At 38.4% G+C, this 72,089-nt stretch overlaps 1 protein-coding gene across 13 annotated transcripts; it reads left to right on the plus strand.

Annotated features, from left to right (window-relative positions):
• Positions 1–2,029: 2,029 nt before the first annotated feature.
• On the plus strand, positions 2,030–53,181 carry gab1 (GRB2-associated binding protein 1). Of its 13 annotated transcripts, none has more exons than XM_065957052.1 (14): positions 2,034–2,470; positions 2,582–2,742; positions 34,983–35,111; positions 35,881–36,046; positions 39,570–39,795; positions 39,970–40,062; positions 40,511–41,196; positions 42,982–43,076; positions 44,344–44,644; positions 46,945–47,037; positions 48,101–48,194; positions 49,849–49,924; positions 51,077–51,205; positions 51,312–53,181. In XM_065957052.1, the coding sequence occupies exons 2-14, from the start codon at positions 2,671–2,673 to the stop codon at positions 51,468–51,470; spliced, it is 2,319 nt and encodes a 772-aa protein (XP_065813124.1). In that variant the 5' UTR covers positions 2,034–2,470; positions 2,582–2,670; the 3' UTR covers positions 51,471–53,181. The 13 variants fall into 13 exon arrangements, 11 of the variants coding, with proteins under 11 accessions (XP_065813124.1, XP_065813136.1, XP_065813122.1 ...); XM_065957050.1 differs by lacking the exon at positions 49,849–49,924 and adding an exon at positions 48,794–48,917 and having other exon boundaries at positions 2,036–2,470; XR_010666694.1 differs by lacking the exon at positions 49,849–49,924 and having other exon boundaries at positions 2,030–2,470; positions 51,312–51,331.
• The last annotated feature ends 18,908 nt before the right edge of the window (positions 53,182–72,089 follow it).

Genomic DNA, 72,089 nt, shown 5'->3' on the forward strand with positions numbered 1-72,089 from the left:
GACCTGAACCAAACACTGGTGGTTATGAGTGTGTTGTTTGCTAAAGCATAATTTAACAGATGTGTGACCTTGCTTGTAAAATTTTCATATTTCCCAAGTTTCATCTGTAGATAATAGACATTTGTATATGTGAACCGAAATAATTCCTTTCTAAAACACGTCCCATTTTTAGTTGTAGCTTTGTTGATTAGAAAAACAGAAGTGTATATTTTTGCTCCATACTTCAAAATAATTTTTTTTTGTTTGATTGCAAAACAGTCTTATGCCCAAATGGAAGTGAGAGTAGACCAGGCACTGTGTGAAAAGGGAACTGGAAAAATCACAGGAAATCCCACCATCTACTTATAGTTAAGGAGACAAATGACAGCTGTAATGACGCGAGTGCAAAAGTGCCAAGAATACAGCCCGCACTAACAGAAAATACAGCCAGGTCTGCTCAGATATGGGTACAATTGAATAATGCACCTTGAGCCAGAGTAGCAGATTCATCATGGACGCAGTAGAGCCGACATTAAAGATCAACGTCTGTGCTAAGCACCTAACAATAAACAGCATTGAGGCTTCACAGATACATATTCACAGATACCTAAAGCATTTAGAGCATTTCAAATAGACTATTTAATGTTGTAACACTAAAGCTGTAGTGCTGATGATATTGTATCATGAAGAAAGAATTCACTGAAATTGGTGTATAGTGTCAACAGTCTTAAATTGCCCTCTATTTCTTCATCAATACTGAGACTGCTGACAGAGCTATGTGCCTGTACAATGGCAAAGTCATTAATCACAGACTAACAGAGAACATCCTTTGGGGGAAGTGTTTTACCATAACAATAGCATTCCAATAAGATTCCAGAGATACCATTCTAAATCCATGGTAAACAGCTCTTCACCAATGGATTATCCCAATTATATATGCATAGTTGAGTTCAATTTATAGATCAGATATGGTAAACCAGATCAGTATTAGGCTACACTAACAGATATAACCCTTTACCTTACCACTGTGATTCTGGGCAGTAGCCTACCGTTTATGTATTATATAAGAGTTTACAAATGAATCATAAAGTGATATATTTGAGCTATCTTACATGAGGCCATGTTTTGGTAAAAGAAAAGAAAAATTCAAGCTATATTTCGTTATATCAGAGAAGACAATTTCATAACTACAATATAGTAAGTTAAACATGATGTGAATGAGCCCACTTTCCTTCATACTATCCCACTTACAGCAGTACATTGGGCTTAGTTTTTCCAAAAAAACCCGCGCATTTTTGATTGTATGTTCTATGTAATAATTTCTTTGGACCTTTGGGTGAACGCCGAAGTGAGTAATTTCTTTGTCTTTTCTATGGCTGTCTTTTGCCACAATTAGTTTTGACTCAGACAAAGTTGCGCCGTTTTTACATTCGGTGTCATCCGTAAAACCGCTGAATATACATGTTTTTTTTTTTTTTTTTCTGGGACGTACCACAGCGTAATTTTGAACTACATGTCCCATGCTTGGAGCAGTTGTCCCAGTGTGCCGCCGCCTTCTCTTAGGATTCAAGAGAGCGGAACGACAGGAAAGAAACATCCGGTTTTGACTTTCAATGTATCCCGCATCTCGGTTCCTAACGTGACACCATTGAAACATGTTTATGTTGTGGATATTAAGTAATATTGCCTTGAAGGGAAACGTTTTTAATTAAATTAAATTTAAAAAAAAATACAGTACATGGTTTTGATCCACAACTCACATTCATTTGTTCCTCCTAAAATTATGACTTTCTTTGACATTTTGAACTAATAGGTGTAGATAGTCAAGGTTGCCAAATATTTCTGAAGGATGACAACAACAAAAAACAAAAAAAACGACGTAACATTTATTTTAAATTCAAGAAGTCGGCTTTAATGGTAGCGCAAGGAAAGCAGGTAACGAAAGTTCAACGATAATGTTAACTTTTATTTTGAAAACCAGACTTTCCCCATGTTCCGGTTTCCCGCATTCACTGACGTTGCCTTGACGCCGCCGTGTTCCACAGAGGAGGGTGAGTTGAGGGAAAGACGGAGCCACCCTGTCAATCATAATTAAGAAACCATGGGAGTAAACTGCTAGGGAAGCTCGGCGGAACCACTGTGTTTACGGTGAAGATTGTTTTAATTTGCGCAGAAACAACAACTATGCACCGGTACACTGTGGGACGGTTTTTTTACCTTGATTTCGCCAACTGGGAATCTTTCCACTTTGACGGGAATTAGCATGAAGCGTTGCATATAACAACAAAAGTTAGCTACTTTCAGTTGCCTTCGTCTGTTTTTTGTCCCCAAGGCGTTCCAGTTTGAACAAAATACACAAGTCAACGTTTATATTTGTACAAAAGGCGGTGCCGTCGAGGTTTACATGAACTCCAAGCTCAGGATATACCCGATTATTTGACTACAACTCGTGGAAAATCTGGTCTGTGCATTTCAGACAACTGCCTTGTCGGTGAGTTGACTTTCGAAGGAGTGTATTATTGCTATCACAAGCACAAATCACTACATTAACTTATGTCTCAAATTCACTGTTTCAGTCTTTTGCCAACGTGTTCATTTTCAGATACAAAAAAAGAAGACATTCCCTAAAGGAAACGCAGCCAAACAGAAATCTGCGCTCAAACTCAAAGGGAGAGCAAGAAAGAAGCAGATATGAGTGGGGGAGATGTGGTGTGCTCAGGGTGGCTGAGAAAGTCTCCTCCTGAAAAAAAGTTGAGACGTTACGTAAGTGCACTTTATATCCTATTTGTTACGTTGTAATAATAACCTGTTAACACTAAAATGAGCAAGCATTTTCTCTGGACACTTCCAAGTGCACGGTGGTGTACTGGGACAAACATGTAGGCCTCGTCTTGTGTGCATTTCAACTAACAAGTTAGTGCCTTTTTTTTTTTCTTCTTCTGAACCTGACATGGTGTGTCAGTTTTCAGAGCTTACTTGGCCAGGTAGTTATTTACTGTGAGAGGTACTTTACCACACTTTAGCTTTAAAAAAAAAAAAAAGAAAAAAAAAAGGCAGTTGTCTTAGTAAATTGCCTTTCCCCATGGCACATTGTTGTTGTTTTTGTGTCAAAAACCTGAGGCATTTTCGCTTCCTGAATGGCCAGTGCATTGGCCGTTGAGGAAGCTGTCTCATTATGAAATGCTAATGATGATGTAAACCTCTGCACAGCAATCCAATCCCCGCAACATTGCCTCTGAGGATTTGATTTTTCTTACACCAATGACTCAATATATTGATTGCTTTGGGAACTAATCCTCGTGCAGTCAGTCAGAAGAACTCACTGTGTCAGAGGTGGTGGATGGTCACGACCCCGGTTAAATGATTTACAAAACATCTGCGGGATCGGCAACATCAAAGCATGACCCCATTCCTGCACAATTCAAAGTATTTGTTGAAAGTTGTCAGACATGCATGATGAAGTGCTGGAAAAGTTCAACTATTAATGTTTACTGCCTTAAACCGAGTAATTGCTCATTCTTCTCATGCATGATGAAGACAGGTATCTTATCTTGGCCATAATATCATGGCCATCGCATTAGCTGTGAATTATCTGTTTTTTCAACGTGGGTTTTATCTGCTTATTTGTTGTGCATTTTGGCAGAAACAGTTCTACTGCAACAACAAATAACTTCTGTAGCACATGAGTGGAGCTGTCATGTCTACATGCGTTCCTTGTAGATCAGTGAATGTCTCTGTTATTGATATTTGAATTACAAGGCCCGCAACCTGAGAGGAGGGTTGGTTTTGCAGAAACCACAGGTTCGATGAAGTCTTTATTCAAAAAGGGGTACAAGAAAATCTGGCCACAAAGAGGTTTTTACAGCGCTGTGTCTGAATGATAACAGAATAGTATCTGATGTGATGGGGATGAGGATGAAATCTTTGTTCACTACAAAAATCCTCAACCTTCTTTTTAGACAAGTGTATGGCTTAGGGCTGGGAAATATATGGAGTGTTTAAGATATATCGATATATTTTCAAACAAGATATAGGGTAAGAAAATATCGTTAATATCGACATAGTTTATGTTGCATTAAAATAACGTTACAGAGGTGCCAGGTCACCTTTTTCTCATCTCACCGATGATGACTGACTGTCTGTCCCTCTTAACCCTGCTCCTCCTCTCTCTCTATTTTATTGTATTTAAGGAACGTTTTTATTTTTTAATATTACTTTTTAAATTCACAAACAGATAGTTTGTTTTCATTGTTAATAAAATACATATCGAATATCGTCATTCCGCTAATCAATATCAAGATATGAGTTTTGGTCCATATCGCCCAGCCCTAGTATGGCTTATATAGTTTTTCACAACACTGACATAGGACTTGAACATAATTGCTAAGATTTTGACATTTTTGCTGTCAGATGTCACTATGATGATGTACTGTATTCAGTGCTGAGATCTTAACAAACCCACCATTGGAGGATCTTACTTCTTTATTACTTGAGATGACCTCGAAAGCAAAGTTTTAGCTGTAGTGACCTGGAATTGTTCTCTCTTAGTAAACAGAAAGCTGGCAGAGGGCTTATTTGTTCTTATGGGGATATGGCAGCTATAGCTGCTCCAGTTTTCATAACTAATTTCTGGACCAAAAAGTTTAGAATAGCCAGAGGGGCATCTCAATGAGTTCTGAGGAGCATGGGAACTGCTCTTGATGATAGTTTTCTGAAGGAGATTTGGGCTCTTGATTTTGTTTACAGCTTTTCTAATGAAAAACAGTGGTCTTTTGTTCTAGAAGCTTTATTAGGATTTAATTGAGAATGACTTATCAGCCATTACAAGCCCAAAAATGAAAAACAAATGACTACAAAGGAAAAACTTTACTTTATTTTGGCTTCACAAAAGCTCCAATCCTGTTAGTGACAACATTTCAATCATTTCTGTAATTGTCACCTTGGAATCTTCAAAAGAAAACAACAGAATTTTCTTACGTTATGTGAAAAAAAAACACCTCACCATGCATAAATGTGTAAACATGCTAGATTGTAGCTATAGGCTAATTTCTATCTGTAATCCCTTGGCAGGTTGGTGTAACACACGTATACAAATTATCATCTGTCATTATTGGTATAGGCTGCAAAGATTAGTGGGAGAATTTGAGTGCTGATTTTAGGAATTGTTCTGGTATTTAAACAATATGATGACTTGTTTTATTTGATCAACCTTACACTTTTAAACACCCGAAGGTCTATGCATGGGGTTGGTTTTAACACTGTTGTGTTGGCTATCACATGATTTGGTCTGTTTGCTCAGTTAAGATGGCTTGTGATTATTGGTCTGGATATCAGCCATATTAAAATATTGTGGTTTTATCAGCTGATGCTTTTCTTATGTGACTGGAACACAGACTGAATCACTGACTCTCATTAATCTCTCTGGAGACTAAGACCGCTATAGTTCCCCATTTTTAGTGTTAGTTACCTGCATTACGTAAGAGAAGAAGCAATTAGAGAATGTATTTGAACTATTTTGCTTCTCTCAGGAAGGAGAAGGTAGTGACCAGAAGGTCCTATTCTGACTCAGTTTTTTTTGTAGTGCTTTGTGACCATAAAGTTGCCAAGGAAAATGAAACATGTCATCATGATACTGTCCCAGTAACACTGTAAATTGGCATCAAAAACAGAGGGTAACACTAATTTAAGATTATTCAGATTTGTGCTGTACTTTTTGTGTCTCTATCACATGCGGATGGACCGCTCTGAAAGTGAAATTAAAGTGAGATAAGATTATTACATAACAACTGATAACATATTCAAAAGAAAATGAAGATATGCCCGCACACCTGCTGAAATGCCAGATAAAGTTTTTATTAAATCTCAACGTTTTGACCAGAGGTCTTCTTCAGCCGATCATTTCACCAAATTGAAGTGTGCAGACGTATCTTCTTTGCATGCACCTACATGATGTGCATATAACCAGATCTTTTCAAAACTGATAAAGTATTAAAACAAATGCCGTAAACCTTTTATGCAATTCAAGTTATTCAAGAGTTACTGATATATATATCTGTGGAAAAAAATGGGATCCATAAAATTAAAAATCGAAACTCTGTTGGAATTAGAGTAGACGAAAATGTGTGACAACTCATTGTTCAATTTGACTCTTCTGTCTATTTTGGTAACTTAACAGTAATCCAGGGTCTGTGCCCCTTTCATTTTTATCAGGCTGTAGTAGATGAACAGTTTTCAACCTGCTCACATTCTCAACAAGGCTTTATGTAAAACTGGAGGACAGTTGTGTATCATATGCAAACAGATAAGCAAATAGTGTTGTAATGACAAAATAACCCTCTCTGCATCCATCTTGAAAAAGTACAACACTTGTGTGGTTATTGTAAGCATTAGTTGCTAGTTTTAATGATTGTTTTAATGAAAACATAAATAATAATAATAACAAAATATGTTGTTGTAATAGTAAGTGAACAGGCCACTAAATACAGATAAACATTATTATCCTCTTTTCCAGACTTAGCAGTAGTAGACTAGGAGCCGGGGCCCTTCTCAACTGATTAACAACTCAGGGCAAAGTTTGACCATACAGTTTCCGCTGCTGATTGCTGGAACACAAAGGTGAAAGCTGTTCAGTTATCTTACCTTTGTCTGAGCAGGGCTTACATAGAAATTGTTGCGTCTTTTCAAATAAACTCTACGTAAAGGCAGCTTTCGAAACCCCCCAAATGTTGGTAATTTAAAACTTATGTCAAATAACTATGAGAGTTACTAGTGATGGATCAAAGCATGAGTATAAAACAAAATATAAACAATTGTTTTTGTATAATATCTTATTTCCCTTTTGCAAGAGCACTAGAGAGACATTTGATTTTGATTCTTCCATAATCATTATTGACTTCTCAATAAAGAGAAAACGTCAGAAGAATTCTCGACACTTCCTGGCTATTGATGTCTCATTTCAGAGCAGCATTGAAGGTGTCTTACCAGCATTGCTTTTATAGGACGTTTTCCAAGACAGATTTGATCATAACAAAATTCTCTTAGGTTTTTCGATTTCAATGACACTGCAGTTTCAATCTGCTTCTCCTTTTCCGCTTTCACAACAACAGCTTGTAAACCAGTATCTTGACGACATCTGCAGCATGTTATCTCGGTGACCTAAGGAAGTTCAGGAATGGAGGTGTGAGGTTGTTTTTAGAGAACTTCTGTTAAGAAAGAGCACCTTCCAAAATCAGATTTTCTATCTGAAGACAAAGATCAATTTTACTAATTATTTTTGGGGGCTTTTGCCTTTTTTTGGGCAGGACAGCTGAAAATATACTGGACATGTGAAGAGAGAGAGAGTGCAGGATGACTATGAAATGAAGTGCTCTACCTAGGAGGTAGAATGTGCGGGGAGTACTTCTCTTGTTTATTGTTATTAGACGTTCCACTATCACTTGACGGAACAAAAGAACAGACTTCTCCTAATCCTGCCATAAAATATTGTGTCTTTTAACTAACACTGCTGCCTCAGAATACTGACTGAAAGTGACATTGATCCTGACACAAATTAAAATAAATGTAAACTAGCTAATGTGAGCTAATTAGTCCTCACCTATGTTTGATACTAAGTCATTTCTTGCCCTTTACTTCCCAAACTACAGCATATAGATCCAGCCACATTGAAAATACATAAAGCTGTGAAGTTCTGTGGAAGGACTTTTTGCGCTTGAAATAGTGTCGCGAGTTGCAAGTACCCCAAACTTACAGTTAATCTTGATGTCTCAGTTTGTCTGTGGTTGTCTGTTGATGTTAAAATGTATAGTTTGAAAGAGATGGAAATTAATCAAGCTCCTGATGCACAGTGTTCAATGATGGCCGCCACTTTCCTAAGCTCTTTTTGCATTCCAGTCCTCCGCACCAGACACGTGATTGAAAGCTACAAATACTCATAATGGCTCTCTTAATAACAGAAGGGATGAATGTGCATCAGGTTCAACGTTCCTCTCTCTCATCAGCACCAAGTCAAAGTGTTTGTGTCTAAAACTAGCCCAACCTTCTTGACCTCATACAATACCTCAAGAGGCTTTGTGCCTATTAATTGTATGTAGCAAATTTAATAACATTCAGAGCCACATATTCACCACCTCCCCACACATGTGTAGTTTAACATACAGTTTATAATCTTAATCTGTCTACCTATGTCAGCCGTATGAGAGACCTGTGACCTCTTCACCTTAACCTCTTCAAACAGCCTCTAACCAATGACCCCACATGCACAGGAGAGGTATTATAGATGCAGCATACATGCAGTGATTAGTGGGCCCTGAAAGCAGCAAAGCTTGTTTGACATTGCCAATATTTCTTGTTAAAGAAACATATCAGTTTATGAAAATATTTTTAATTCTTAAGATCATTTTTTATTTTATTTGATTGATCATCCAGTTTTATTCAATAACAGATAACTTGATATGTTGTTATAAGACATAACTTTCTTGTAGTGTTGTAACAATACCAGCATTTTAAACTTAGATATAATACTAGTATAAATCAATCAATATCAATAACTATTTCTATACCATGGCAACATCAAAAGAAGTCCTAGGCACCCACTATTTGGTAATTTCTCTTGTTTAACAACCCAAAATAGATGAAAAGCTCCTGCATACTATGTCTAAATTGCACAAATACGTTGGTAGTGTTGGTACTGTATTCGTATCCAATGTATTTTTGCAATTTAGATAGTGCTCTCTATCTTTGCTCGTGCCAGCGTTTGGTTAAAAGTACAACTGAAGAGCTGTAGTGTTCTTTAAAAGCTTCTGCACTTTTTTTAAAAACTACTGATCATCAAAATAACAGAGAATGTATTGTTTGAAAACATGTGGTATGGAAAAGTATTGAACATTTGGACATCCTTACACTTCTTGTTTAAAGAGCACAATTGTTGGTTGAAATAAGTAAAACTAATGCCAGGAACTTGCTCATACGTTATAGCATGCCAATGAGCTGAAACTGAGCAGTGTTTTGTCTTTTAGTTTTGCTGGCAGAAATATGCTGCCATAACTGAAGTCATATGACATAAGGGGTGTCCCTAGACACATTGTTGCTGTTACTATCTGTTCACAAGTGACAACCAGCTTGCTTTAAGAGCTGTGGCTTAAGCACTGCAACACTGTTATAACAGTGATATTCCTCTGTTTCATCCCATGGCTGTTCTCCTACTTATGAGCAATTTTATTTTATATTATTTTATGTTAGCTATTTAAATAGTTAGGTACTGTTTATGTAAAGTGAACAGTTTTTAATAAGTATTTTCTTTAAAAAAAGAAAAGAAATTTATAATTGATGTTTATTGTCAGTATGGGATGCAGAATGTCAGTGAAATATGTTTTTTAAAGGATGTAGCTTGGCTGGGCTCTGCCTATTTAGCTGGCCATATTCTCAGTCTTCTCTTCCCCCCCTGCACATTACTATATTAATTTCTATAATTATTGTTGTCCACTGGCCTGGAAACAGATATGCATTTTGTTATACACTTTGTCCAACCCTTAATAGGGCCTCAGTGCTAAAGCAAAAAGCTGCTGGGTGGACCGGAAGAAGGAAAATATTGAACCCTTAAGGTCCTCCTCTGATGGCTGTAAAGGGAGACTGAGGATAAACTCCAAACCAGTCTTGAGTCCTCTCAGCTGGGGGAAATGCATTTACAGTATACACCACTGTTGCTATTAGCCATTACGTCTGTCTGTGGCTGACTCCAAACAATTGTCCTTTACAAAGTATCAAGACATATGTGCACAACAAATGTAAAAACCCTGTCAAACCAGAACAAAGGTTTGATTAAGTGGAGGATTCATTTAATCTGCTTAGCAAGTGGAACAGAGAACAAACACTCACTTTCTGTTAACCCCCCTCCCCACATGCTTGAAGAAACAAACAAACAAGCTGCCCGGACAGGACACAACAGTGGGGGACTTGTGCAGCATTAAACTAGTAGGCTAACAAAAAAATAAAAATAAAAAGAGAAATTTATTGGACCATGTCCTGACAGCCGCAGCTCTCCATTTTGAGCTAGCAGACTACTGTTGTGTAATCTGCCACAGCTTGAAAATGGATTGCATGTGGCATTAATTATTCAATATCCATTACAAACAAATAAACATTAAATATTAATATATGTGCTACTACAATAGTTATCCTTACCAGGCCACTTTTGTCCCAGACACAGACCATTGTCATTTTGTAATACATACAGTAGTGTATCAGTTGCATAGTAGCCAAATTGGTAACGACTCACAAAAGTATAACAATGAGAGCTGAAGCTGTATTTATAACCGCTTGTCTACTCAGCAGAGTCTTGAGTCAACACATTTAAGTTGTTTTTCAGTTGTTGAAATCTTTGTTTAGGCATTTGTTTAAAAAAACACAATAGAAGTGAACATTGTCCGCATTTTCTCCCGGATATTTATAGAGTGTAGTAAGCCTGAAATTATCTTATTGCATCACAAAAGAAAACATGGTCACAAAAAGAAAACAGCCAGTACAAGATGTGTCTGAAATAAGCCTGTGCATGGAATTTTAAATGATAATTCAAATGTGCTGTCCAGTTTAAAATACATCAAAAATACAAATTATCTAATTTGGATATCTGATTGTATCTACTTGGGATGAACGATTTGATTTCTGTCAACTATGCTTAATGATTTATGCGTCTGTTGCCCTTTGGTCACCAGTTTGCTGTTTTGATCACCTGCATTGGAACAACAGATAGCTTTGGATGCACAAAATGAAACAAAAAAATACCTCTGCTCTCTGTCATATAAACTGGACCCATCCATGCAGGTTCTTGAGCAATAGAACTGCTTTTCTTAGTGAAGTAAAGTGATGTTTTTTTCAAACACACAACTATTGACTGTTTCAAAGTGTAAGACTATCGTTGAGCTCTGGCTTCTCAATGAAGAGCTTTACTCCTGTTTACACTCTGGTCTTTGTTTAAAGACAGATGAATGCAACCAAAGGTCAAAATGAAGTTTGCGAAGAAGTTTCTGATTTTGTTTTCAGCTGTAAATTGATGGAGACATCCACAGGATGATAGTTTTCAACAATCTTATTGCATTTGTTTTTTTATTTATATTCATACTGTTACATCATAATGAAGCCACTAACATTTCCAAAAGGTAAAAAAAGAGTCAAACATTCTGAATGTTCGTTTCAAAGTCATATTTAACTCATTTTTTGCCTTAGTACTGAAGCAACAAAATATTTTTGTCAAAAAGATACATTTGGAGTAGATGTCACAATTATGCCAGATGAGTGGTGGGTGAAATGTTAAGAGTATCACATTTTTTTTATGGCAGAATTACAATTTTATAACAATTCTTTTTCATATTGATTGTTAAGATTAATTTGTAAGTCACTGACATAAAACCAGCAAACTTATTACCCCATCTTTTTTTAATGCACATTACTGTGCTTTAAGTTAAGTCTATTAAATATCTTAGTCTTCAGCAACAATCTGTTGGTCAATGCATGAAATATTTACCATTTAATAGTTGGCACCACCAGCGAAACTGGGGTCTGGAGGTTTTCTGCATCACTTCATAATTATAATCTCATTTATTGTATTTGTATTGTATTGTCTCTGTTTTTAAATATATTTCAGTGTTCATCAGGCACAATTATACATTAATTTGAAGGCTGAGCATGAAACCAGAAGGGAGAATAGTTCTGGCCACAGAGGCAGACAGCTGGAGTTGCAGCTAAACATTTAGTCTGCTGATAAATGCAGACATATGTGGACAAGTATGTTGAGTAGGCTATAAAGATAAGGAGCCATATTAACGTTGCTTCCTTAGTACAAAGTCTTGTTCGTAGATACAACATTTTAAGAAAATTCTTAGAATCTTAAGACTAGATGCTGGTAAAGAGAAAAGTTTTTCAAAAAACATCTTAGCCCTTAGGAGAGCTCCTAATGTGAACATCTAGAAGTGGGGAGGACTTCATATTAATATTAACTTGATGACGTAGGCTACCAGACCGTTACCAGCATGGTAAATACATATAAGGATAAAATACAGAATATATAATGAGAGGAACTCAAAGAATTAGAAAAAGTTGTACATTTAAATCAATTCAATTAAAGTAATGTTCCTGGACCGGTGGTTACAATGGTCGGGCCAGTGATCATGGGCCAGTGGCGAATTTAACTTAATGTCAACCCCTGTTTTACCACTGATTTATCAACAACCCCACAGAAGTTGTGTGCACATTGTGGTGGCAGAAAAACAGGTGATGCAAGGGGAGAGAAATACAGAGAAGCAAACATTAAACAATTAATTACATAATATGATCGCCCATGTCTTGTATAGCTGTGTTTTATGCTGTGTGCTGGCTGGGCCGTAAGTCGGTCTTAAGTACACAAAAAACTTCGAACAAATCCTGAAAAAGCAAAAGTTGTATGCATCAAGATAGACGCTGAGATTCTCCACAAGGTATAAGATGTCGGGCCACTGTTACTTTGGCCATTTAGTTGGATCCTTGACCCACAGACACACAGAGTGGGTACAGGTAGGGAAACCTCCCCTCATTGCTAAGGGTAAGCTGTCAAACAATTAAAACAACTTGAGAAGGCTTCCAGAGGGTCCATAACTTTCTTATGTGAATTAGCAACAAGCTACTGCTAATTTACTTTCTGCCACCAGATTGATTCTGCCATCAAAACACGTCATCACTGTATTCTAACACCAAAATGGTCAATTGGTAGGTCAAGGCTGAACTGGAGCATATTGTAAAAAGATGTGTCTCTTTGTGCATCGCAGCTGTTTACAGTCAGCTCTCTTGAAGGTTTGAGAGCAGATTCTAATCAGTGTTTTCTTATGGAGTCATATTCCCTGGAACATTTAAAAGGAGTCTTTTGTGCTACTTGTCACATTGCCAAGTCGAACAGTTTTCAAGTGAAGCTATTATTAAAAGCAGATGACACAAGCCTCTCAACTACTTGCCAAGAAGATCCAAAAAAAAACCAAAAAAAAAAAAACCTTCATGTGTTCCTTCTATTGCTTGGAATTGTTCAAGATGGTTCTCTACACTCTGTCACATGACTCATTTTAAGATTTTTTTCTTTTCTTAGAGGTCACACTTACTTAAAATATCATTCACGTTTCAGCCCTCACAAGAACAGGCAGTAAACTTAATCTGTCATAAAGCTGCTTTCTATTTCAGAGTGTAATTAGGGCCCAAACTTGATGCCGGTACTAGGGATGTGACAATTATGGACTTTGACATCCCAATTATAGTCAGGAATAATCCAGATTTCACAATTATCATTAATATTTAATTTTACAACATTAGCTACAAATGTAAATAATCTCATTAACAGTCTTCATAGAATTAAATGTGTCATGTGTTGCTGCAGACTGTACATTAGATTAAAGTAGTATAATTGTGATTGGTGATCTTTATACAGATAAAAAAGGGAAAAATATTCAAATGGTCAGCAAATATTGCAGACCACTAGTGTTACTAGTGTTTGTTTATGTCACACTGAAGCCACACTCACCGCTTTGTCGTTTATTATAACTGACACAGTTCTATTTAATTCCTGATTAACTACATTTTTCATTCATAATATCACTCAGTTATTATGCAGGGTCATTACTCGGGTGTGTAGTGCTGGGTGATGATCATGTGTGATATGTTCAAAACTTTAGCGTTAACTCAATGCTAGTGGGTCCAAACTTAACTTTACATGTTTGATGATAATCATTCCACACATACCTAGGACAATTAAGCATTTTTGTCATAGCAACACCAACCAGTAGGAAACTGTAAGCCTTGCAGGACATTAATCTCTTGGTTAATTTTGTGTCTGAAACATAAAAAAATCAAGGCCTTTATTGACCTTTTGGTGTCTGATAAATGCTGCACTAAAACGGCATGCAAAAAGGTGCGAGGGACTGTTAAGTGCTCCTTGCAGCTCTGGTAATAGTTTGTTCTGGATATCGGATAGGACTAGTAGGAGAGCACAGATGGCCAAAAATGATTACACCAAAAAAAAAAAGGCTGCAGAGGTCTGTGTTCCCATCAGATTGATGTGGGTGTCTTTCTGGAAAAAAAGTTTTGCCAAATTTATGATAATGTGCATTCCCAGAATTTTTTAAATGCAGGGGAAACCTATTCAAGGCTTACGGTGTATTACCATGAATATGTATGCAGTGACGTGCATGCTTGGGACACACCAAAGAGGCAATCAATAACTATGTCATCATTGTACAGAGAGCGAAACGGGATGAGAAAGACTGAGTGCTTCTCAAAGCAGTGGCATTAGGCAGTCTCCAGTGAGAGCAGCTCTCTGTTCTTTGCCTCTCTCTTTCCGTTCCCAGTGCTTCTTGGCAGGCATACACAGCAGGAATGTGAGGTTGCACTGTGCTCCTCTTTGCTGGTCTGCTGGGGTGTGAGCGTCTGGTCCTTAGCTGCTGCTGACGGCTCTGCTTATGCTAGGATGGGCTATTCTGCACTGCACTGCACTGCTCTGCAATGCAATGCAATGCACTGGCCGATTGTTGTTTCTGCAGCACCAGGGAGGGAAGAGGAGCCGCTCCCTGGCGCCCCAGCAAGGCACAGCCGCCCCTTCCTGTGTGAGGCGCTGATGGCTACCAGATGGTTGGGGGAAAGAGAGTAGGAGGGGTCCTCTACTTTCTCCCTATTTTCTTTATCTTTTCTTGTCCTTTTTTGTTTCTTGAATCTCCTTTATTTTTCTATTGCAAATTGTTTCATCTATCATTCTCTTCATCTCCATTGTTCTGGACGATGTAAAGGAAAGGGACCCAGAGTCTGATTTTGCTGTATCTAGGCTATATACTATACTATGCTGTGTTTCTGGGGATGTTACATATCTTGAGACACAAAAGATGACACTGTGACTCATTTACGAACATGACTCACTGAAGAATTGTATACCTTGAATGCCCACTCATGACGCACACTCTTCTTTAAAAGACCATCAGTACCATTTAAACATCGAACTTTGTCACCACAGCGACCGTTGTCACTTTAGATTTCTGAACACACCTGTTAAGCAGGAGCTGAGGTGTACAAGTGGCAATTGATGGGCTTCAGGAAGTCATAAGAATTGATCATGACTGTGTCTGATAGCCCACTCCTCACCAACAGGAGGCCCCCTAAACTCACTTCACACTGAGACCAACAGTTACTCAGTAGCTGGTCATAATGACTTTAAGACATCAGCTACATTGCATATCAATATAACATTAAGCATCCTTAATTAAATTAACATATCTCATAAAAACACATGGAAACTTTTGGTGTAGAGATAAAAAAAAAAAAAAAAAAGCAGAGATATGAATTAAGTTTTATGTCTAAGTATTTGCTTCCTATTGACTACTGTATCAAGTGAATAATCACTTAAGCTTTAAACTTATGTTATTGTTTGTCCAAGGACCTATCAATCAAGAAAGCCAGTTACTAATTCTGTGAATATTGTTGATTTGCTTTTTTTTTTTTTTTTTTTTTTACTGCGTATCCCATTTGTATCTACAAAGCCTTATTGTATTGTTAAGAATGATGAAGACACTTCTGACACTATAAATCAAATGTTATATTTTGACTTGATGTTTTTAGGGTAACCTTGGCTCAAGGCTAGAACACATGAACTGGGAAGGGTTTGGTTAATTTCATGTTTATGAATTTAATCAATCAAGGCTGAAAAGAGAAGCTGTTTCACCAGAGGTCTTGTGATCCAAGCCTTTAAAAAACGTCCTCATTGTGAGGTAGTCTACTTTTTAGATGGAATTTACTTTTTCAAATGTCAAAGATATTAAGAAGTAATATTTCACTGTGAAAAAAATTACTACTTGTGTACCTTAGAAGAAAATTGTACATGAGAGGTTGCACAGATTTTTAGATATGTTTTTTTCTGTTTGCATTCACAAGTCTAGTTCTTGGAAAATATACTTTTCCTATGAGCTTTTGTTATATTTATCTGATTAGAGGTTTAGTGCTTTGAAATATTGGATATTTAGAATATCCAGGTTTGAATGTGGCTTTTGAAGATTGAAATATGCGCGACTGTATCTGTTCACATTTAACTCCAAAGGGTCACCTGTCATTTCCCCTCCACATACACATACAAACACACACAGATGCAGCTGGCACTTTAGTTATGTGGTGCTGTGTGATCTGACCCCAGCCGCTGTGTCTGCAGCCCCTTAATATAGCCTACTGCTGTCATGGTAGTCCCCCCCCCCTTTACTCTTGCTCTGTGCACCAATCTGTGTGCATGTTTGTCCCAGCCTGAGGACTTGCTGAGTTAGACAGGGGGTGTTGGGGTGTCAGCCTGGAGACTAGATGTGAAATATTGGTACTTACCTGTGTAATTTCCCAAGGTACCGTGACTCAGACAGGCCTTCAATAAAAAAAGTCAGTTTCTAATCATGTTGAAATGTCTTCTTACTAGGTTTCAAACATCAGTTTATCGCTGGGTTTTGGAGTAGGAATCATCGAAAGAAACATAAATGGATAGAAAAAGATGGATGTCTCTATGATTCACCAGCAGCCCTTCTGTGGCTACTGTCTGTGATTGCATTAGAGTTTCTATGGTGCTGCCCAATATCTTTGGCCTGGCTTCAAGCCAGAGGACGTTGTCGAACTCGTGCACATGCTCACACACATACACATGCACACACAAAAACATGCAACGATAGAGACGCAGAGATGCAGCTGAGACCACTGCTCTCTGTGAGCATTCGTTTCCTGCCTGATTGGGAGCTTTGAGTCTGGAGGACCTCCTCTCCTTGTCCATCTACTTCTTGGCATTTCTCTGAACTTTGTCCTGGCACACTGCTCTTCTTTTTACACGTCTTGCGGGAGTGTCTGAGAAACTTGTGGAATACCTTTTGACCATACTTGCTTCTTAGTCCATGGCTTTTGGATAATACCTACTAATTGTTTGAAATCCAAGCAGAGCTCAAGGTTGGTAATTTGTTGTAACTGACTTTTAATTACAAATTGGAAAAAGTCTAAGGAACAAGATCCCATGTATTCTCATGGATTAATACAAAATAAATTCTAGAGTCTGTGAATAATATTTATTCTTTGGTTTGTTTTCCTGGTGCACTGCTGCTAAACATTGTACTAAGTTGCGAAGACAATTTCTAACACAAGTGTTATATAACAAACAGTCTTAGTCACAGATGTTCAGTATGAAAGCCAATTGCAGTTTAGCTGAGATTTAAGGCTATTTTTTTCCACAGTGATAACCATTTTTGTCCTGTATAATAACTTATGAAGCAGTGCACTGTGCACCTGCTGTTCTGGTTTGGGAAAGGGAAATCTGCTTCATATTTAGTGTTCTTAATCTCAGAGAAGCCTCGCATCAGAACTTCTTACAAGGGATTTATTCTTGCTTTAAAATGAATATATGCCACAGTCTATGTTCCACTTTGCCCCTTCGTTTTTCTGAACTGTGTACATATTTGGCTGGACTGCAGTGTTTCACTGTATGCAGGCCAATTGGGGCTGAAAGGAGAATTGTTTAAGCCTCTCTCTCGTCAGCGGTCAAGGAACAGCGTGATCATGTGAACCAAGTCTGCCATGCCAAAGGAATGTGTTGAATTCTAACCATGCAGCTTTTACAAGTGCATGTGACTCGGTGCAAGTGCTCAGATTGGCGAAGGGCAGGAGAAGCAAAGGCAGATAGGATGAAAACAGGAGAAGATAGAGGGAAGGCAGTCAAAAGGAAGAATGCACAGGATTTAACTTTGAAGGTTTTGGAGGAGCAAAGAATGCCACATTTTAGCCTTCTGCTTATCTGGGGGAAAAAAAGTATTAAAACTGAAAGACCAAACAGCAAAGAGATAATGTGGGAATGTGATAAACTTGTGTTTTGGGGAGTTACATATACTGAAGTCAGATGAGCCAGTCTTTATCTCTAGTACAGCTTTGCTTCTCATGGCTGAGAGTGGGCTACCATCTGCACTTACAAACTATCCTCAGAGTAAGAGCTGATTGAATAGGGCACTGTATGAACACAGGTTATTAAGTACATTGAGGCTGGGAATCATTTTCAGCGGAGATTCCCATTGATTATGTAAAGGGACTTAGTAAATGTGGTATAAATGTATCTGGGAGTAACACTGGTTCCTTTTAGTATCTACATGAAGACACTCAAATACTTGTTCTATCCATAAGACACTTGTGTCTTTTGACAAATTAAAAATCAATCAAGGTTATTAATTAAAGTTAGTACTGATTTTCATGAGTTAATGTGACAGAATTTTCCTTTTGATTTTAAGATTGAAGATGTATAGACAAAATTTGCACAAAATAAAGATTCAAGAGATTAAGCACAATACACATAATGGAGATACAAACTCTACAGAGTAGGGAACAACATTAAGCATGGAGAGTAGAGTAATAGGTGACCTGGATTTTCCCTTGCAACCACAAACCACTGAGTGCATTGTCCCCATGCTGGAGGAGCAATTACTATGAATTTCAAACATATTCAAATATTTCAGTAATAGAACATTTTTCATCTGCCATGACTTGTGCTTTGATGATCCCCTACATTCTCTGACTACTCTTAATTCCTTGATGAAGACTCCTTATTCGAACCGTATTTGGATTGCTTTTTGTTTACAATCAGTGTCACCAGCAGGGTTTGTGCAGAGTCTGTTTCCTCTTAATGATCAGATTAAAAGCTTAGTCAGAATCACAGTCCACACAGACCTTACTAAGAAATGAAAAACTGGACCATATAAACAAAAGTAATATTTTATTTGACTTGGATGAATAATACCCTTAAACAGCAGTTCCGCGACACCAGACCAGCCTGTTGACAGCAACCGTCTCGCGGCTATATTGCCATGTTCATGTTTCAACGGGTGAAGTATCCCTTTAAGTATTGTCCTTTACACTTTGCATTAACAATGTGTCTCCATTGAGTACTTAAGATCAGAAATGTCTTGCCTGCCTCACATGCAAATAAGCACAATCATTTCTGTTTGAAAAGACTTAATGCATTGTTGTTTACAGTCTACAGGAGGCAGCATTTTTCTCCCAGTTGAGGGGGGTGGTCCATAATGCTGTCCAGGATGCATTATGGACCACCACATTACCCTACCAAACCAGTGAGGACAAAAGCTTGCCTGACCAACTCCATTTGTGGTCTTAGCTGTCCGATCTCAATTCGTCCACAGGACATTAAGGTTATCCACTTATTAGAAGATCAGCCAGGGCGGATGTTGATGCAAGGTGTTAGGTGTAAACAGCCTCATAGAAACGATAGGATATAAAGAAAGGGATGCTATTTTCATGGCTTTTTGGAAAGATTGTCTGTTGTAGTTGACTGAAAAGTCTGGATTGTTAAAGGATTAATGTAGTGTTACCAGTTGGTCTAAACCTACCTTTTAGCCTTCATGCATGCATGAAATAGCCATAAGTTAAAATGCACAAATGTTTAAATATCTTCTTGGGACTCTTTAGAATGTGTTGAGTAACCCAATGCTTCACGGACTGTAAAAGTTAGAATATAAAACTTTTCAAGAGGAGCTGTGTGCTCAAATGATGGTGAGTGCAGGTAAGCTAATTACTAGTAATGTTGTATGTATTGGATTTCTAATGTATTAGAAAATATCTCCAGGCATGCCAGCAGGCACACACCCACAGAATCCAACCCGCAGCTAAAGAGAGGACATTTTTCTGCTGACATTGTTTTTGGCCCCTTTGTGTAATAGTTGAATTGGAAAAATATTTTGCATTGCTACCTCTGATGGCAGTATTGGTGGCTTCAAATGAATGTGGGAGGGAAGGGATTCCACACATTCTTCTCTTAATGTGAATCACTGTGTGGGAATCACATGAACACATGCAGCGCACAGCCTTCAAGGTATATGTTCACGCCGTGCACATTCCCTTTCAACTGAAAGTGAGGCAGTATCATCTGAGTGTGACAACAGAAAGTGGAGGTGTGTAACAGTTTCAGGCGACTGGCTGAAAAAGGAGGTGTGTCTTCATATTGACAAGCCTCGGCATGTTCAACTGCTCAGGTTTAATGCAAGAACTAAGATGTTGCGTGTTGTATTTCTTTCTGACCCAATCATGACAGCCAATCAAAAAAAATGTACAGTAGCCACTGAATGTATGAGAGCATTCACTAGTTCTCTAGTCACCAAAATTGTACTTAAAATCTTTTTCTCTACTTATTTGCTGAATAAACAGGCACCACTTTTCCTTTTTTTAATACAACACTGGTGGCAAAACAGAAGTGAATATCCGAGTCCATTTCCTTATCTGTGTGTATCATATCTATATAAGCCATTTCTTAGTGGACTGACTGTAGCAAAAGAGGGGCTAATTAGATCATCTCTAAGGCAACCTCTCACTGGCCACTAAATTTAATTTGGAATAATTTTCATTGGATTAGACTGCTGCTCCTCACAGCATGGATAAAGATTGGGTTGGACATAAATGCAGAGTGGACTAACATGGAATTAACAAGTCACCTAGTGTCCTAAAGACACTAAACTTTATAATGAATAAAGAAAATGTGTTTAAATTTGACTCCTTTTAGCAAATAAAATAAACACTCACTCATAAACACACAAAAGTCTGCACACTCACCCACAGATGCTTTTGAGGACTGAATATAGAGAAGTCATCCATCTCACCCTGCCATGGTTCCCCTACAGGAAGCAGTGGGACTGTTACGAGTCTGCCGCTCAACCCACAACCTGCTGTAGTGTGAAATCCTCTACTTCTCTGAGAGCTGCATGGATGTGCCTCTGCAGGCTCTTAATGAAAATTACTTTCAAAAATATCTCAGGTCTTTATAATGTCAAGTCTCGTAAATGGACGTGTGCATGTGCAGGTGTGAATCGCAAGCTTTGCCATAAATTTCAAGTGGGATGGCAGACTTTAAAGCATGTGGGCACGGCTTGTTCAGCAGTGGCTGTTATTTTTGGTTCTGTCCACCTATCTTGGGCAAGCGTATTGTAGGTGTACTGTATAGTGTCGAGGCAGTGTGCAATGGGGGCTGGGGTGGGCAGTTGTTGCCAGGGGGTGGTGGTGTGTTATTTTCAGTCCATTGTGTCTACTTCCTGTGGGTCAGGGGTTATTGGAGCAGGGTGTTGCAGACTGTACAGAGTAAAGTGGAGGGGAGGGAAGTCAGCAGGGTAGTCAGGAAAACGGCCAGACTCACTCGACAACAGTGGTTGGTCAGCAGCTTGTTTACCTTGTCTCTCTCGCTATGTTTCTCATTTTTATCAACGTACAGCTTGGACTATACAGAACCAGGTAAAAGTCTTTGCTTTGTACAGTTGCTTTGTAAAACCATTGACATCATTTAGCACTATTTTGTTTTTTAACCGTTTAATTGATTACTTTTGTTATCAGCATTTCACAGATGTTAGCTAGTAACTCTCTGCAGAGACACACTCTAACATTGAACAGTTATTCTTTAAAGTCTGTATGGAATTCTGGTTTGGGGCAATAGTACAGCAAAAATATTGACGACATGAGGTTGCGTGATGATTCTTACATAACCTGAATGCCTTGGTTGTGGTGTTAGTTGTATGGGGCATCGGATTGTCAAAGGCATGTGCATCTTCCCTTTGAATAACTGTTTTAGCAAGATGAATACTTTAGTGAATCATGCAGGATAAAACTGCAATCTCTCAATAACAGCTTTTAGCGAGTAACTGCTTTAAATGGAGTGTCCTGCATGAATGAGTCTTGATACATTGGCAGTAAAGGATAATCTGGCTAGTAATCAAATAGGATGGCCTTTTTCTATTAAGTACTACAAAGAATATATACATTCTTCAATATGCAAGGATATGCAATATTGCAACTGAATTGTTCCTTCAAAAAACTCACTTCGTTTTGATGGTTACACAAAAGCTAACTTCTAGGTTTTTGATTGATATGTCTGAAGATATTATCATGGCTCGCAGGTGAGACTAGAGAAAAAAAAGGCACCTGTCAATGTAGACCTTTCAGTTCTATATCTGACATGGTTTCTTCTTTTTAAGCACACTTAATTTGTAGTATTTTTTGGGGGGAAATTTCATAAGGTATCCAACTCTGTTGCTCCACAATGCATTAGTCTTTATGATTTAGCGAGTTGTATTATTTTTTTCTTTGATTCTTTTTGTAGAGCTGAATAGCTGTAAACAAGGACATGTTTGTTGTATGTTGCTAAATTTGCCAAAGAGTAATCCTAAATCATGTTAATTCCCCATGCTGGGCAATTTACATGAATTAGAATTAACATCAATTACAATTTTTGCTTTCCACGATCATGAAAACAAGATAATTGAGATAAGACGATCACTGTGGTGCATGCAGTGTTGCACTCGTTTTGTCATGTGTTGGTGTTTATATTTGGGCCACAGGAGTTTATTTATTTACTTTTGTTATATTTTATTGATTTAAAATAATTATATTTTTTTCACCTCTTTTAAATGCATTGCTTGTTTATCAAAGTGTTCAGAATGACAAAGTGCTACAAGTCTGCCATAAATGCACGTAATGCAGATGTTGTAAAATGACTATGCAAGCCTGTTGCATAATCATGATCTCAATATCAATCAACATGATCGTGATCCGGACTTTTGAGATAATCGAGCCCTAATTCATGTGTAGATTTATTTTTGTGCCTTTAATGGATAGATAGGACAGTGGATAGAGTCGGAAATCAGGGAGAGAGTGGGGACTGACATGCGGGAAAGAAGCCACAGGTGGGAGGTGAACCCGGGCCTCCCGCTTGAGACGACAGCCTCCATGCATGGGGCGCGCGCACTAACCACTGCGCCACCAGCGCCCCACCTAATTCATGTATAACACTTATTATTTGCAGTATGATATGAACAATTGCTTAACTGAAGTTATTGAGTTTTCACAAACAAGATGTGATTACCTCTCATTATTAACATTATTCTATCCTAATGTTCGGCGCCCAATTTAAGAAGAGACTATCACCGTCTACTTGACAGCTTTTGAGACATGAGCTGTTGCAGCAAATGTGAATATAGCAGAAGTTCTAAAGTTAGCTCCCAAACGACCCCCAAACACAACCACAGTGACAAAAGGAGGCAAAACAGGAAATCTTTGTGCCGAGAGTGTGTGTTGGGAACAGATGACCAGGAAGATAAAAAGCGCTAACAAAGTGGAAACTTCCACTAAGGGATGTTATTTTGCCTTGTGTGTGTTTTTTTTCTTCTCATTTCTGTTTCACAAAGCCCTGTGTTTCCTGGAAAACACAGAAAGAGGTAGTTGGTTTAATTTTGATGAAAAACCGAATACTGTGAGTCTTGAACAGTCTCCTACATTATATGCAGCTACTGACGCTTCTGTGCTCCCTCAGTCATACATGATGTGACGTAGTCGTGTTAATGTTTAAACCTGCTCCCCTTGAGTTAATGCTTTACCCTGTGAGTACGGTTTAAGATTGTATGCAACATGTCAGAGAGCTAGGTAAGGAGGCCAGGGGGTAGCTGTTTTTTTTAGGGGGCTCATTACTGTTGAAAGTAGCAGAAGTCAAATATGATTGGTAGAGAAGTAATTGAATTATTCCTGTGTTTTTTATTTCTTCTGAAAACCCCTCTGCCTCAGTTCAGGATCAGACCTTCACTTCCTCTTGGTCATCTGCTTCCCCTCCTTCTCCCTCTCTTTCTCTCTCCCTTACTCTCTCTTTCTCTCTGTCTTTCCCTCCCCCTCTGGATAATCGAATGAATGATTCTGAATGATTACTTGACGAGGAGTTCCTGGCCCCGCCTTACAAGAGAGTTAGTACAGCAATGAAAGCAATTAGACAGTTGCCTATCCAACACACTGGAGTACAGGCATTACTGTCGTCCTGTGATATAACATGTACAGAGGACCTTAGAACTGTTTGATGATCATGAAGAGAGATCTCTAACAAATCCTAGGGGAGCAAAATAGGCACTGTGGAGAACTTTGGTAAGCGTCACTTTTTCTGTTTCTATTTTTATTGGGAAAGTTTGTGAAAAAGGTGAGCTTGGCATAGAGATTAAAGTTAAACCTTTTGTTGAAGGTTGTCTGTGTATACTACTGAATGTCAGGATGGTTGCTGTTTCTGATCTCAGCAGGAACGTTTTATTTTTGACGTAAATAGTTTAAATTGACATTGTCCTGTTATTTGGTCACCTGTGAAAGCCCATAAATGAATGAAAACACCTGTTTGCCTTTCAGACGGTCTTTCATGAGAATGTTGATCTCTGTTTGTGGTGTTTGGAAAGATAGCAGTATGACGACCAAGGTCTGTGTTCTTTGGACAGTTAGCATAGATTGTTAGGGTTGGGGTCAGATGGCGCCTGGCTGGGTGAGAATTTCACAGCTGCACATGAAAGAGGAGCGACTGTGGGATGGTAAATTGTGGTTGAGAGTGACGGATTGTGTAGACAATGGCGTAACAGAACTTGTTTTGGTGCTTCTTATGGATCCATACACTATTGATGAGCATGCATACAGGAAGCATGCTTGCAAATGTGAACTACACTCTCAGGAGGAGCTCTTAATGTTAATAAAGCTCTCTGTCTTTGAAGCATTTGGTAAGCTCAGATAGTGTTAACAGAACCAGGCACAAACTGGGCTATTTTTATCGCTCACTTAAAACATGGGTCACATGCACACTGTCTTTACATTACACAGCAGATGTCAGTTTGCCAGTTTATTTGTAGCAAAGTAGGAATGCACAAATGTTACCTCCACAGTATGTGCCCAGCTGTACAAAACAACTGCTGTTTTTTATTTTTTTGTTTTTTTTAATAGTAGAGAGCTTTTTGGTCTTACTGCTGGTTTTGCATTGCTGCACCTGTTTGTGTACTGACTGAACAACATTTACTTACCACCTGGTTTGGGAACATTTGAACTGTGGTTATTTCTCATTATTTACTATTGTGTAAATGGATTTTGAGAAATTCTGACATTATGAATTTTTGGTTGACATCTGTGGTTTTAAAATGAATGATTACCTAAGAAGTTTTCTGTTGCAGCAGAGGATTTAAGTACAGTTGAATAATTAAATAAATATCCTAGGAACTAAAATTATTATTATAATGTCAAATACAAAATTGACTTATGTTTCTTCCTCAGGCATGTTGCTTTGCATGTTTGCAGGCATTGTCCTGCATATTTTTCTGTATTTATTTTAGCAGATGATCCAAGTGCTGAACCATAAAACCACAAAACCATTTTGTTCATATTTCTTATTAGACCTTTTGAAGGAAATTTGGCACATTGAGCTGCAAAAGAATGAAGAAATGGTAAAGTCATACAATTATCAATGATAACTTCCCCCAAAATCCACAGAAACCTGTTTGTTATGAACTATTTTGCCGTCTTGTGATAATACTTGCAAAACACTCAATAGAACGTGGAACATGTTTAATAAGACACATGTGTTGTACAAGGCCCTGGTGTGCTAATGCAAGGTTAGTCCTTTGTTGTCCGTTAAAACTAGGCGTCTATTTTCCGTTGAATTCTTGAGCTTCGGTTCTACTGGAAGAATTGAGACTTAAAATGCTCACTGTTGTGTTTCTGACCTGTGTGGGAAGATGGGGCGCTTGCACACAAAGCAATGATGTGATGTTTCAGTTTAACAAAGATTTGTTCTTGTTTCTTTTTGGAGAGAAGAGAAATAGGGGTTGACTCCACCAGGGGAGCAGCGCTGTGCTGCGGACATATTGACAATTAATATGTTATCCCAGTGAGCTGGGAGACACAGTTTCTGCTGTGGGTGTTTTTTAAGATGGAATGGTTCACTAGAACACAACACAGACACACACCTCAGACAGTGTTGCTGTGGCTTCAGCCTTTTTGACTTGGTGGTCCTCTGTACAGAAGCTTTTACTCACCATTTTCTCTCAGTTCATTACTCGCCATAGTCAGCTTCAATTTTTGTCATTGGTGCAAGAATAGAAGTTTAATCTCCTTTACTTGATGGTTTAATTGGACAATAAATCGAAACACCAGCAAGACTCTGATGTCTTCTGATCAGGGTCTGCTGGTTGTTCCTAGCAGTAGACTTAAAACTAAAGGAGAATGTGCTTCTCAGGTTGTTGCTCCTAAACTTTGGAACTGTCTACCACTGGAACTGAGAACTGTATACTCTGTGGACCTTTTTAAAAAGCAGTTGAAGTCCCATCTGTTCAAACTTGCCTTTGTTTGATCTGTCTCTCTGCTATTATGTAATTATCTGTATTTAATGTCTTCTGTCATGACAGAAAAAGTACATCATAGCCTCCAACATGTAGTTGGTAAGTTGTAATATTGTAACTTCATTGAAACTGCTTTCTCAGTCAGAATACAAAGCAGAGAGCTGGATTTCACCATAGAGCCTCGTTATTGGGTAGACCTCTGTGAGTATTATTCACCCTGTAAGCCCTTCTTATCCTTGACTAAAAACACGTCCAGTCTCTGTGACTAGCTATCTTTGCAGCTCAAGCAGAAGAGTCTGGGATCAGTGGGCTGCAAAGGGAAAACTTTTGTGAAGCAGGCCCATAGAGGAAGCTGTCCATGCTGTGACATCTCTGACCTCCTTTTATTTAGTGTGCAGATAGGAAACAGAATCATAAAGTCTCCACAGGAAGCAGAGGAAGACTCAAATCCTTGCAGGGAAGAGGATGGAGCCTTCAGATGCAGCCAAAAAAGTGCAAGGACGGGATTTGTCTACGATTATGAGCCCTTCACAGCAATTGGGGACAGAATCATCAGGGCAAGTAATGGGAGTGGAGAGACGATACAAGTTGTAAAGCCCCAGATAAATTATGTCTTTCCTCTTGTGACAGGATATTGTTAAGGGCATGAAAGATCATTTTCAATCAGGGTCAATTACAGAGGGGAAAGCAGTTGGTCAGCTGACGTGAGCACCAGGTGTTAATTGCGCTACAAACAAATCGGTGCATAAATGTAACAATGGCTGATAGTAATAATGTCAGCAAACACACACACACATCACTTATTAAGGTGCTGAGTTTAAAACAATCACTAGTTATGATGCAAACAAAGACTTGCAACACTCTACACTCTGCGAGTCTTTGTTTGCATCTTGATAGTAATAATGCCCAAACGGATGAAAAAAAAGACCCGCATTTATTTGCACCTTGAATAACTCAATAACCTCTAAAGTAATGATTCCACAGTTATTTGACGGGGTGCACTCCCACTTAATTTTTGTAAACATTAGCGCTCACCCTTTAGTCCTCCCCCCCCACTGATTTAGCAGTGGCAGTTAAGAGTGCCTGGGACAACCTGATTGCATTGAACAGGAAGTTGGAGGAGGGAGAGGTCACAAACTACAGACCCTCACACAGACTGCAGCAGATGATAAAGATAGAAGGCGCAAGCGACAACAAAAACAACACTGCACTTACTTACTCACATTCAGTATCTTAAATACTACAAGACAAAAAGTGAAACCAGCTCCTGAGGACAAACGGCTTACAAGGTATGCCAATCGTACTTTGTCGGATCTGCAAATTATGTTGTGGCTCTTCGGTTAAGGTTAGTGGCATTTGAATAGATTTTAAGTAAAAGGTTGATACTGGAAGATAGCTTATAACAGGCCCACTCGGGCCAGCCAAAATACTGCTTTTAAAAAATACAAGTAACACATAATTCTTAATTTCATATCATTTTCTTGTGAAACTGGTGTTTTGTCTGTGATTCTTGTGAGGTCTTCTCGTTATTTACTGCTACAGCATCATTTCATTAGTGCCCATGGGTGCACGTGTGTCAAAGTTGAATGGCAACCGCAGCCAAGAGCCTCACTTCTAGCGCTCACTACACTCGGATTGTAGAAATATTGAATATGGATTATGCGAAGAACTCAATAAATTAGACTCTCTCTCCTCGTTCCAACCAATTCTCTTCTCAGCTTCATGCTGGATGCTGGCCTTAATTGGAGGTCTGTTGTAGAAGTTTGTTTATTGATGTATATTCAAATTGCTTATCACAGATAACACCAAGAGGCATTACAAATATTTATTTTCATAGTTTTACATAAAAGCAGCTTTTGTTTGTTTTTGTTTGCGCATATTTTAGCCCAGTCATGATAAGGAAGTCATCCAGAATCCAGATTTTCTTTTCATGGTGAATAGAATGTTCTCACCTCTTATTGATATACATTCAGCAGAAACAGAGTGGTGGCTTTACGAAACAAAACCCATGCATGCATATATCAACAGAACAAATCAGGAGTGTTTACCAAGAGGTCAGAAACTGGTTGTAGAATTGGCTGACTCTTTACCACTGTCCAGCATACTGGACCTCAGACATGCATGACTTTTACGGAAGTCCCCTCTCCTCCCAGCAGGCTGAAGATGGCTGATGACGTTGGATGTGCAGCCACACTCAGCCAAAGGCCATGCACTTTTAATTGTATGTTAACTGCCCTCTGTGGTGTTCAAGGATGTAAAAATAGCTGTTTAGCAAGAATCCTAGTCATGTCTAGCTAACAAAGACTAATTTATACCAGTTGTAGCACTGAGCATAGAGGAGCTTTTGTCCCTCCCATTCTTCTCCTTCTGCAGACCTCGTCATAGAGGCCATGAGCGCCAAAACCTCTGACGCTCTTGACACTCCTCTCTTAAAAAAGCCTTTGTTCAAAATAGTCTTACGGTCCTGAGGCTGCTTATGTGAGGCTCGGGGAAGCTCTGTGGTCTACAAGAAAGCATACTTGTTTACTGCATCTGTGTCAGATTGCAGAGTCATGGAAATATTTTTGAGGTATTTGTTTTTTTGCTTCTCTGCGTCAGAAAATGCTATAATTTAATATTCCACTGTTTTCTCAAATAGTTAAGAAAATGTCATGTGCATTCCTTGAATTTTATACCTTGATCCCCCTGCCAAACCCTAGATATCTCCAAAGATAAAATAAAGATGGAGGGAAACAGAAAATTATTATTCTGGCTCTGTTAGTTTTCTGTTGTTTAACCTTTCTTTTACATTTTGAGTCCCTTTATGCCCATTAACACCGAAATAACTTTTTGTCTAGTTACATGACCTTCTTAATTGAAACTAGTGAGACAGTAAGATTAAAATGTCTTTAGATAAAGCACTACAACTGAGTAATAGATCTATGCATATTTTCCCACATAAATGCTGAGTCAAGATAAGGCCACCACTTTCTCACTTACAGTTTTCTCACCTCGTTTTTAGCGTCTTTCCTACTAAACTCCCTTAACAGTACACAGATAAATACTGACCCACTGCTATATGTTTAATTTCCTGCTTGAGAGAGTTGGACTGTGTGCAGAGTGTGTAGTGAAGAGCAAAAGAAGACAGATTTAATCATAATCATATCAACTGATCATACAAGCTGGTCTGTCTTCTCTTTGTCCATACAATGCTGTTGGATAGTGATGTCTGACAGATTAAACAGCAATATATATTTTTTTGTTTTCATGAAGAATCTTGACCGTCTCTCCCCTGTCCTCACCCAGTGCTCGCCCTATCACTGTTTCTGATGCTGTGTTTTTCTGAACAGAGAGGCTGTCCTAGTCAGAATGAGTCAGTGCAGCTGGGGTGCAGGTCATTTACCCACAGCCCACTCAAATGGGACAGATGGCCAGACCACTCTCATGCTGCTAAGTGCTAACTAGGCATCCAGTCTCTGTGAGCTAAGCTATATGGACCAGTTGGCACACGAATGAAAATACTGGTATCAAAAAACACACCTGCTATGTCCTGAAGACACAATCCTGTGTCCTAACTGTGGTTACTGCAGGATTGTAGAGATTAAAAATGGCCTGTTTTACTCTCATTTACCATTAGACATATTAGGTTATTAGTCAGTTTAAGTATGCAGTATTACAGTGTCTGATGACAGCACATGTACATTAGCAGTTAGTTCACTCAAAGGCTTTTTAGGCTGCATTAAGCTATCCAAACCATGAAGCACAATTAGCTTTTAAAGTGCAGTAAAACTGGAGTTGGTGGTGCTTAAGTGGGGCTGGCTGGATGGTTCACCAGCAACATCTTTTGAATAAATTAGATCAAACCTTGTTATAGGAAAATGTTATTTTAATCAGCTTGAGGCCAAAACATAAAGTGAATTTCAAATGTCTGAGGTGTTATCATTAGGACTCTAACCATTGTTTTAATCAACATATATTAATGTCATATTGTGTTGTTTATTTTTTGTTTCCCAAAAAATGGAACTAAACAGGACCATTCCAATATCTGATAGAATAAAGCTATTGGTTATTTATTCAAAAGTTTAAAAAAAAGTTGATTATAAAGAGGATAAAGTCTTTAACTGAATATTTCCATGATTTCTTACCTACATCTTCCCAGAACATACTGGTAATCCATCAGCTTTGTAAGGAGTATTTGTCAGAAAGTACAATTATAGCATTAGGTTTAGACATGGTTGAATATTGTATCCAGAGGCTGGTGCTAGAAGTTCAGCTAATCTCTCATATATATCCTCCTGTGGTCATTATTTTCTCTCTGAAACCTTTGCGAGTCTTGCTTTTTGCATATTTTCTGTCTCCTTTGCACTTCATCTACTTTGCTGCCCCATCATTTGCCCTTTTCATGCTCCAGTGTTGTTGGGTCAAGAGGCCTCTGACGGCAGTGTGACTCCACTCAGTTGGCATCTAGTCCAAACCCTCCCACCCTTCCTCTCCCCTGTCATCGTCTGAGTCAGAACCTCAATGCCCCCTCTGTCTGGTCCCCATAGGATGTAGGACCTGGGTGGCCGAATAGAGGGTGTCTTCCCCTGTCTCACCCTATCAGAAGACACTTGCTTGGAGAGAGTGGGGGCTGTGGGGGTAAAGAGGGGGTGGTGGGGACAGCTGCCATGCTAGGGGAGCCCTCCCCATCCCAGTCCAGTATCGTCCCATGCTGTCCCATTCCCAATGCTGGGGCAGTTAGCACTTGACTCCTGCCAGCTGAAGTGGGCTTAGTGAATGTTGAGTGAATGAAAGGTTCAGAGTATGTTAAGGGAATATTGAAATGGATGTATCATGCAGTCTGGTTAAGAGAAGTTGGGATCCATTCACTACTATGGAATATACAAACCAAAAAGCAGGAGCAGATGCCTCAATATGTTCTTCATGAGCCCTAAGAGAAGGTATGTATAAAGGAGCCTCAACTACCAAATATGTGGGAATGCTCATCTTGACATATCGTTTAGGTGTCACATTTAGGCAATGTGTTCATTCATATTGGTGGTCAGTGTGTTAAAATATACACCTCAAGCAATGTTACAACTTCAAAATCAGTGCATCATGTGATACATTATTTTGTTAAAAAAAAAGGACAGTTCAGATGGAATTTGGTACAGTGGCTGTACTTATTTTAATCCATTAATTGTCAGCGACCCTGGGTATTTTAAGGCTATGTTAACAAGTCAACTTTAACCAGTAAAGTGAAACCAGGTTAATTCTGCAACGTGATTGGCAGAAACCTGATTTATGTTAATGCAATTCCAAAAAGACTAGCATAAGATGTTGTTGCATGCATGACAAAGTTCACACTATAAACATGTTCCTGAGAGAGATGATTCACAAGATAGTAGATCACTTCTACTAGATAACTTTTTGTTTTAAAATAAGAAAATGTGAACTGCATAAGGAATGACTCTTCATGTCAGTGTCTGAGCTGAACCAGTAGTTTGTTTTTTTTTTAATTTTAGAAACAATGTGGGGAAAAAGTGCCTGTTCTCCCACTGGGCTGTCAGTCAAAAGTTATTGCTAAAAAAGAGAAAAGAAACACCCCAGGCTGAGGTTCACATCATTCATACACTTGAAATCTGCCCCGATTGGATCATAAAATATGATGGGAGGTAGAGGAGCAATGTGATTATTGTCTGGCTGCAGTAAAATGTGGAATTTCCAGTAACCATGTTTTGGGGATTAATGTAAATGTGACTTCCTGCTGTAACCTGATTTCTCCCATTTTCTTTTTCGTCTTGTGTATAAAATTGCAGAAAGTATTTCTGTGCATGTCAACGAAACACACTATTCCATCGGGTTAGAGTTGCTTTCGCTATGTAGCAGTGTTGGCCTTGTTCACAGGATAGTGAAGGGTTGTTTCTTCTGCAGTTTGTCACTCTTTTCAGCGTTTTCATTTGTGCATCATTTTAAGTTGCTTATTTTTTCATGCATGCATCTGGGGCAGAATGTGTGGCACTAATTAGTGATATAAAACTCCAAATGCATGTAAATGTTCATGAGGAAATCTGTGTGAAAGTCCACAGATGGCGGAGAGATGCTCAAGCGAGCACACCGCTTGTTATTGTGAGCTACTACTGTCTGTAAGCATGCTAATGTGGCTGTGCAGAAACAGTGGATGCAGATTCTCTTCAAGGCTGCAAAGCATTCTTTTGAACTGGGACTGACCCCTAACTTCCACTACCAGAGGATATGAGAAATAAATAATATTGGAATCATTTAGTGGCCGACTGTTCTAGAATTGAACAAGTGTTGATGCATCCTCTTTTCTATTATCTTGTTACCGTAATTATTTCCTAGATATAATTATTTTTTCCCATGATTAATACATCTTTACTTTTTTGACAGTTAATTTCATAAAATAATCACATGACTTCCTTTGGCTTTAACTGCTGCTTTATGATAATCTTTTCCTTTTGATCACACATTCATGAAGTGAGAGATTCTGTTTTGTTTTTTTTAGGTAATTTGTTTTCTATTGTATCTCCTTTTATAGAGGTACATTTTATATGGTTTAACTTTTATAACATGATGTTCTTTGAGAAGTCCAGTAGTCATTTTCCAGAAACTACAAATCTCCACCACCTTTGTGTCTTTATGATTCCTGTATACAGTATATTAGCTGGTCTGCTATGTGAGTTTTACTTGGAATATATGTATAGAATAGAATAGAATATATAATATTGACTTTATTGGGAGGTCTCAGTATAGTTTTTTGAATCTGTGAATCAGTTTCTGGTTTTATTTTTTGATCCAACATCTATGAGGCTTCTTTTTTAAAATCTCTAAACTATAATCAACCTGATGTTTCTCATTAGTTTACAAGGAACTCCTGATCCAAATACTGCAGAGCCCTTTTGTTAAACAGGTCTCACCTCTTGCCTCCGTCTGCAGCATGTACAACTTACCATTTTGTCAACACTCTCACTCTAGGCGGGCCTGGACTCACTGTAACCTTAGCTCTGGGTCCTTCTGTTCCCCACAGGGTAACTTGACCCAAGATTGCTTTGTCATGTACCAGAGAGAGAATGAGAGGTGCCTTCTCCACACCCACCGCCTTTGTCCCACCAACACAAACACGGACCTGTCAGTGTTGTTTTTGCACGTTCACTTCAACTTTACAGTTAAAAATGTAGTATTTAAATATGCCTGCCTTAACGGTTGTATGTTGAATAGGTTTACGCCTCATTTGGTCAGTGTGTATATGTGTGTGTGTGTGTGTGTGTGTGTGTGTGAGAGAGAGATTATATAACAGTGCTTTTGAAATGCAGCGTGTGAAACGAGCTGCATGTGTGAGTGCAATATGTCAGTGTGGGATGTGAATAGTGTTTTCCTTTTCTGTGTTAGTGTGGTATTTATTGTTTCAGTGTTGTTTGTCCCTGTGATTCCTGTATGTCTTGTGTGTGTGTGTGTCGCCTGCAGTTTGAATCAGGGGGCTTTGCAGGGCTGCTTGTTTCTTCATTCTGTTTGTGGAGGAAAGGTCTGATGCTCTTCATGCTGTCTCAGTGTAGGGCTTGGCCAGATAACAAAGGACACCCCGAAGAGGGAAAAACAGCCAAGGGATAAAAAGAAAAACCCCAAGGCTACAGCATCATTAATACACTTCAAATCATACCCCCAAAACAACAGCAACAAACTTTCACTTTGCATTCCTTATATTCTGATCCTAAGCCTTCTAAACTGTTTGAATGATTGACAGGATCTGATAGAGAAAAAGCCAAGATTGAGATTTAACTCACACTTTTAACATTCTGGGAAAGTTTTTCAAGGTCGAATTCTGAACTATTCTTTCTGCAAAACTTTCAGTTTCCATGTATACCTGCCATAGCTTTAAGGAATGTGTCCAAGAACTATTTACTAGGTCTTTGAAGGCTGCTTATTTTGAACCATTAGCATAACATTCATATGCCATGACTCTCCTAAATCAAGAGTTCATGAACTACGCAAGCCTGCATTTAAATGAATTGCTGCAGGGTATGATCTAAATAAAACTACAAACACTATGAGTTGGAAAACACTGCGCTCTGTTTGCTTAGCATCAAAACTATTCTGCCTCTGGCTTATTATTTATTTTTTAAGGCCGTAAGAGGCTTTTAACTTGTACTTTACTTTTTTATCTTTGAGACAACAACTTGTGACGTGAATGCTGCATGATATGTTAACAAGATCAGAAGCTGTATGAATTTTGCTTTCATATACTTAAAAAGCTGTGTATTTTGAAACATATTCAAGCTAATGGACGGGATGTACTTTAGGACAAGTATTGTTCTTGTAAACCAGGATTCATTTCATTTTCACTGCTTGTACCATCAGTCTGTTGACATATTTGTTCGATATTTATTTTTGGTTGCTTTGCTAATTGTCTAGATTTTTTTTTTTTACTACACCGTCTCAGTCAGATACTAGATGTAAATGAGTCTTCACAGGAAATATGCTGTTGTTGGTCTTAGTTGTTTTTAAATGTTAAAAATCCCACTTGAAAGGGATATATTGCCTGACATTGTTTTGAGAATACCTAATTGCCTGTTTCCTTTTATGGATTGAGCTATCCACTCCAATCAGGGTGCCATATCAAACTATGCAGCTTTTGTTCTGGTTGTCCCAGACACATTTTTCCTGGTTCAGGCCTGTTCCCTCTGGCTCATGCAGCTGGTGGAGAATGCACACAGAGACACAAGCTATGCTAGTACACATTGGCTATACTGGAAAAATAAAGCATTGGGCCAGCCAGTGGTCAGTTGGAAATGGAGCCGTCATTGTGAGAACACACATATAACCTTTGGCCTCATTTCTGTGCTCACCCTGCAGGCATGGAAGAAGCGGTGGTTTGTTCTTCGCAGTGGCCGTTTGACAGGCGACCCAGACGTGTTGGAGTATTACAAGAATGACCATGCCAAGAAGCCCATCCGCGTGATCGATCTCAACTTGTGTGAGCAGGTATGATTCCTGATGACTGTTGGCCTGCATATGAACCCAGTTTTATGCTTATATGATTCTTTCTTTAATGTGATCTATTTTAACTAATCACGGTTTAAGTTTGGGTCATCATAGGTATTGATAAATGATTAAAAAATATATACACTGATTTAATCTGCTTTCCCCCCTTTTTCCTCAAATCAACCTTGTGTGTTCGTGCATGTAATCATGTATATGTATATGTATATGTGTGTATATATATATATATATATATATGTGTATATATATATATATATATGTATGTATATATATATATATATATATGTGTGTGTATATATATATATATATATATATGTGTGTATATATATATATATATATATATATATGTGTATATATATATGTGTATATATATATATATATATATGTGTATATATATATGTGTATATGTGTATGTGTGTGTGTGTTCAGCACCAGAGGTTGCTGCCTGAGTTACAAAGGCATGCTGGGCAAAGCATGGTTAAGTCTTACATGCTTATTACCTGGGATTTGGCCTCCAAAAGCTTGTTTAATGACCTAATAGTCAGAATATGCAAAGGTATTCAATTCACTCTCATAATAATAAGAGATTGAGTTATTTCTAAGAATAAAAAAGCTTAATGCCTGGATTATTTGTTTTGAAAATGTATGCTCATGTATCACTCATGTAAATTATTGCTTTTTGTTACTTTTATTCTTTTTGACTAATTCTGTGATAAACATCTTAATAAAGACTCATTTGTTACCCCTTCAGGTGGACGCTGGGCTGACTTTCAACAAGAAGGACTTGGAGCACAGCTTCATATTCGACATTAAGACCATTGACCGTGTCTTCTACCTGGTGGCTGACACCGAAGAGGAGATGAATAAGTGGGTTCGATGTGTTTGCGACATCTGCGGTTTTAACCCCACAGATGATGGTAAGTCCCATCAATGTTGCTTTATCCAGTCAACTCTTAGTTAAGAGATTAGATTCAAACCAGAATTATTATATTGTGTGTTGTTTAAATGATTAAATAGATCATGATATGTTTTCTACATTTACCTTATCAGTATATTTCTCAATAATATGAGAACACTGTCAGTGTTAGTATCCTGGAAAAGCAAGGAGCCTGAAGAAACCAAAAACATTTTACATGTGCCTAAGCTACCTTCAACATTTTGTTGCATTTCCCTTTCTTTGTGAAGATATTTACATTAGTTAAGTCACTGAATTAAACCCTTTAACTTAAAAATGTGTGCATTTCATTCCCTTTTTGGTGAAGATTGACGACCTGTAATGTTCATGGTTCAAGAGGTTCTTACTGGAAGCCGAACTGTCAGCAAAGAGTTTGTCTTCTCCAAAAACAAAAACAGGATCGTATTGGTAAAAACACTAAATAAAACAGTGACACATTAACTTCCTCTCAGATGCATTACTTTGTCTTGCTGAGAGGGTTAGATAAAACAGTTCTCACCAAGTTTAATGATCCATGTGTTGATCCATTTGTTGTATTGAAGCTCATGTTACTTTTGTTCTGAGTACTGGATTATCAAAGCATTGTGTGCCTGTCGATCTCACTGTTCCTCATTCTGTCTTTCCCTCTTATCTAATTCTTATTTTCTCTACTTTGAAATTGCATATCCCTTTTATTCACTCTGTATCTCTGTCTTTAAGCCTCATTTTAAGCTTGGCTATCTACATCCCAGTCTTCTCTGCAAATAATGTGTGGTGTTTTTTTAGTGTAATGAGGATTGGCAAAAAAAGGTGCACTCGTTTGTTGTCTGACGGATCATGCCAGTGAGGTTGTTGACTCACTAAATAACGTACGTTTCAAACCTGGCAATTGTGTTTATTGATTATGCCGCTTCAAGTCCCCCCCCCCCCTCCCTCTAGAGTATTGTGACATTTTCTCCAGTTGGTTACATAGATGATGTTACAGGACAAGCCGGATACCAACATTCATGGCTCCTTTTCAACAGGATTGTTGAAACTAGCTGTTCATTATCTGATGTGAAAACAGTGTGCACAGTCAAGGAGAAACTGGGTCTTGAGATCACTATTTTGCAGATGGCTTCCTTTGCAGTTATTATTATAAAATAATGTCCCTGGCTCTCCCTTTTGCGCTCACTTGCACTTCTCTGTATGTGTGACCCAACTCCCACTCTTCTGTCGTGTGTGGCCAAACTAGAGTGCTTCATGGCTCGGCAGATATTAGAAGAGGTGGGGAACATTAGGAGAGCTGGGGAAGGAACACTTACAGGAGAAGAGGGGATTTTCCTTTTTTCCCGTGTGAATCATCACTCAGCTTCAACAAACAAATGAAAAAAAGGAGATAGTGGAGGAGGGAGAGGAGCAATTGATGCTCTGTAAGGATAGAAGTGTACTCTTAAAAGAAGACAACAAGGGTCCTTGTGTGAGATAAAACCATGTCGGTTATAGAAGACAGTGGGAGGAGAATTGTGAAAAGAGAGAAAAATGAGAAAGCTGTGGAATGAAAACAAAAATATAAACCAGCGAGCATACACATCAGCCACCTTGGCTCTCAGTGCAGTGCAACAATCAGTGTCAGAACAGTCAGAAGGGATTGACAAGGACTAAGATATCTGGAAACTTATTGTGACAATGCAGAGAGTCATTGAGGAAATGCTTTCCTTGTAGGAGTGTGTGGGTTTCTGAAGGTTAACACCACATTCCCTCTCTTATCTACCAATACAAGTTTTTCAGTGGGTCACATACATGTATGTGTCAGAGGTGTCATAAATGTCACACATACATGACGTCCGTCAGCTGAAACGGAAAATGTTTAATTTCAAACGGTATATCAACCCAGATTGAATGTTAGGGTGAAGAATTTGTTTTTTGATGAATATGTTTGAAATTTGCGTCCCTTGTGTTTTTTTTTTAGCTGCAGGGAGAATCATGCAAGATCTTTCTTCGTGTTGTATGACCGTAAGCTAGCGCAGATATGAAACTTATTGTTGATATAGTGTCAGTGTCAAAATGCAGCTAATGACTATAGACGATTACTTCACACCAGTGCTTCCCGAAGTGTGGGCCACGCCCCCCTGGTGGGTCGTTTGGGTACTGCAGGTGGGCTGCGAAAAGCCCTCCACCAAGTATAAAAATAAAATAAATATCACAATAATGATGATTTACCATGAGTGAACCCTTTAAGTGATTAGTATGGCTTATCATGACTATTCATGGACATAATGTTTAGTAAACTTCTGTGTCTCTCTTGCCATAATATCATGTTGCCATGTCCAATAATTTACCCTTACTGAAAGTGATAGCTGTAGTCATAATTTTTATTTTAGAACGGGCCCCGGCATACTTTTGTATTTCAAAGTGGGCTGCGGCAGTCTTAAGTTTTTTGGAAAAGCTGCTTTACACTACGCTGTATAACAGCTTGGGTTCTATTTAATGTGAAAGAGTTTTCATTGGCAAAAACAACCTTCTGTTTACTCTCTTCATAATATTATCAGTCCTCAACATCACTCACTTTGTCTCAATGGGATTCATTGGTCCATAATATGAGCAGTTAAATGACAGCGAGTCTTAGGCTAACAACAAGTTGGAACAGTTTATGGAAATACATGCTTTGGTATTACACACATAATACAGGCAAAACAAAAGGCAGTTTATCCATTGTAAGAGGTCAATAATGGAAATTCGGTAGAATGAGTCCAATATGTTGACTTGAGTTAATAAAAACATCCAGTGGAATCCAGTTAAGACCATTTCAGGTAAATAAGAGAACAAACTTGACCCATTCCATGAAAGTGTTTTTTTTTGTGTTTTTATCACATACACCTTGCACTGATTTTCACCTGTATGCCAGGCTCTGCCAGGACCAACACAAACTAATAACTTATTTTAGAAGGCATGCATTCATAGTAAAACTTTCAGCTGTGTTATTTCCTGATGTAGGTGCTTATACTCCTTTTGTGTCCCACAGAATACTTTATTTTTATGGTCTTTTCCAATGACACAGAAGACGTATGAGAACCTAGTCAGAGTTTAGGTGAAATCAACCTGATGCTTTCCATAAGTGATTATGTGGTTAATGATAATCTAATTTGTTCATAGTGCTACTCTGATTATTAAAAAAATGTCACTCACTGACATCTACTATGACTTATGGATTCTGATGACATCTCATTTTTTGTGATCTATTAAACTGCTGGAATACAGCGAAGACAGTCTATTTTTTCATATGGCCTTTTTTCACCTGGACTGTTTTCCATTAAAGTGTATGTCTTTGTTTTGTTGTCACTAGAGGTGATAATTCATTCAGTGGCAGCCCTTGCCTCAACAATCAGCTGTAAAGAAAACCCTGTTCATATTTGACCTTTTAGTGCTTGAAGGTACAAATTATTTGATAAACTGAAAGAGATAACACAGAAACATAAACATTCATGAGGAAGTTAAACCCAACCTTCTTTTTTTTTCTCCTCCAGAAGCAGCAAAAGCTGCTCACCAGGCGGTCATTGGAGGCCTGGTGGTGGATACCCCCCCTCACCCAGCACTGGGTAATATTGTCGGCCCAGCAGCAATGCTGACCAATGTCCCCCCTCCATATCAGCCTGTCAGCGTGCGACACCTAGACTCACAGTCCAGCACAGAGGAGCCCCAGGATTACCTGTGGCTGGTCAACTGTGAGAGTAAAAAGCCAGAGCCCAACAGGTGAGATTGTTCTGTCATTGTATATTTATATGATACGTGTGAAGCTTCATCTTTACTGCATTTGAGTATTGCTGTTCCATAAGCATTTTTGTACATTTTTCCAGACATTTCTTCTCTTTTGTAAATGTATCTGCACTGCCACTCTCGTCCTTTTCTCTGCTGTGTGCTGTGTAGCTCAGTGCAGCTTCACTCTCCATTGGAGGGAGACCAAGAGTATTTGCTCCTGGAGGAGTGTGAGAGCAAGACTCTTCCTCCACAGGCTAGTCTGTGAGTGGCCAGCCATCCAGCTGGAACTGCTTGCTTGTGTGAAGTATTACACATGTGTTTTAAGAAGAGACAGAAACGCTTGCACTGCTTTGTACTAAATGCTGCGTTTGGGTTTACACGGTTTCTGCAAGGGATTCTTAAGGCTAGATCTGAGATGCTTGAATGTTTACTTGTTCTCCTTGTAGATCAGAACAGACTGAGTTGTATTTTACTTAACACTTTACACTGATTTTGTTTTTAGATGCATGTAAATGCAAGACAATAGTTCTTCAGTTAACCCCAAATTAGATGCTTATATTGGCAAATGTGCTAAGATCCGTCTGTTATAACTTCAGATGACTAACAATGGCTTGAAGGTTGTGCTGTGAAGGTTTTCCATAACTGATGGGTTTCTCAGTTATTGGAATTAAATATTTATTTTTAGGTCTGTATGTGTATTTACTTTCAGAGCCCATGCTGAGTGTTCAAAGTCTACCTCTTCAGAGACAGACCTGAATGACAACGTCCCCTCTCACCGCACACCCACCTCCTCCACCTCCTCTGCTAAACACACCTCGCACAATGGCTTCTTCCCACAGCACCCGGCCCCAGCCTCCGCCTCTTCCATCTACGACTCGCCTCCATCACGCGGTGCCTCGCTCTCAACAGACAGTGGCCTTTACCACCTCCCACGCAGCTATTCCCAGGACACTGTGCTGCTCCCAAAGTCTGCCTCCTCCCCTTCGGCCAATCCGGACAGCGGGGAAGGCTCCGAGCTCTATGTCTTTAACACTCCGTCGCGGAAGCCCTCAATGGAGTCACAAATACGCAACCTTTCCATCAGTTACGATATCCCGCCTACGCCTGGTGCGAACTGTACCTACCAGGTGCCCCGCACTTTGTCGGTGTCCACGGGTGTTGGAGGCTCAGAGGGAGGGGGAGATGTAGTACCCCCTCCAAGACCACCTAAGCCTTCGCTCAGTTCATCCTCAGGACCCCCACCTCCCCCTGCTGAGCGCTCACCTACGGACACCTATCATGTGCCACGCTCAGCCTCAGAGACTGACGGAAACTACTGTGTACCTACTAGTGCCGGGAATAAGGCTTTACGAAGCAACACTATCGGCACTGTGGACTGTTCACGCCTACGCAAAGGTTTGTGTTGGGACGAGTATACGTCTTTTCCTTTTATTCTACAGATTTTCTATGCACTTGAGCCCTGCTAGTAAATTTAAAAAAAAGTATACTGAATTATCTTGATATATTTTATCCTTGTTATTGTGTTCAATAGGACACACACACACTTACATAGCTACACCTTTCATGTGCAGTGATATCTTTCATCAAAGCTCTGTAAGGCTTCTGTGCAGCTTTTATGCAGGCAGTCCTAACCTTTTCATTTTTCTTTTGATGGATGATGAGAGACTTCATGAGATGTCTTGGCGTGTTCTCGTAGCTGCGATCTCTGTTTCACCTTTCCTCTTGTGTTCTGTTCACAACCCATTCAAACTGTCAAACCCCTTATCAGACCCCAACACAGAGCAGACAGTTTGCTGCAGAGGTCTTCAGGCTGTTGATGAGCAAGTATTGCAATGAAAGTTCGTTAGGAAATGTTAGGATTCAGTTATAACCTGTAAAAGCTAGTAAGGTGCATTTCAAACCATTTTCTAAATGTTATAGCTTGTGGATGATACTTGGCCTTATATCGCACCGCTGGAACACAAATTACAAATGATCAGCAGAGCAAATTTAGTTGGCAAAATATCATCTAACACTGTTACTAACCTTGGAGCATTGGTCTGGATCTAACAAAGAAAGAATCATGCATGTAACTAAAATATTTTTCATCTAATAACTGTTGTTTCTATGTAGAATTACAGTGAACATTTATTAATGTTTTTCTATGAATTCAATTTTCCAGATTAAACAATTGCTCTTATAGTAATGAAATCAGAAATAAATAATTGTATATTTTAATTCTAACAACAGAGCTTAGATCATTAAGTTATTCAGAACCTCATTTGTTGAAAAGCTTTAAATAGCTGAAACACAACTTTCTCCTAAGTAGAGAGAGACTGATGGAGGAATTGTGAACATAACTTAAAATATTCTTCCCCCTACTCTCCCCTCTTGTGGTGACAAGTGTCATTACAGAGAAGTAAGTGGCAAGTAGATTGTTTACAAGACTACAAGAGAGTCTCAAACGTCTGTCGTACCCATGCTCAATGCGTTTAAAAGCTAACAAACCGACAACTATTGCAAATCCCAGTTCTAACATTGTTGTGTGAATTCAATTTGAATGAAGCCAGCCAACACTGTTGTTGATATTGCTGACAACATAAGGTTTGGCTGATAGATCGATGTTTGATTTGCAGGTCATTGTGTTCAAAGTGGTTTTAAGAACTCAAATGAAACTATGCAACAAAGAACCCATTTCAAAACAGATTTTTTTGTTTTTGTTTCTCTAGGGCAGTTCAAAGAAACATTTCTCATTGCAATTATTTCCCTTCATATTCTTCCCCCCTGCCAAGTCATTTCACTCAGCTGACTCTCTCATTTGCCTTACAAGCTTTTACTAGCACTGATGTGGTTCTTATGGCCGTAAGTGAAATGCATTAGCAGCTGCCTCAGTGCCTAATGAGAATTAAAAAAAAACTGTAATGTACCACAGTAGAAACCTTCATATATCTGCTGAACTCTATCCTACTGAAGCAAATAATCTTTCTCGATTCATGGAATATACACTGAATTTTAATTAGGCTTCCATTGTGCGTTTTGTTTGGGCTTATAATAATGAACATAAAGAACTGATATGGAAAGTGTAGGCTACCGGTAGTCATTTACTGATAAAATGACAGATTTTCAACTATTTCCCCATGGAGTTTCAGTTTACATACATGATAAATGCCTATATTTGGTAACTTTATTTCTGTTTTGCAGATTTTGGATCCCAGGACTGCTATGACATTCCTAGATCATTCCCCTCTGACAAAAGCTGCTCTTTCGACTTCAATGAAAGTTTCAACAGCTACTTTGTAAGTGTTGTTCCAAGGTTCCCTGGTTTATAAGCTTACGTTTCTGTAGAACACTGGTGTGTTTATAAGTATCGGCTGCCTGCTTCAGGGGAAGTTTTCATGTTGTGACTGTGGCTGATGGATTAGAGACATAACCTATTCAAACACACACACACACACACACACACACACACACACACACACACACACACACACACACACTGGCCAAGGAAATGCATTTTTCTCTTTGCAAGAAGGTCCAGACTTTCTTGCTAATCCTGCAATCCCCGATACTCAGTGCAAATGCTTCATTCCCTTCTCTGCCTAGGGATGTAGAATGGAAACAAGTATAGTCATAAAAAACTCTGCCTTGGGTGTCGAGGAAAGCCATCTATGTATGTAACGATATTATGTTTGTCAAAGGATACTGCACTGCTCCATAAACAAGCTGGTTATAGGCTACTGTGTTTATGGGTCTTTCATTAGTTTATTTTTTATTCTGAATCACACAAGTAAAGAGTGGTCTGTTATAAAGATTGAGCTTACATATATCCACTACTTGCAGAATTTCTGTATGTGCACAATGTTTCACACACATGCAATATAATGCTGTTGCTGCTGCTGCTTTGGACTTCAATGAAAGGCTTAAGAAATGAAATACATATTGCAGAAGTCATTAAACTACTAGATTCATTGAAGAATGTTCTTTAAATTAAACATTTTTTGAGTTGTAATGGGGTGGGACAAAATGTCCCTACAGCAATACATTGTTGCCCTGAGTTGCCAAATATGGATATTTAAAAAAGAAATACAGTGCTGTAAGCGGATTTCCCTTCCAATTTGACTCATCATGTCACTACTTATGTTTCCTCACAGTGGCACTAATAACCTTAATAAGGATAAACTTCACAGAATTTAATCAACCAAAGAAGAAGAAGACACTGGGATTATGTTGGTCAGCTGTGAAAAGAAGTTTAAGAATACTGGTGATTAGAAGTGAAACTAACATATTGGAGTAAAAATATACACGATCCCTCACTTTAAAACTATATACATTTTCACAGAATCCCTTTTTTGTTATCGTTGGCTATGTGTCGGGTGTCATATTGATTTCTGAGTTACCCTGCACTTCCGACCCCTAATCATCAACTTTTCCTTCATTATTCCCTCCAGCAGTTTTGCTACTTGGTAGATTTGTTGCCTTGGTTCTACAAGACTGTGTAAACATACGGCGGCTAAGGAGTTTGCTGAGTTTGTGAAAGTGTACTTTATGCCTTCTCACACTCAGAAAAACAAAGGAATGATGCCAGTGGGAAGCCAGTCTACAGAGGAGGTTGACCAGAACTACGTACCCATGAGCGCCAACTCTCCCTCACACCATCACTCAGGCAGTTTGTCGGAGCCGATACACGAACCCAACTATGTCCCCATGACCCCAGGCACCATGGAGTTCTCGTCCCTTGGAAAGCAGGTCCCCCCTCCTGCCCATATGGGCTTTCGCTCCAGCCCGAAGACCCCACCACGCAGGCCAATGCTCAGTGACTGCCAGCCCCCACCTGTGGATCGAAACCTCAAACCTGATCGCAAAGGTGAGTAGACAGTGGGTGCGCATGCATGTGTAGCTTTGACCCAGTTCATTAATATTCTGTATGTTTGTCAAGTTTTGTGCTGAGAGGTGGATTTGTGCTGAAGTTTATAGTTGCACTTAACATCCTTCAGTATGCTCAATATTTACTAATGAAACTACTGACCATGCTTTTTCTCACACTCATCAACTACTCTCACAGTGCTGGCTCATGGTCATAAAGCCATCTGTAAAAAAATTTGATACTTTCCAACCGTTCTCCAAAAAGTATCTTTGTTCCTCATACTTAGTTGTCTTTTATTTAATCTCTCCTTGTTAGTTTGTTTTGTATTATTACCTCTGTCTTCCTTTCCGTCTGTCTTTGAGCAGCTTTTTTCACCTCTTGACGAATTTGTTTAGTAGCGGCTACACCCACTCACATCTAACACAGTAAGCTCCTTGTCAAAAGCACTTTTGTCCCGAGCTCAAGAGGCCCTGTAGACTGTTTTGGAGGGGGCCGGTCCCTGTGCCATGGAGTGACCGAAGCCCAGAGTGGTCACCTCCATCCCCTTTGTTCCCTCCGGCTGAATGGAGCTCTTTGATGAAAGACCTAATAGCAAGGGAGAATTACAATCTGGGCAGATTGAAAGGCTGAGCAGTGGGCAAAGAGAGAACAAGAATTGAAGAATGTCAAGGAAACAGGGAGTCATCACGTAGGCAAACTAAAAGCCAGGGCTGTTTTTGTCACTGAACTAAATAGGGCATGTTGTAGAGCTTTATATTTCCCAGTGGGTGATCCTCCCTTGCACAATTTGTGGTCATTTTTTTTTGTTACCTTTTGAGCCTGACATCTCCAAATTTGGCTACATCATCCCTGTAATACCATGACTACAAGTTATAAAAATGATTATATTACTCTCAATCATTTGGCTGTGACGAATGTAACCATTGCCTATGAAAACTGGATGTATATTGTCTGAACAGTGACACGTCAGTAGACTGCTCAGAGCTCAAATCCTGTTAAATAGTGTCATAGAAAAGATTTACTCTAAAATAAAAAACTCAAGCAGGTGGAGTAAAAGTCAGAACTTTCAGTTGCCAATAAACACCAACGACCTGTACTATTTTGTTCCTTCGCCATTCTATTTTGAAATTTTAGGCTTTTTTGAGTTTTTGGAACAGAATTTGAAAGTAGGATTCTCAGTGTTATTCATTTTTAAGTGTATAAGTCTTGATCCTTTAGGAAGGGAATAATGTAAGGCTTCTGTTATTTAATACAGTATGTCCCTCAGTGTAGCTTTGACCCAGTGGTTGTAAGGTTTGATTACTATCCCTCCCCTCATTGCTCATTCACATTGACCAATAAACACAATTTCCCTCTTTGTTCACTTTCAATGTACCTCTCGTACGAGTCATGACATCTGTTTATTGTACTGTCTTGATGACATTATGTTTTGTAACATAGCAATTTTGTTGATAGTTTAGAAACGTCTTCAGATCATCCATAATGACAGAAAAGTAAATGAAATGAATGACAATCATGTCGAAGCCCTTAATGTAGGTGTTTTTTTCTTTAAACTCTCTTATAGGTAGAGATTGTTGGTAGAGACATTTGATTTTTAACTAGAATGTTACATGCTCTCGTGATTTTTCCTTTGAGATAATTCATTTCGTTATTGACCATGAGCCATGTGAAACTCCTTTTTAATGAGGACTAATTTAACTCACTGACAGCTATGTTCATGTTCTCTGCATTTTCCTCTGCTTTGGTTGTCTTAACGTATGTTGTAAAGGCTTTGACATTTGTGGTCAAGGCCAGCAAACAGCTTTCATTCTGTTATTAACTCTTTAATGTGTAAATCCGCTGAAAATAATTATCTCACCTTTAGAATATGGCTCAATGTTTCTTCCCTGGTGTGTGCTGTAGGAGAAAGTTTCGTATGGTGTGTTAATATTATCAAAGCTACATCTCCTTGAGTTTCTCTACTCTGCAGACTTGTATGTGCCCTTTTCAACAAGACATTCTCCGTATACTCTCAGTGCTCATTGTGCATGCACAGCTGTCATGTCAGTCTTTGTGTGGGAAGCCATAGTGCATGGAACGAGGTGCATGTCTGGCAGTATATGTCTGCTGTTGTCATGACAATCATCATCTTGATAACTGTGCTGCACAAAAAGATGATTGGGTGTACGTGATGTTGTAGTTTCCTTGTTCAGCAAAGTCTCGTCCTCTGTTTTGCATGGCAGGGCAGCTGCTACAGCAGGGCTTAACTGTTGTGATCACCCAAAAATTTTTAATAAGTAAAGTCTTCTTTCACCAATCAGGTCAGAGTCCTAAAATAATAAGAGCAAAAGGTGTTGGTTTAGAGCGAACCGACTCTCAAACCGTAGGTGAATTCCCGAGGGGACGACGCAAGGGTAGGTACTCCACATTGAAACTGCCTTTGTGTGTTTTTCTACTCTCTGACTTGTCAAAACTCAACTTCATCCTGACTCTTTGCATGCTGTTAGTAGTGCTCTGTGTGGGTTCTGAGGTTTTCTGAGATTCTATAAGATATGTAACAATGTGATAACATATGTCAGATCTGTTGCATTAATCAGGTCTTATTATTATTTTTTTTATCCTAGGAGGGAGTGGGGATGAGTGTATACCTCATGCATGGAGAATTTCATTTAATACAGTTTTTGCAGCTCATGAAAATCCCCTCACTTTTATGACTTTTCATATACACTCAACCAGACCATTGTCTCACCAAACATTCTTTTTCTTCGTCTCTTTGTGTTTTTTCTTAGCATTTTAGCATATTGTGCTTCCAAATCACACACATAGCCACAACTGAAGTATTGTCAACACTCTCATGTTCTGGAAGGTGGTAGATATCTCTTTCAAAGGAAATTGAACAATGATATAATCTAATGAAAGAGGGACTCACAGAAATCACCATATCTACACTCCTGCCTGTGAACATTCAGCAGGTCCTACCTTTTTTTCTTTCTTAGTGTTGAGTTTACGTTGTATCATAAGAGACAAGCCATTGGTTATGAGTGATGGATACATAACTCAACTCATGTAACATCAACTCTTTTGAATCATTAGGCTCTGATAAGAGCTAAACTTAAAAAGATATATATTGCATAAATATATATTTTTTCAGCTTCTAAAGGAAACGGACTGTGTCAAACCAAGTCTCACAGATATTTAAAATCCTCACACATCTACTGGTAGTAATTGGTAAATCTAGATAGTTGTTTTTTAAAAGTCAAAGGTCAAAAAAGCCAAAAATGATTTAAATGCTTTTTGTTATTCACATGCACATTCATAGCAGTCTTTTTCAAGTTTCGATCTGCATTAGAATCAGTTCCCTGTTTTATAACACAAGAATATGAACACATACCATAGGTTTATGGATCTTTACATTATAAGGAACTGTTTTCTGTTGTCCTCGTTAGCAAACTGACTGTAATGTGTATCTTCCTTCAGCAAAACCCGCCCCATTGGAGATCAAACCACTGCCTGAATGGGAGGAGCCCTGTACGCCTATCCGCTCGCCTGTAACACGGTCATTCGCTCGCGAGTAAGTATCCTAAGTGTTCAGCGTATTTCTACAATATACTAACAAACAAGGGGGTGTTCACACTAGTTTGAAGTGAGCTGGGGGAGGGCTTCTCAGGAGACAAACTGTGCCACCCATCTTATAAGGAGTGCTTTTCAACATTGAGAAAACTGTTAATGGGAGGACAATGCACAGTATAATGAAAATAATTGGTTGCACTTCAAAGTGCCTGATGTCTTGCTTGTTATTTTAACAACACGAAATATAGTTTTTGATGTTCCTTTTCTTATGTGTAGGAAAATGGTATTTAGTGTGAACATTCCCTTTTGCAGTAGATACAATTAACTTACGAAGGAAGCACTAACACTTCATGCATTACTGTAGTCACTCTGTGTCCAAAGTAGCACTGCTCATACAAACCAGTCTGGGATACATCTCAGGCCTAACCTACAGTTTGTGCTTGTTGGCTTATCAGGGATAAGGTCTGTGCTTAGAGCTGCAGCGATTCTCCTGGCTGCAGTGGTTTTAAGCTGTGCCTGTTTTGCCTGTAACATATATTTCACTCACCAGAGACTTTATTTGCCTGAAGTTGGTGTGTAAACATTGTGAATGCTGCTCAGTCTCTCTAGGTTTCCAATACCATCGAGACCCCTGTCAGTGCATAGTACGGCCTCCAGCACTGACTCCGAAGACTGTGATGAGAATTATGTACCCATGGTCTCTAATATGTCCACAGATGAACCAGTATGTAACACACAACTATCCTCTGATATAAGAAGTAACATTGTTACTTGTTTGCTGTACTTGTTAAATCATGGATTATCAAAGCTACGGAGAAAATGTTCCAAATTTCTTGTCTTTCTTGTTTTTTGGGTTTGTTGAAACTATTCAGTACATGATGTAATACATTTAAAAAGACAGTCTCACAACAAAAGCACAATAACAAAGAGAGTAGGCAGAAAAAGTTTGAACCCCTTACATCCTTGAATGTTGAGCTCTTGGTGTTGCAATGAAACCCACAGAAATCCCATATACGGTACAAAGGCACATGTCAACATGGTCAAAATACTGATTGCCGCAGACGGACTCCTCGCCACTTCAACTCTTTTCTTGGCAGTTTCCTCTTTTTCTGCTGCTCTGTTTCCTTTATGCTCTATCTTTTGTTCTTATTTATTTTCAGGTATTGTCTTCTTTAAGAAAACATGTATGTGTTTTTTTCCTATCAGTACCCTTACTGTAGTTCAAAATAGCCCTTTTTATTTTCTGGGTACTGGCTGCAGTATAATCAAGTTGAAATATAATTAATCGTTCACTGATAATTGCAGAGCAAAAAAAAGTGGCTGATTTCTCAAAAAATCTTCTTTTTTATACATGAACTGAAAATGATGGGATACCATTTTGTATTAGGATTCTTTCTCTTCCATTTGGGGTATTAGATGTACCATTTTTCTTTTTTCTTAATTTAACAATTTAACTTTTTCCAACATTTGCTTTTATATTGTCTGCTGACCTCCTGTTCTTTTAATACTCCTGGTTATTCCTTTCTCCCTAGCTCCTCGTTTCTCTGACTTTGTCAGACTTTGCTTCCTCCATTTTCCTTTTCCTGCATTTTGTTCTTGACCATCTGCTGTTCTCTTGTTTTCCTTTGTCACTTCTTCCTTCTCACGCTGTTTAGAGAGGAGTCCTTCTACTGCACAGTCCCCATCACCCCTGTAAAGAGGGAGGTGGAGGAACTTGACACCATAGAGGAGGTGAGCAGGGTTGCCAGGTTAAAAGTGCATGGCCTTCCCTGTCAGAACACCAGAGGTTTCAAGTTTGAGATGTTACGCAGATCTTAAATTAAAAGATTCAGCAAAAACATCATACTTTGCTGGGCTGTTATTACACCAGTTAGAGCCTGGCTTGGATGCACACTTTGTTATGATTTTTGGATGTTTTAAACCATAGCTTTTGTTTTGATTAGTGTGTCCTAGTTTGTCACCATTCTAGTTCTAATAAGTCCACCTCACTAAAAGTTAGAAAATAACACTACCTATTGGTTGATGCTGTATATCGGTGTTGTCACAATACCAGAAGTTTAACTTTTGAACTAAGATGAAAACTCTCTAACCTGCTCATAAATAGCATGTAGACAAATCCTTGCAAAAGAATGGAAAACACAAAGTAATGTGAGTGAACTACTGTTTTTATTCAACATCAAAACATGGAAAGTACAACAAATACAAAGTTATATTTTATCAATGAGTCAAAAAGTACCAAAACCTTTCTAAATTCTTCTTATATTGTGTAAAAGCAAGAGTTTCTTTTTTAAGGTTATTTGTTTTTTCATTGGACAACTTCGAAGCAACTTAAAATTATGGCATGATGGTTTAGTTTTGTTTCTGTAAGCTGAAACAGGTACGGTATATGGAGAGTTGATGCTCCAGCAAACAAACTTGGCAAGTTTCAAGCCTGTATGAAATTAAATAAAAAGTCCACTAATCAAAAAAATTCTATAATTTAAATCAATTGATAACCACAAATATTTTGATAACCATTTATTTCTGAAATTCTCCACTTGCCCCAGTTTTGACAACCACTACACATTTTGTTCACTATTGCACTTTAAAAAAACATTTTTTTTCATCAAGTAAATCTGTATGATTGAATACCTCTTTTAAAATATTCAAATACACAAAAAATCTGCACTTGGTGATGTTGAATGCAGTTGCTCTCTCAGAACAAGCTTTGTGAAAGTACCGACTCTTTGGTTAATGAAATATCAGGCAAATCTGTTTCAATCAAAGTTAACTGATGTTAGTTGTGACAATGCTTGATAGTATTCAGATATGACATTTCTTTTTGTGGAAAAGTGCCTCAGTATTGATCTTTCTTAACTAAAGCATACTTTCCTGCCCATTTAGAACATGAAGCTTGGTGCGCCCATGACTGGGGATGGTGGGAGCAGCCCAATGGTGAAGCCGAAGGGAGACAAACAGGTGGAGTACCTGGATTTGGATCTTGATTCTGGCAAGTCTACCCCACCTCGGAAGGTAGGAATATTTTTAACCCCTGCATTTTGAACAACTCATTCGTAATCTTATATAGTTTGATTTAAGGACTTTTGAGACCAACTTCCTATTTGTTTTCTGTATTTAGATGAAAAGCAATGGAACTGGCATGGCAGCATCAGATGAGCGTGTTGACTACGTGGTTGTGGACCAGCAACGGACACAAGCCCTTAAGAGCACCCGGGAGGCCTGGAACGATGGCCGCCAATCCACAGAGACAGACACCCCTTCCAAAGGATCCAAGTGACCATCGTCCTAAATGCCAGCCCAGCCACCAAACCCCCAAACCACTTGGCCTTTCACACTACTGCAGGCTGTGGTTTGTGCTTAATGATGGCCCAGCAGCCATGTTCCACCTCTGCAAGATCCTTAGTATGTAAGGGCCAGTGGTGCTTTATAGCCAATCAACTGTGTTTAGTCTACACTGCTGTCGGGCATATGACAGCTCTTTTTCCTGCAGTTGTAGGACGGGGGTGTGAGCCAGGAATAAGCTGATTGCAGTATGAAAGCAGGTGGAATGACTGGACATGTCAATGGAGTATGACTAAAGCCGACTTTGAACATTCACTGCCTCCTATTTCGGATTTAAGTTTTCCTATTCTGTTGTTCCCCTTTCAATGGCCGATTGGCTGATCCAGATTTTAACATTTCCTTAAATTATAATGCTGTTTATGTTGTTTTGGTGTGTACGTTAAATCACTTGGTAACATGATCAGGATACTATATCAATGCAACACTCTGCTAGTTAGCATATCTGGTTAACATTTGGGAATTTTCAGTTTCTGCTGTTTGTACAGGGGGATGTTTCCATGGGCAGTGTTATTTGGTCAAGTTTATTAAACCATTAACCATTTCTTCACAAAGTTATAGTGGAATGCTTAATTGACCTCGGTCTGTATCCTAGGCTCACTTCAACCCTGATCCCGAAGATAACCCAGTATGACAGCGTTTTATAATTTCTTTCTTCCAATGCAAAGGCAGTAGAACTTGTTAATTTCATCTATAACCAAGTGCTTTATTTAAGCTTTGGATTCACTCAAGGTTTAATCCACTGAACATGATTTGATGTCCATTTACTTAGTATGTGGAGATGCTCCAATCTGTTATAATGGAAGTGCAAAGACTGTACAAAAGTATTATGTATATAAACAGGAAAAGTGACCTTTATTTGTATGGAATATCCAGTGTGTTTGACTCGAAGATATGTGGATTCTGCAGGGTAGAATTCTGTGCCTGTCTGTGGTGGTATCAGGTCTTGTGATTATGAATGAATTACTGTGAGTTTTAAAAAGAACGTTACAGGTTTTCTATAAGTTATGCAAAGGTATCAAACTTAGACTAGAGAGAGAAAAAATCAGGTACTCTTTAAAGATGCAAACTAACGCAACTATCCATTTCTAGTTTTTTCTTAAGTTATTTCATAAGGTGGATTTCCTGTCCACTTATAGCTCAGTATTCTTGATTCATATGGAGGAACATTTGCTAAACTCAGAATGCGTAGTTTGACAAGCGACGGTCAATTAGTTTCACAGGTTCATTGATAGTCCTCATATCTCTCTCCTCTTGGTTTAATTTATTTCAAATTTAAGTGGCATACAGTTTTGGGAAATGACTGCCTCATTTAGAAAACTTGATACATCTTTTATATACAGTGAAAAAGGCCTTATGTCTGCAAAGATCTCTGCTTTACTAACCTGTGAACTGTCACTCAGACATCCCGCGCATGTGCTACCACAAGGTAAAATCATTGCTGTACATATTTTGCCATCAAAAAGATTAACATGTATCATTTGAAAATGTGCCTATTGAGTCATCTTCATTCTACTTCACTCTTTCCTTTTTGCAGTCTCTTTGTGATATGATCTGCAAAGCTGATGACGCTTTACCTTTTTTTAATGAATCTTGACAGAAAATGTAAATTTTAAAAGTGGACTAAATAAAATCCAACCTCTTATGCATTTGTTGTCTTTTCTTCACTGTCTTTTTTCACTTTGATTTCCATAATGAATAAATAAATACATAGGAGAAAATGGAATAAAATAAAAAGTAAAAATTCCAATGTAAAAGTGATATTCTGTCCACTGCCTAGTATTTTTTTGCTTAAATCTTACACTTTAATCATTCCAATTGGAAAATTGATGATAGTATTCTAATTGCACGCTGGGTTGCACCAGTCTAAGAACCTTAATTATCATTTTTAGTTTCATTTTGGGTAATTAAATGTGGGATAGTTTTTCAGAAAACTTTAGACATTCTGAGCAATTAAAGCCTGTGTGTAAAATCTTAACACGATAATACCTGAAGATCAAACTTTACTTTAATAAGATTTCTTTTAACATTGCAATGTTCATGTCTTATTTCATAAAATGTATTAAACTAAACCTTTCTCTTCAGATTCATATCAGGTTGGAACAAAAGTATTCAATCAGCAGGTGGATGATTTAACGACTTCTCAAGTTCAGTTTTTGATTGTTTATCCAAACAAAATTGGAAGCATGGAGGTGATATTTTTAACATATGACAGATAAGAAGTAAATTACATTTAAATAGATTTTGATGTTATATAGGTACTCAAATAATAAAATTGAGTTTGACATGAAAAATAAAACGTTTGATAATGCGTCGTTTAAGTCAGTAATGTGATGTCACTTCCGTTCGCCATCTTTGTTAAATACGCAAGTCCCAACCGCGAGAATGGTTCAGAAATCTTCAAATTATCTTTTTATGGGGCAGCAGGTAAGTCTTTTTTATAAACTATTTGTTATCTTAACCAACTCTCTGACCCCCATGTAACACAGCACAAGTCTAAAATAATAAAATAAAATAAAAACAGTTAAAACAGACCATTTACAAAAGCCTTTCCTCCAAGTTTGGTAGACTGTGGAGAATTTGTAATTGGCATTACGGTCGATGACGCAGCAAAGCAATTGAAAATAACCACCTTAGTATTCTATTTAATAAAATCACAACTACTAACAAAATAACTTATAAAATAAAACAATTACCATCTCATTTAAACGTTTAGCAATTGATGCGTTACCTTCTTTTATCCTATATCCATTAGTTTAAGCTCGTTTAAGTTTAAGACACTTGTTGGTTACCTGTCACCTCCATTTCAGTGAGTTCTGCGTTCAAATACAACATTGAGCTTGTCTGGGTCTTCAGTGTTGCAAATTCCACTAAAACGTTTAATAACATTTCTGCAACAATTGACTACTATTGTGTTTCTTCACAAAAGGTGTCAAAGTCGCGATTTTTCATGAAGTAGTGTGTCTTGATACAACTTCAGCTGAGAATCCCTGTTTTAGTGTATCTTTTTTGCACCTTTTATCATCTCTAATTGTTGCTATGCTTCTCACTCTAGAACCTTCTGCGTGTTCCCTCTGGAGAGAGGAACCCAAGCCAAAATTTCTGAATAAGCAGGAGTCATCTTGCAAAAGGGTCCTGAAGCTTTGTGTCATTTACTGGTGGAGTTATAGCCAACTGCTCCACTAGATGGCGGTATTGTTTGAGTAACTATTTTATGGGTCTTTATTTGCTTACATTGTTTCCCCTCTTTGCTAACACCTTTTCAATGCAGTTCCTTCTATTGATTTCCTCTTGTTTTACACTGTGCAGTGCTGTAGAACCCTGTACTGCATTTGCAAATGGATTACTTTAATAAGCATGTGGATTACCTTTAAAAAGTTTAGTTTGTAATTCAGATGTTCCATTGTTTTTAACCCAGATATACATGTACCTGTTTTCTCTCTCAATATAATATGTACAGTGACTGTCTGTATACTAAAAGGGTTATCTCCTGTAAGGTTATAGAAAAGGCCATCTGAAGGGTAATTTAGGGTTTTAAAGGCGATAACTTTTGCTAATTTAATTTAATTTATGATCCAGGCTTACCATTCCCCTTACTGTTTTATATTTATTAGACTGCAGAGGCTCGTCAGCTTGTAATTTTTTCCTCGTTCAAACTCAAACACACATTTAGCAGCATTTAAGGTTCAGTTTTTTGCCTTTGTCATCTATAAGGTCTTTTCCCTTAACCTTTTTTTAAATCAGTGATTTATGTCTTCTTTACCTCATCTTTGATAACACAGCCACATTTAATCCCATAAAACTGCAGTACTTAATAGTTGTATGACACAAGTTAGTTTCTCATTTAATGGCTGTATGTAACTTTTATTGTATCGTATTATATTTACAATTAATTATAATTGTTGTGTTGCCATATAGTACATTATATGTTTTGCTCGTATGGCTGCATGCTTTGTTTCAATGTATTTTCCAAAATGTTCATGTCACTCTGCCAGATGTGGCTGGGATGTTAGGTTAACAGATGTTTATTTAAGGGTTTGAATGCATTTTCTTTGTGAATTGTTGCTTTTTCAGTATTCAAATGAGCAGCTGGTTAAAATGCTATTATCTAGAAATTTAATAGGTTTATTTATTTATTTCATCACCATGGTGATGTTTTTAAGACAATATTTAACACTTTATACAAGCAAATTTGTGTAACATATTGTGTCGTGAGACCAGCATATTTATTATTGCTGTGTGTCACAACAGGGGAATCTTTCAAATTTAAGTAAAACACTTTGGTCCCTGCGTTTTGTTTACAGTTGTGCCCCTACCTACACAGTGGTATGGTGACGGTGCAGCCTGGGGAGCCTCTTTGCAGTGTCTCTGGCAGTGTGTGAGTCATAGAGCAGGGAGATTGTCTTTGGCTTCTTTACAGGGCCAGCAGAATAATTATGAAGCATGCTCGGTGCCTCTCCCTGAGCAGCAGGGAGCCTGTGAGCTTGGGCCTCTGTCCTGTCCTCTTGGAACTCAGCCTGAACTGATGGGAGTAGTCTTGAGGGTGGATTGTGGTGCTAGGAGGTACATGTCTAGGGACAACTGCTGTGTGTTTTTGTCTAAATGGGGGTCGTAACTATGATATAGCGTACCACAAATAAAATGTACAATCCAATTTAAGGGAACTGTGTAGTCACTGCTCAAACTAATACCTCATTCCCATATAATTAACGCCATTAGTATGAGTGAAAAGTCAGCACTATAAACTGCAGCATATTATGCAGACTTGTGTCATATTAATGGGGAACACACTGCAAGGGTTGATAATGAACATTCCACATGAGACATGTTTGCCCTAGCAACATGCATCATTGGGCTGGGAGAGCAATTAATAGATGTGGCAGTTGCAGCTGCATGTGTCCTCTACTGGAAATAGTTGAATGTAGAACACAATAGATACTACTGTCTATATTGAATAGTTTCACAAATATTATAATAATCATAGATAAATCACTTTATCTCATCACAAAAAATGTTTCAATACATTTCCCTGAGATGTGTGTAAAATGTATCACTTTCATTTCTGCCCATATTTTGTGTAGTTACTAGTGGATCACAAATCTCACGGTTTGCATGGGACCACAGATTTTCATCAGGGATCAGAAAGTTATGTTTCTCATAGAACTTGTCTACTATTTAGCTAGATTTGATTCAAACTGCATTTTAAAGGAACTACAAATCCAAATCCATCTCAATGCTGACTATATATAAATTAATAATTTAGGCAGCTCCTCTGAAGCCCTACAACGCCCTACAATAAGTCAGAGTAGTACCCTGGGAATATGTGGGGAAGGTGTAATGGTTTCAAAAGTTGGATACTGTCGACCGCTAATTTTCACACAACTGCAATAGGAAAAAAAAAAGGCAAAATAAAAACTAGTAAAAAATCTGAAACCATTATAACCTTGTTTGTTCCCTCCCATTAGGGAAACCATCTTTGTAAAAAAAAAATTTGTTTGCCTATAACAACATGCGCTCTAATAATGAAATGTCACTGGTAATGTCAACAATGATTACTCGTGCCCATGCCTAGTTTTTAACATGGCTATTTATGTACAAACATTGAACTGCCATGTGGCGAAGAGCCCTTTGAAAAGCAGAACACAAATGAATGTTCCTTTATTATTAATGATGGGTAGTTCTTGGTACCCAAGTCTAATGATGTTGGACCTTGTATGAGAGTAATGATGCCTTAAGGTGATATTTTTTTCATACATTTAGCTGTGTTGCAACATGCAATCCTGTGGTGCCTTGGGTTGAGTTGGGGTAACCGATCAGAAGCTGCGACCCTGACCTCCCAACCAACACTGTTACCGATTAGTTTGTCAGTGCTGATCTCAAAGATGCATTCTTCAGTGATAAAGTAATCCCCCCTATTCTTTTAGAAATAGTTGCACAAGGGCAGCATGTGAAGGATGCTTGGAGTCTTAACACACAACATGCGATTCTCCTTGGCACACATAAGCCTTCGAAAAGATTTCTATTTTCAATGAGAATAATTTTATCATCTCAAGCTCCAAAACACTAAGAGCCTGTTATCGGAAATTCAACTTTTCAGGTTCTAAGCTGTTGGCATGCTGTACATGTGGGTGTTATTTCTTTTGGCCCATGTTACACTCTAACTTTACTTTTTTTTATTCTGCCAATATTTCTGTCTGAATCTCAGTTGAACTTTACTCCAACTTACCTGTCTCTCTGAATGAACATCGTGACTGTTGGATATACATCTGATCAAATGCATCTCATTACAGTTCTTCCTGGCAGCCCCGTATTGAGTCATCTATAGTTCTGTTTACCGCATCTGTCACTCTCTCTCATCTTCCCGTCCTGGCAGCCCATGTTTCATTCTCTTAGCCCTCAACACACCCAGTAACCTCTTAACATCTTCTTTTCTTTCTCTCACTGCCTCTCTAGCTTTTCCACTCAGTTTTTAACCTGTAATAAGATTAAGGTTGAGCCAGTGCTGGACAGAATTTAAAACAACTCGCAACGTAACATCAGTGAATCTAGATAGATACACACTTTCTTCTTCCAGACAAAATCAATTTCTCCTCCTTGTCCAACTCTTGAGTCAGCTGTACAGCAATATCCTCTTGACACTAACTTTCCTAAAGCACAGTAGTGGAATAGATGAAGGTGGCTAAACATTAAAAAAAAAACAAATGTGGTGTAAAAAAAAAAACTAGAGAGAAAGATGAATATTTTTTGTTTGTGATTTGGGCACTAGTCTACAGAATCCTAGTTCGATCAGTGCAGGATTTCAGGAATCATGCACAAAATATTTATTTCATGCAGGTCTGGCTCTCATAATGCGGGTAAATGCAGCAAAAATTCAAACATTTACAAAAAATATTTAAATTCCCCTGTATGCTACATAAGTCTGGATCATTTGGGCACTGACTCACTTTTTCTCTCTCTCTTCAGCACACGTGTAAATTCCCACATGCAATTGGGTAAGTGTGCAGAGAATAGCAGAGGCGACTGTCTTTATCCCCATACCATCGACATCCGTGATCGAAACCAATGGGTCCACTCTTTCCTTTCTCTGTAGTCCTTGAGTATGTGTTGCTCATGTAGTGTCCGACGCATGTATTAACAGGGAGAGGTGCGTGTGTTGTTGTGGATAAAGGACTGAAGGCAAGCAAGGGTACTGTAGAAGATTACTCTTTTGTGAACAAACCCAAAATTAGATTGCCTATTATAAACAAGAGTAATACAGCCTATTTCTTTAATGATTGTTTCCATTAGGGGTGCAGAAATGCAAAATTTTCCCATTCCCATTGTTAAAGCGAGTACTCATTTTGTAGTTCTTTTTTTTCTGTGACTCTTTGTCCGCCACGGGAGGCCCCGCCCCCAACTATGACTCGATGCCGACTGTATTGATTAATTTGAATCTTCGGGATTTTAATAATTGTTAGTAATAGGCCTACTTTGTATTAAGGTTCAAATTAGGACATTTCTTACTTCAACAGACAGCAAACCTCAAATAAAAATTCACACAGACGTATCTTATGACCGTTTTAACACTTTATTATAATTAGAGCAGTGAGTGTGGCGAGCGGACGCGCAGACATCAATTTGCCCTCATCGCATGTTGAAGCTGTTTTGACAGCAACGTTCTGTTAACAGAGACTACAGTCTGCAGTGTAGAGCACACTTTACTCTGGTAAATGAAGTTACAATAGAACAGGTGAACGATTTAAGTGTCTGTTCCATCTTTCTCCTCTGTGCGCAATGACACACTCGCTCAATCTCGCTCATCTGTCCGCTATGAGCTATTTCTCCCTATAAGGTTGTTCCGTTTTGTAGTTATTAAAAGAATAATCATCTGAAATTCCAATATATAGGAAACAATCTAGTTATGCTGCTCTGTCCTGGATGATCAAACGTCATTGGTTTGGCGAGGGTAAAGCGGTAATCGCAAAGTGAAAGTCCTTCTTTTTCTGTGGACTAAAAAGACAATTTGAACTGAACTTCCGTAGATCATATTACATATTTCGTTTGTTTGGGACCTTTTGTTCATTGTGAATTCACAAAGGGTTAAATTAAAGGGATATTTTTGTTAGGGTAGCAGCGTACGGATCAACAACAGACGCGTTTCAGCACAGAGCCTTTATCAGCGCTTTGTTTGTCATCTATTTTCTTTTTTGCGCTCATGCACCTGAAGTTTTATTTCTGTTTGAGTGTGCTCATTTTTTCCTGTTTTGAATTAGGCCTATCCTAGAACCTACAATGCAACAAGAAACAAAAATGTGGACTACAAAACCTTTTTTTTTTGTAACTGATTATTATTTAATGAACAAGTACTTGTTTGCACCCCTAGTTTCCATTCTACCTTATCTGTTGAATGGCTGTCTTTTGTATGGGGAAAGGACTTATTAACAAAGGTACATTTCAAACTTAAGCTTATATAGCGCTTTTCTAGTCTTCCAACTACTCAAAGCGCTTTTACACCACATGTCACACCCGCTCATTCACACACTGATGGTAGTGATGATCGCTATGTCGTATCATCCATCAGAACCAACTAATCCCATTCATACACCGCCACCGAAGCAGCGGGAGCAGTTCGGGGTTGAGTGTCTTGCCCAAGGACACATCGGACATGTTGCCCAGCTGGGAATCGAACCTTCGACCTTCTGGTTGAGAGGCAACGACTCCACCAACTGAGCCACAGCCGCTCAATTAGAGGCGTGCAATAAGACGGTCTTAGATTGTGATGGTTAAGAATGTGTTGACAATATGCCAAAGCACAGAGATTGTAGTATCAGGCTACGGTGTACATTTATATCTGATGCAGTTTATGCTCTGACACAGACGCTTTCCCTCCCCCTTTGCTTCTCAGCAGAGCGGGATTCATGGCTGCAAATAAAAACAAAATTTAAGCATTGATCTGTAAAAAGAACTCTCAATTACATGGAACTATTTTGAGATTTTTTCCAAACCGACAGGGTGCAAGAAACGATTATTTGCAGATGGTTACAGAGTTTGCACTTTGGATAGTGACACAAGAAACCCTTGTTTCTGAGCCTATGAGATGTCCTCCTTAACAGTCTGCTGAAAGTCGTGCAGAGCAGAGCTCAGACCGACAGTCAGGGATGGAAGATATAATCCCATTATTTAAACTGTTTCTGTATGTAACAGGAACGCACGTTCAACTTTTCTCCGTTCACTTCTACCGTGTCTGCTTTTATCAACAATCAATAACTTAACGATCGTAACGTCAGCCAGCTGAAGTCTGTGAACTTCTCCACACACACTGTCAAACAGCGCTGCGTTATAGCCAGCAAATATATTTTTGTTATTTCTCAATTTGCTGATCTGATCAAATGATCCAAATTATCTGTGACTTAAATCTGTGATTATTTGGCATAATACCTTAACTCAAATAAATGTACTTAAACAGATGTATATATTTAAAACATAGGAAGAGGGTGAAATGCACTGACAGGATGTGACCTCCCCTCTCCCAATCTCATTAACACCCCTCTCCCTCAAAATCCCTCTCCTCCCATGTTTCACTGTTGCAATAAAAAAAAATTCTTCACCAGAAGATTTAATTGTGGTTTCAGTAACTCAAGCATATTGATAATATTATTTATAAAATGGTCAGAAATAAGAGGAAATGCACAGATTTCTGTCAAATAAGGTAATACAGACTCATAGACTATACTGTAATACACAGGTCGAACGTTTACTACAGCGCGTATAGTCGCCCCCCCCAAAGGCCCATTCTGAGCCAGGAAAAACCCTGAAAACTATTGGCAAATATTTCACTACTTCATCTATTGACCAACAGGTTGTTGCCAAAGACAAAGACATTTTTCAGATAGTTTGAATTTATTAACACCGTTTTTGTGCATTTAAAAACATATGGGGAAATAAGTGATTGAACTGGTCAGTAACTTGAACATTAGTCTTTAAGATCAGTAAGAAAAAGAATTGTGATAAAATCGTGATCCTTTCTATGTTTTCAATATCGCCCACCACTAGTTGTGGTATAATTTAACAAATTAAATCGGAGTGACTTTTGATAATTACATGTTATTTATACACAAAATTAAAGAAACAATGTGCAACATTTTACACGTAAATATAGCAGAATTCCAGCATATCCTCTGTAACTCTCTGAGTCTTTACTGTCTACGAGTGAGACCCGAAAGTCGGGCTGGCTTTGAGAATGTCTGAGCCATATTTACATCGTGTTTACATGGACAGGACAGCCGGCTGGCTCGTCCCCTTCCATAATAGCTGTTTAAGTGAGGGACTAGAGATAAGAATAAAATACTGGACTAGCTGCTTATATGAATGTCACATAAGCGTTCCAACGTGAGGGGAGAGGGGTTGGAGGTGTGTCGCTGTAGGAGAGCGGAGGATTCAGTTTGGCGGAGGTGTCGCCAAAAGCAGTTTGTTTTGGTTTCATGTTGGTGCTTAAGGGTGACATCTACTGGATCAAAAAGTTGCACATTCTTCTTAAGATAGGGCTGACAGTAAAGCAAACTTGACTCAAGAGTTGTCGTATTTTACTCATCTCTGGTACTATCTCCTTCCTTGCTCTCTCACTTTCTCCAAAGTTTGCTGTAATCAGATTTATCCAAAGCTTCAGATTCAGTTTTTGTGTGTGACTGCATTTTCATTAGTAATGATTTTGGAGCAGTAAAACCATTCCTGTATTGGAGAGAGTCGGAACTCTATCAAGAAAGCAGGATTCAAAAGGGAATCGTTATACAGCTTATGATTTGTGTTGTTTTCCACACCACGGTTTCACTGTATTTATTGCACATTTGCACAGGTCCATTAACTAAGCTGATGATTATTATATTACCAGGGATATAACTGCATTATTCTATTGCTCCAGATACTAACATTACACTCCATAATGAGGTACTATTAATTTGTAATGGCTTAAGGAATTTGCCTGAAGAGAATACTTAATTCATCCCTTCTGTTAATGCACAGCTGTACTTAAGCCAACGTTAAGTCACTTACTGAACAAAAGCACTAAATTTTGCCCAAAGAGTCAGTCATTTTTTAATTTGTCAGCATTGTAGATAATCTGCTTATTAGAGATGACTCCCTCTAAGATCATAAGTCCATATATGGGCTGTATTTATTGGTGGTGCCTCGGTTGCGCACACTAAGGTAACATTCTTTGACAGCACAGCTGCATGACATTTTCTTATTCCAGACAGACACATTGCAGGAGTACCTTGACTTAAAGATTGGATCCTCATGCCTGGCCTTGGATGTTTCTGAATTTATTTCTATAACTGTCTTCATTTCTGTTTTTCTGGTTTGTCAGCGATGGATTTGCTATGTGAAGCCGGTTGTCTCACACAGCATCTGGAAGCTCATATGCCTGACAGTGCACCAACATAGTTTGTGTCATTTTACAGTCTGGAAAAAAAATGTCAAAGTATATGTTAAGCCCTATCGGTTGAGGGGGAAAAAAAACATGTTTTTAAGTATGTCAATATATGTTACCTCTCCATTTTTATATATATATTTTTGTATTTTTCCTTGCATTAATATATTGTTGTAACCACCCAGGGAACGTGCTGACAAAAATATGCTTATTTCGAAACTTCCTAAGATTATCATGTGCAAACGGAAATGATGACTAATAAACTGAAGATTTTAAACCCAGCTTCTTAAACCGGTATTCACCCCTGTAATAAACTATTCATTGAGTTGGAAGCTGTATTAAAGCAATATCTTGCCACCTATAGCTATCTATAATACATCATAATTGGCATTAGTCATTTTGTGACTGTACTTCAGTAAAAGACAATTGCTGTTAAAAACCACTTCTACTCAAATGAGTTCCCTGAAGTGTTTTAATAGGGGCATGATGGGGGAGAGACCCTTCAGACAGCTCAGTTCAGCTGGTCTGTTTTCTTACTAAAACCAGACCATTTGTGTAAAAAACATTGTGAAAAGTTTGCGGTGAATCAGCAATTCATTATGAGACTAGGCTGCATTGTATATCTCAAGGAAGTCAGATAAGCTGGAAGAGTCCATTCAGCAGACAGTCAGAAAGCTTTAATGCACAGTGATAGCTTAACAATTGTTGTCCCTTTCTTACACTATTTTGTTTAACTGTACACTCTGCAATATGTTGTTTCCAAGTTCAACAATCCATTTCTCAGATAATAATGATAATCACTCGTCAAAAACCATGAGTGTTACTTAGACTGATGTTTTCCTTAAAGTTCTAATATAAATTTGAGAATGAGTTAGAACCAATTTAAATCCTTTAAATAAACGTGAATGTAAAGAAATCATTATTTATTAACTCAAAGCCAGTTCACCTGGGCTGCAGCACTCACAATGTGTTTTATTGGTAAGACCATAACCGGTCTTGTGTGTGTGTGCCTGCAGAATGTTTTCCAGACATTTAAAAAAAGAATGACCCAAGCTTTTACCACAATTTCCCAGTTTGGGATTAATAAAGTAATTCTATTCTATATTCTAAATGGAAACGGTAATGAAAACTACTTTTTCCAGCTCAATACTGCAGACTATGGACACTCATGATGTGGACACAGAGCCATAACACTATTGATTTTAGCAGCCTTGGAAAAAAAGGTCATAAAAATAAACAATATAGTGCACACAATGGCTGTGAATCTTCATCTACAATCCCATTCTAAATTATATATTTTTTTTAATGTTGTCTCTGGTGGTGTCGTAGGGTTTTAAAGTTCAGAGGTGGTTGCTCGGCTCGGTAATTAATCCTTAAATCCACTCCCTTGTGAGATGTTGAAAGATGTTTTAGAGGCCATGGGGAGAGGGGTGAGATTCAGTAGTGGTAGATTACAGATTTACAAAAATAAAAACACACATTCAAACACTGAGTCAAGCTTTTGAAATTATTATTTTAAATTAACTATTCAAATTATATTAGAATCCCAAATTTCGCCCTAGTGCACATTGAATTAAAACTACGATGTATAGGACTGCATCTTTCATTCCTTGGCCTTGTCTTATGCGTGTTGAAAAACTATAATGAAAATGTATGACGCATAGTCAACATTGTTTTATTAGTTTAATTAATAGTTGTGTTAGTTTAGAGGACCTAACTTACTGAAGATTTGGGCTGCTTTTCAGGTAAAACTGTGCAAATGCTTTAAAAAGACACCGGCAAAGGGGTTAAATGCATCCTGAATTGCACTGCAGAGTTAACAGTGATTCTGCAATGGTGCTGGTTGTATTTAAATGAGCTTTCAAGCAGTCATTTGAGGATTTTATTTCCCCTTTTTATGCTAAAGAGGGTAATTGCATAAAAGGGACTAATTCACAAACACCGTGCAAAGATAAGAGTGGAGTATAAAACTGTGTGCTTGAGACTAGGTGGTAACTGTGCCACAGTACTTATAAAAGAAGTCACTGAGCCACAGCCCCCTCAAGAGAGAGGACAAGATGGCTCACATGAAACAAAATGGTGGCAAAGGACAAAGAAAGCCATGCGGCGTGGCCATGTTACTTACCGTAGATAAGATGAGGGAGGCTATGCAATGGTCCCAAAATGATATGTTGCTTATAGGGGTGTAGCGGTACACAAAAATTTCGGTTCGGTACGGTTCTCAGTTTTGAAGCTTCGGTTCGGTACATTTTCGGTACATTAAAAGAACCTGATGCAACACTTCTTTTTCTTTATTAGGAACACTTAGAATTTCCCTTTTACACATTGGGCTAAGTGCAGATTCAACAGTTCAGACTTGTACACCTGCTCAGGTTACTTTTTAATAACATTTTAAATTAAACATTGTAAAAAAAAAAAAAAATTAACTTATGCTGCATCCTTCAACCAAAAGAGTCTCCAATAAATAAAATATATGAATGAAATAAAGCATTTTAGAATGAAATGAAGTAATTACCATAGCCTATATGTAAAAATATTTCTTGTAAATTGCACTGACACCTTTTAGTTTATGAAGGCAACACTTCTTGAATGCCCTTTTGAGCACATAATAAACCTGATCACATCTGGGACAGTTTCATCGCAGAACTATTAATATTTCCCTCTGTCGATATAAGAACTTCAATGGCATTTGTTGTGGCTTTGGCCCATTCAGAAGTACTAGCAAAAGGCTGTCTGTTGGGGAGGGACCTCGATCCCGGTTATATGCAGCTGTCCAACCCGACAGGGCTCGAGGAACTAGTAGTCTGCACAGTTTGCACAGTTTATGTTTGAACTTTTTTACAAGTCACTAAGTAAAAGCTGTGTCCCATACCAGCGGCCGCAGCCTTCCTCCACCCTGAGGTGTGCTTCCGCTTTGCGATCCGTGTGGGAACACAGATTGAAGCAGTTCAAGCCCTGTACCGAAACGGTCCGGTCCGAGTACGTGTACCTTTACACCCCTAGTTGCTTAAGGTGTGTGTAACATGTGAGACAATATGTAGAAGTTGAATGTGTGCGGGGGTCAGTGACCGAAAGAGAGCGCAAGAGGAGCAGAAAGATGCAGGTGAGGCAAATCGAGGCAGCTCTTACTCGCCATAGCAAACTCAGTAACAGTTACTTCACGCAAGCAGGGTAGTTGAAGAACAAAGCACAGCAGAACAAAACAACAAAGCTAAACAAGACTCTGGGGTCTGTTAATAATACAATAAAGGCAACAGCTTACAACACATAAACCCACTTTGAACTCTTTCTTATGCTGTTTCTGCACAGACAAAATCCTCCTTCTTGACATCACTCTCTGGGCAATCAATGATTGTTTTAGTCTGCTGTTCAATCTGCTAAAGGATATTCTGCAAGTCTGGGCTTGTTCTCAGGCAGATGAAGAATAACAGCAGCAGCAGGAGTCAGCAGGCGCTAAGTTTAGTCGTCCTTTCAGGCGGGGAGATGTCTGTGTCCTGTTTATTTCAGGACAGCAATGAAAAGCTGTCTGCAATGCTGTAGTCAGGATGTGTTCACAGGACAAAGCAAAGCATGAAATTCTGGACATTGTCCATACTGAGCAATGAGTGGCTGACTGTGTGGAGAAAATCTGAGGCACCACCAAAAATATAAAATATGTATAATAGGGTGTAGAAATTATATCAGGCTGAATTGAGACCAGTATTGAAATCTTATCCTCATACAGAGCTACATCATATATTCAATTGTGATTTATACAGAACTGATTATCATGGTAAATGGACTTGAGCTTGTAAAGTGCTTTTCTTGTCTTCTGATTACTCAAAGCGTTTTTTTTTTCAATGCAGATCAAACTTTCCCAATAACATCACATTCATACATTGATGGCAGAGGCTGTTATCAGTATTAAAGGAAAAGTGAGAAACTTTTTCTATTGTGTTTACAAGCTGTAACGAAGAATGCTACCGACTCTACCTGTAACACATTCACACACCGCTGACGCAGCCTACTTAAGTCAATGATTGTGTATCCACGGCGAGTGCTGCAATCTGTCTCTGGAGAGGGTCAGCAGCGCCACTCTGCCTTTTTAAAACAGAGTAGAGCGGTCAGTCTATTATTATTTTTTTTTTATTCACTGCAAACATGCATCAAGCTGATCAGAATAGATCAAGCCGGACAAGAAGTCAGACAAGGAGATGCCCAAAAAATCCGGTCAATTTCAAAATAAAAAAACACAATATACAGAATCCCGGTTTGTATAAAACGTCACTTTATCAACGTAACGTCAAAACAGGCCCTAAATGAGCAGCAAATCACCCTCTGTGATCTTGTAGTTCTCCTGTAATAAATTGCGTGTAAGTTTGATTAGAGCCGTGTACCTAGCAACCGACTGCTCTTCTTGGTTAAGGTTGTTAGTAACTGTATGCTGTCCAGGGATAGCAGACCGTCGTTATTAGTAATTGGCCAATCATAATCAAGTATTCAACACGGCTGTGTAGTGACAGTTATTTTATTGTTCTTATAATAAATTCATTAAGTACTTAAAGCATTATTTTGAGATTAAAACTAGCACAAAAATATTTTGTTCACAGCCGTTAATTTTACTCTGTATAGTAATTTTACTCATAGTTTTTCTTTTTATATCTATTTATATCTGCACCTTATTTTTATTTTTTATATGTAAATACATGCTGCTGTTTTTTATCCTGCACTACAACGAGCCAAATGCAACGAAATTTTGTTCTTATCTGCACTGTAAAGTACAAGTTTGAATGACAATAAAGAAAGTCTAAGTCTAAGTTACTCGGTAAAGGATGTTTTATGACTATATGTCAGCACATTTTTACTCAGTAAAATGTCCATGTGAATAATAGGCCTAAGTGTACTACCCAGCATCCAACCATTCCAGGCTATCAGAATAAGTGAGAGGGGGCTAAAAGAAGGGGCTATGCCAGTTTATAGTTTGTAAATAAATCACATCATATAGAATAGGCTGCATTTTAAAGTTACAGGCTCCCTCAACGAAAGCAGTTTAACACCTGGACAGCGTGAATGGCAGTGAAACATCAAGAAAGGAATATGTTTAGGGGTTTATTTTATGTGTCCCTGCCTTGGCATGGTGGGATGCCTTTTTTAAAATTGAAAACTGTCCCGTTGTCGGTGACAATGACACTGATTTATTGGAGTGGTGGGAAGAGAAGCAGGACAGAGGCTATGTTTCTTTCTAAAGCCTTCCATTTGGTAAATGATGCTTAGGTTTTCACTTTTCTCTGTTGACCTCTGCCTGCCTATGTGCACTAATAAAGCATGGGAAGGGTGAGACTTTCTTACCAACAATGAAACCATAGTCATTTGTTAATGAATAATAATGCTGATCTTCACACACAAGGTAATCACCAGTTTAAATTTGAGGGAGATAAGTTAATACGATCCCAATGCAGCTTCCCTGTTACTTTCTCCTCCAAATATAGTTTAACAGGATTTCTGCTGTACATGAATAAGCTGAAAAAAGCATTTAAAAATCAGTTTAGTCCTTATTCAACCCTAACCCATCTCAAACCAAAAGTGTAGAAATGGGCTTTGTTTACGTACGTCCACGACTCTGAACCCAAAATTTTATAATAAGCGTTATCCAAGAGCCTCAGTCGAGGATTTTGGGTGTTTCTCTAAGACTGTTTTATTCAATGCCTCTTGCATTTTGCCTTGTTGGCTTTTTGGATGTTCTTTTGTCTTTTTACTGTCTTGTTCTGCCTTGCCGCTAAACCAATTGCCCTTCGGGGACAAATAAAGTTAAAGTTGAGTTGATTTGTATAAGGATGCTGGCATATTAATCTGTGCTTTAAGCTATAGAGTGATTAGGTAGCTACTCAGCGTCTGTCTGACTCTCTCTCTGTATCTCTGTCATGTCACAGGCAGCTATGAGTGAGTTGCTATGGTTTCGCTGCAATTATTCATGAACAGGTTTAGGAAAACATACATGTGCAATTTCTTTGACTTGGTCATGATGTCTTCATGCACTCAAAGGGGATGGAGTCTAGACATTGGTGGTGGTGAAGATGAAAGAATGCTGGAATGGATGAGGAGTGGGCTTCTGAGGGGGCTGGATCTGAACCCTGCTGAGCTGGAACGGAGATGACTGGCGTGAAGGAAGGTCACAGCGATCGCACTGAAATGACAAACTGCCTGCGGAAGACTGAGAGCACATTTTAAAATTTGACAGTAGCAGAATGATTGGCTGAGAGAGGTTGTAGCACAATCAGGTTGGTTTAGTACTTGGAAAGTAAACAGAGCATCCAGAGCTGCAGTTGGATCTCACATCCTCCAAGGTTTTGAAAGCGCCGCCTTAACTATGAAGCACTGAGGGAAACACTGGGTTGTGGGAAATTCCCAGCCCTTCTTTGCATAGCTGTGTAAATAGTATGAAACGCCTTGTGTGTTTGAATCTGAGATTGGCTCATAATCAGCTTTACTTGTGTGGACCGGCCAAACACCGATCATGAACATTGGCTGATTATGGTCACCACTGGCTGGTCAGTGCACCTTTTTAGCTAGCTGGAACACGGCGTAGCCTTGGCCAAATCTGAGGATCAATGCCAAAAAGTAAGAGTATGGAGAAGTACATTTTCTCGAGTATTGTAGGACTCGGTTGTTACTCTTTAATGTTTTTTTAATAGTTTTAAAATAAAATGTTAAATGTATTTTTCTCTAGATGGGTTCATTGGAAGGGTAAATTCATCACTGTTACAAAATACTGTCCCTGGGTCAGTGGTTAGAGTTGCAGGGCAAATTAAAAAATTGTTAAATGTTTAAAGTAATAAACTGTCCTTCAATTTTTTATTTCATAGCGAAGAAAGAATCATTGTAATTAATAACATGTCTACAATCAGATTATCAACCCAAAGTTGCGTGAAAAGAAGAAATTAAGTTTTCAAGGTAAACGGAACATTTGAAGTAGTTGACAGTGGGATCAAAATTATGGCACAATAAAACTACCATCAGCGCGACCTATTGCATGCCCTATTGACCTATGAGTAATAAATGATCAAGCACAACTTGGTCTTGACATGACATAAGGTCACTGACTTCTGAGTACCTCAGAACTCATGTTCTAACCAACATCCCCAGTTACTGATGATACCTGGGGATGTTGGCTAGAACAACAGGTTAGAACCCAACCTGACTTTGAGTCTGTTTTCAATATCTTCACACAGTGAATACCCTCTTACATCCTGCTGCTGAAACTTTTATATTCTAAATTGAGCCCATCAAGTCTACTTTAAGTGCTTTACTAAACAACACTTATATATTGTCCATGTGTAGAGTAAAGCTTAGTTGTAAGTGTGGTCCACTGAAATCATTTTTTATCAAGGTTTTAGAGAACTTGGTGGAAAAGGGCTGAATAGAAACATAGATTTCTGCAGCCAAAAAAATCTGCAAAATATTTTGTGCCAAAATCAAGGTTAGAAATATTCTTTATATTATCTGATTCATGACATCATATTTCATTTATCAACTTAACTTTATATTGATTTATTTGAATTCTGGATTCTGTTGTGGACTAGGATCATAAATGCCATTTATTACAATATCTTTGGATTGACAGGTCTTTAATCTCTACCAATAGTCCACACCCAATATGCAACTCAAATAAAGTTACTGCTTGCTTCTCTCCTAACTTGGGCATTTTTGAAGCAGGCAATTTTACCAGCCATACAAGACAATAGTGCTTAGATTCTTTAACCTCTTCCCAATACTGCCAACAAGCCTGCCACTCACCCTTTCCTGGTATGAGATGAGAATATGCTCTTAAGCTTTCACAGCGATGAGGGACAATGTTGCCCTTGTTAGCCTCCATCATCCACTTCTGCCTGGTGACATCAATCTAACTTTACTACTCTCCCAACAAACTTCGGTGGAACTTTTTCACAATACATTTCATTTGACTTAGATGGCTGTATAATTCAGGGGAAAGCACAGGGCACTTTTTAAATTTAAGACAATAAGAGGGTCTGGAAAGATGTTAAGTGTGTTGTATATAATTTAAGACAAGCGAGGGCTCTGAACAGTGTGTAAGATGAACGCTTGTGACTGAACCTTCAGAATGTTCAGCTTGCTAAAGTGCTTTAACACTTTACTCTTCTCTTTTTATTCACAAAAACATTAAATTTAAAAGATCAAATTGTCTTCCTTTTTGTACAGTGGATCTCCATGGAACAAACATGCATTCATTAACGCAAGAGACTCTGCACGATGCTATCAGAAGACACCGGGGCATCAAGTGAAGTCTTTCCTTTGTAACAGGTAAGCACTGCTAAATATTGGAGGAGTAACTGCAAATGCAGTTTTGTGTACCCAGACAATAACAATAATGATAATAAAACATATTTTTAAATTATATGTATATTTTAACTTTTCAAAACACTAAATAGTTTTCTATTGAAAACTAAACATTTTAAGATGTGCAAACATGCAGACAAAAACTTAGTGTACAATGTGGAGGCACTTTCCAGTACATTTATACGTCAACATTTTGTGTTTTGCTTCAAGTCAGCAATTTTTCAGCTGCACAACTGCAAACAGATTGTTTTGTGTCCAGGCATTGAAGGCCAGCAAAATCTCCCGTGAAGCCAAATAATATTGAAGCTGTTGCTAGAAAAATAAGGAATTCTGTAGATGATTTTTGAACATGCTAAACTATCAGTAAGAAGTTTGAAAACATGGGCATATTTATTTGTGACATAACTCAGGCAAAACACTGAAAACAGTTGAGTGATGTTAAAAATTCATGTACAGTAGCTTAGTGAGCACATCTGTGCCTTTGCTTATACCCTTCTGTGTTTAAATTTGCATACTGTAAGTGGGTGTATTTGTACACATGTTTAGGTCCATCTGTGCATGCATATGCCTGTAATACTTGTGTGTATTTTAAAGATAAAAGGTGAGTTTAAGAATAGTTTTCTTGGCGAATCCCAAATCTCAGTAAACAAGCCAAGGTAGCTCTTTTCAAGCATATTTGATGCAATCTGCTGTAGTTTTTAAATGTCTCCCCTCCAAACAGATGAGTGAAATAATTTAGCCCTATCAGCCATTCTATTCTAACTGCCAACCCTGCTTTCCAATGAACATCCAAAAGCACTCAAGAAGAAAGGAGCTATA

This window comes from Labrus bergylta, chromosome 1 (genome assembly GCF_963930695.1).
Source record: "Labrus bergylta chromosome 1, fLabBer1.1, whole genome shotgun sequence".
NCBI classification, from domain to species: domain Eukaryota; kingdom Metazoa; phylum Chordata; class Actinopteri; order Labriformes; family Labridae; genus Labrus; species Labrus bergylta.

Coding starts and splice junctions, on each gene's coding strand:
- gab1 (XM_065957050.1), top strand. CDS start 2,671: ATGAGTGGGGGAGATGTGGTGTGCTCAGGGTGGCTGAGAAAGTCTCCT. Junction 48,918..51,076: donor ATATGTCCACAGATGAACCA/GTATGTAACACA, acceptor CTGCCCATTTAG/AACATGAAGCTTGGTGCGCC. Junction 51,206..51,311: donor AGTCTACCCCACCTCGGAAG/GTAGGAATATTT, acceptor TTCTGTATTTAG/ATGAAAAGCAATGGAACTGG.